This window comes from Thalassophryne amazonica, chromosome 7 (assembly GCF_902500255.1).
Source record: "Thalassophryne amazonica chromosome 7, fThaAma1.1, whole genome shotgun sequence".
Lineage (NCBI taxonomy): Eukaryota > Metazoa > Chordata > Actinopteri > Batrachoidiformes > Batrachoididae > Thalassophryne > Thalassophryne amazonica.
This window is the reverse complement of record NC_047109.1, coordinates 14042349-14114437: the sequence shown is the minus strand read 5'-3', so window position 1 is coordinate 14114437 and position 72089 is coordinate 14042349. Positions and strand designations below refer to the sequence as shown.

General features: G+C 43.1%; 2 protein-coding genes across 6 annotated transcripts in view; one reads left to right on the top strand and one right to left on the bottom strand.

Moving 5' to 3' along the window:
* Positions 1-40599: 40599 nt before the first annotated feature.
* On the bottom strand, positions 40600-60990 carry seh1l (SEH1-like (S. cerevisiae)). Of its 2 annotated transcripts, none has more exons than XM_034173875.1 (9): positions 60813-60990; positions 60285-60335; positions 59931-60077; positions 57637-57848; positions 53476-53574; positions 53243-53383; positions 52434-52588; positions 48285-48438; positions 40600-41082 (listed from the first exon to the last, which is right to left on the bottom strand). In XM_034173875.1, the coding sequence occupies exons 1-9, from the start codon at positions 60921-60923 to the stop codon at positions 41001-41003; spliced, it is 1152 nt and encodes a 383-aa protein (XP_034029766.1). In that variant the 5' UTR covers positions 60924-60990; the 3' UTR covers positions 40600-41000. The 2 variants fall into 2 exon arrangements, with proteins under 2 accessions (XP_034029766.1, XP_034029765.1); XM_034173874.1 differs by lacking the exon at positions 40600-41082 and adding an exon at positions 41163-42422.
* Positions 60991-70316: 9326 nt separating this feature from the next.
* The window catches only part of ptpn2a (protein tyrosine phosphatase non-receptor type 2a), a 38000-nt gene continuing 36227 nt past the window's right edge, over positions 70317-72089 (top strand). For all 4 annotated transcript variants that reach the window (XM_034173873.1, XM_034173872.1, XM_034173871.1 and 1 more), the window contains exon 1: positions 70317-70497. In XM_034173873.1, coding sequence (XP_034029764.1) covers positions 70441-70497 — 57 coding nt within the window. In that variant the 5' untranslated portion in view covers positions 70317-70440. The remainder of the gene's footprint in view (positions 70498-72089) is intronic.

Here is a 72089-nt window from a genome sequence, read left to right as displayed (position 1 = left end):
GGTGGAGGCGCGTGCGTCAGGCGCGGCTGCAGCCACTCCTCCTGTGGACCTGTCGCTTAACACAGAAAATTCAGTGGTCGTTCAAAGGTCTCCCCCACCATCGCCCGAAGCTTACATTAGCCCCCCAGAACCGTACGGGGGTTGTGTCGAAATGTGTGCGGACTTCTTGATGCAGTGCGCGCTTGTTTTTTCGCAACTCCCCATGATGTACACGTCAGACCACAGCCGGGTGACTTATGTCATTAATTTGCTTCGGGGCAAGGCACGCGCCTGGGCTACGGTGCTCTGGGAGCAGGACTCGCGGCTCCTCTCGACTTATACTGGGTTTATCAGGGAATTTCAACAGGTGTTTGACCATCCTAATAGAGGCGAATCCGCTTCAAATATGCTGCTGTCGATAAGACAGGGCCTCTGGAGCGCGGCTGAATACGCAGCCGACTTTCGTGTTGCGGCAGTGAGGGCCGGCTGGAATTCAGTAGTGCTCCGCGCTGTCTTTATAAACGGGCTGTCTCCGGCCCTAAAGGAGCATCTGGTGGCTAAGGATCAGCCGCGGGATTTAGATGGGCTTATTGATCTGGTTATTCACTTAGACAATCGGTTGAAGGAATTTAAGCGGGAGTGAGACGAAGGGCGTGGCCGGGTGCACGCTGTCCCTCTTCCATCCAGATCCGAGCGAGTGCCACCTTCTCCCCGCTCCAAAGCCAGGGCTCTCTGCGTCACACCAGCTCCCCCTGCTGACATTGCTATGGAAATGAGCAGGGCTAAAGTGACAAAAAAAGAAAAACAAAGGAAGCTTGCACATGGAGAGTGTGTTTACTGCGGCTCGAATGAGCATGTGCAGAATAGGGGGCCCCAGGCGATTAAACAACAAGGCTCAACCTTAGAGACTGGGTTAAGGGTGAGTCATACAAACCACACGGGTGTCCCACACAAATGCGCACGACTCCCAGTCACAATCCTCTGTGGGGATTTAACCCTTACCGCCCCAGCACTGATCGACACGGGGTCGGAAGGGAACCTACTGGACAGTAGGTGGGCTAAGGAGGTGGGGCTTCCTCTGGTGGCCGTTCCTTCACCATTGAAGGTGCGGGCACTAGATGGCACTCTTCTTCCAGAAATCACACACCAGACACAGCCTTTAATGTTGGTTGTCTCTGGTAATCACAGGGAGGAGATTGTGTTTTATGTGACACCTTCTACCTCCAGAATTATTTTGGGATTTCCATGGATGGTGAAGCACAATCCCTGAATCGATTGGCCGTCTGGGGTTGTGGCTCAGTGGAGCGAAACCTGCCACCGGGAGTGTTTAAGATCCTCGGTGCCACCCGGTGATGTTGTTAAAGAGGAGGTCCGAGTCCCCCCCAATCTCACGAAGGTGCCGGCTGAGTATCATTATCTTGCTGACGTTTTCAGCAAAGATCTGGCACTCACTTTGCCCCCCGCACCGACCGTATGATTGTGCCATTGATTTGGTTCCAGGCGCTGAGTACCCGTCCAGCAGGCTGTACAATCTCTCACGTCCTGAGCGCGAATCAATGGAGACCTACATCCGGGACTCTTTAGCTGCCGGGCTAATCCGAAATTCCTCATCCCTGTTAGGTGCAGGTTTCTTTTTTGTGGGCAAGAAGGACGGCGGACTCCATCCATGCATTGATTATAGAGGGCTGAACGAGATCATGGTTCTCAACCGATACCCGTTGCCTCTATTGGATTCCGTGTTCACGCCCCTGCATGGAGCCAAAATATTCACTAAATTGGATCTCAGAAATGCTTATCACCTGGTTTGGATACGGAAGGGAGACGAATGGAAGACAGCATTTAACACCCCCTTAGGTCACTTTGAGTACCTCTTCATGCCGTTCGGCCTCTCTAACGCCCCCGCGACGTTCCAAGCTTTGGTTAATGACGTTCTGCGGGATTTCCTGCACTGATTCGTCTTCGTATATCTAGACGATATCCTCATCTTCTCCCCGGACTCTGAGACCCATGTTAAGCATGTCCGTCAGGTCCTGCAGTGGTTGTTGGAGAACCGGCTGTTTGTGAAGGGCGAGAAGTGTGAGTTCCACCGCACTTCTTTGTCCTTCCTGGGGTTTCTCATCTCCTCCAACTCCGTCGCACCCAATCCGGCTAAGGTAGCGGCAGTGAGAGATTGGCCCCAACCGGTAAATTGTAGGAAGCTTTAACAGTTCCTAGGGTTCGCCAATTTTTACAGGAGGTTCATTAAGGGCTATAGTCAGGTTGTTGGTCCCCTTACAGCCCTGACCTCCACAAAAGTCCCCTTCACCTGGTCGGATCGGTGCAAAGCCGCATTTAGGGAGTTGAAACACCGGTTTTCGACTGCACCAGTTCTGGTGCAGCCTGATCCTAACCACCAGTTTATTGTTGAAGTGGATGCCTCTGGCTCAGGGATAGGAGCCATGCTGTCCCAGAGCAGGGAGTCCAATAGTGTTCTCCACCCATGTGCCTATTTCTCCCGCAGGTTAACCCCCGCTGAGCAGAACTATGACGTTGGCAATCGGGAACTCCTGGCGGTGAAAGAGGCCCTTGAGGAGTGGAGACATCTGTTGGAGGGAGCTGTGGTCCCATTTGTGGTTCTCACTGACCATCGGAACCTGGAATACATCCAGACCGCTAAGTGTCTGAACCCCAGACAAGCCCGATGGTCACTGTTCTTCGGACGCTTCAATGTCAAGATAACATACCGCCCCGGGACCAAAAACCTTAGGTCTGACGCCCTGTCCCGGGTGCATGAAGAAGAGATTGGAGCGAAGCTGTTGGACCCACCAGACACCATCTTGCCCGAGTCCACTGTCGTCGCCGCCCTCACGTGGAACGTGGAGGAAGTGGTCAGGGAGGCCCTGACGCAACACCCGGATCCTGGAGGTGGACCACCCAATAGGCTGTACATCCCACCAGACGCTCGGACTGCTGTATTGGACTTCAGTCACGGTTCCAAGCTCTCCTGCCATCCGGGAGTGCGAAGAACCGTGGCAGTGGTCCGGCAGCAGTTCCGGTGGGCGTCGGTCAAAGCCGATACCCCGGATTATGTCCGGGCCTGTACTATCTGCACCAGGGGCAAGGCAGTTCACCAGCCTGAGAAGGGACTCCTCCAGCAACTACCCGTGCCTCGTCGCCCCTGGTCCCACATCGGCCTGGACTTCATCACGGGCCTCCCTGCGTCCCAGGGAATGACTATCATGTTGATAGTCATTCCTTCTTTATGTTCCTTCTTCTTTATGTTCTCCAATGCCATATACCAACACAGGGCAGAGTAGCTACCTAAACTCTGGGAGTGAGATAGATTATCTCGTCAATAGTTTTATATCCTCATTGAGGACAACTTTGGATGCTGTAGCTCCTCTGAAAAAAGAGCCTTAAATCAGAAGTGCCTGACTCTGTGGTATAACTCACAAACTCGCAGCTTAAAGCAGATAACCCGTAAGTTGGAGAGGAAATGGCGTCTCACTAATTTAGAAGATCTTCACTTAGCCTGGAAAAAGAGTCTGTTGCTCTATAAAAAAGCCCTCCGTAAAGCTAGGACATCTTACTACTCATCACTAATTGAAGAAAATAAGAACAACCCCAGGTTTCTTTTTAGCACTGTAGCCAGGCTGACAAAGAGTCAGAGCTCTATTGAGCCGAGTATTCCTTTAACTTTAACTAGTAATGACTTCATGACTTTCTTTGCTAATAAAATTTTAACTATTAAGAGAAAAAATTACTCATAACCATCCCAAAGACATATCGTTCTCTTTGGCTGCTTTCAGTGATGCCGGTATTTGGTTAGACTCTTTCTCTCCGATTGTTCCGTCTGAGTTATTTTCATTAGTTACTTCCTCCAAACCATCAACATGTCTATTAGACCCCATTCCTACCAGGCTGCTCAAGGAAGCCCTACCATTAATTAATGCTTCAATCTTAAATATGATCAATCTGTCTTTTTTAGTTGGCTATGTACCACAGGCTTTTAAGGTGGCAGTAATTAAACCATTACTTAAAAAGCCATCACTTGACCCAGCTATCTTAGCTAATTATAGACCAATCTCCAACCTTCCTTTTCTCTCAAAAATTCTTGAAAGGGTAGTTGTAAAACAGCTAACTGATCATCTGCAGAGGAATGGTCTATTTGAAGAGTTTCAGTCAGGGTTTAGAATTCATCATAGTACAGAAACAGCATTAGTGAAGGTTACAAATGATCTTCTTATGGCCTCAGACAGTGGACTCATCTCTGTGCTTGTTCTGTTAGACCTCAGTGCTGCTTTTGATACTGTTGACCATAAAATTTTATTACAGAGATTAGAGCATGCCATAGGTATTAAAGGCACTGCGCTGCGGTGGTTTGAATCATATTTATCTAATAGATTACAATTTGTTCATGTAAATGGGGAATCTTCTTCACAGACTAAGGTTAATTATGGAGTTCCACAAGGTTCTGTGCTAGGACCAATTTTATTCACTTTATACATGCTTCCCTTAGGCAGTATTATTAGACAGCACTGCTTAAATTTTCATTGTTACGCAGATGATACTCAGCTTTATCTATCCATGAAGCCAGAGGACACACACCAATTAGCTAAACTGCAGGATTGTCTTACAGACATAAAGACATGGATCAATCAATCAATCAATCAATTTTTTTATATAGCGCCAAATCACAACAAACAGTTGCCCCAAGGCGCTTTATATTGTAAGGCAAGGCCATACAATAATTATGTAAAACCCCAACGGTCAAAACGACCCCCTGTGAGCAAGCACTTGGCTACAGTGGGAAGGAAAAACTCCCTTTTAACAGGAAGAAACCTCCAGCAGAACCAGGCTCAGGGAGGGGCAGTCTTCTGCTGGGACTGGTTGGGGCTGAGGGAGAGAACCAGGAAAAAGACATGCTGTGGAGGGGAGCAGAGATCGATCACTAATGATTAAATGCAGAGTGGTGCATACAGAGCAAAAAGAGAAAGAAACAGTGCATCATGGGAACCCCCCAGCAGTCTACGTCTATAGCAGCATAACTAAGGGATGGTTCAGGGTCACCTGATCCAGCCCTAACTATAAGCTTTAGCAAAAAGGAAAGTTTTAAGCCTAATCTTAAAAGTAGAGAGGGTGTCTGTCTCCCTGATCTGAATTGGGAGCTGGTTCCACAGGAGAGGAGCCTGAAAGCTGAAGGCTCTGCCTCCCATTCTACTCTTACAAACCCTAGGAACTACAAGTAAGCCTGCAGTCTGAGAGCGAAGCGCTCTATTGGGGTGATATGGTACTACGAGGTCCCTAAGATAAGATGGGACCTGATTATTCAAAACCTTATAAGTAAGAAGAAGAATTTTAAATTCTATTCTAGAATTAACAGGAAGCCAATGAAGAGAGGCCAATATGGGTGAGATATGCTCTCTCCTTCTAGTCCCCGTCAGTACTCTAGCTGCAGCATTTTGAATTAACTGAAGGCTTTTTAGGGAACTTTTAGGATAACCTGATAATAATGAATTACAATAGTCCAGCCTAGAGGAAATAAATGCATGAATTAGTTTTTCAGCATCACTCTGAGACAAGACCTTTCTGATTTTAGAGATATTGCGTAAATGCAAAAAAGCAGTCCTACATATTTGTTTAATATGCGCTTTGAATGACATATCCTGATCAAAAATGACTCCAAGATTTCTCACAGTATTACTAGAGGTCAGGGAAATGCCATCCAGAGTAAGGATCTGGTTAGACACCATGTTTCTAAGATTTGTGGGGCCAAGTACAATAACTTCAGTTTTATCTGAGTTTAAAAGCAGGAAATTAGAGGTCATCCATGTCTTTATGTCTGTAAGACAATCCTGCAGTTTAGCTAATTGGTGTGTGTCCTCTGGCTTCATGGATAGATAAAGCTGGGTATCATCTGCGTAACAATGAAAATTTAAGCAATACCGTCTAATAATACTGCCTAAGGGAAGCATGTATAAAGTGAATAAAATTGGTCCTAGCACAGAACCTTGTGGAACTCCATAATTAACTTTAGTCTGTGAAGAAGATTCCCCATTTACATGAACAAATTGTAATCTATTAGACAAATATGATTCAAACCACCGCAGCGCAGTGCCTTTAATACCTATGGCATGCTCTAATCTCTGTAATAAAATTTTATGGTCAACAGTATCAAAAGCAGCACTGAGGTCTAACAGAACAAGCACAGAGATGAGTCCACTGTCCGAGGCCATGAGAAGATCATTTGTAACCTTCACTAATGCTGTTTCTGTACTATGATGAATTCTAAAACCTGACTGAAACTCTTCAAATAGACCATTCCTCTGCAGATGATCAGTTAGCTGTTTTACAACTACCCTTTCAAGAATTTTTGAGAGAAAAGGAAGGTTGGAGATTGGCCTATAATTAGCTAAGATAGCTGGGTCAGGTGATGGCTTTTTAAGTAATGGTTTAATTACTGCCACCTTAAAAGCCTGTGGTACATAGCCAACTAACAAAGATAGATTGATCATATTTAAGATCGAAGCATTAAATAATGGTAGGGCTTCCTTGAGCAGCCTGGTAGGAATGGGGTCTAATAAACATGTTGATGGTTTGGATGAAGTAACTAATGAAAATAACTCAGACAGAACAATCGGAGAGAAAGAGTCTAACCAAATACAGGCATCACTGAAAGCAGCCAAAGATAACGATACGTCTTTGGGATGGTTATGAGTAATTTTTTCTCTAGTAGTTAAAATTTTGTTAGCAAAGAAAGTCATGAAGTCATTACTAGTTAAAGTTAATGGAATACTCAGCTCAATAGAGCTCTGACTCTTTGTCAGCCTGGCTACAGTGCTGAAAAGAAACCTGGGGTTGTTCTTATTTTCTTCAATTAGTGATGAGTAGAAAGATGTCCTAGCTTTACGGAGGGTTTTTTATAGAGCAACAGACTCTTTTTCCAGGCTAAGTGAAGATCTTCTAAATTAGTGAGACGCCATTTCCTCTCCAACGTACGGGTTATCTGCTTTAAGCTACGAGTTTGTGAGTTATACCACGGAGTCAGGCACTTCTGATTTAAAGCTCTCTTTTTTAGAGGAGCTACAGCATCCAAAGTTGTCTTCAATGAGGATGTAAAACTATTGACGAGATACTCTATCTCACTTACAGAGTTTAGGTAGCTACTCTGCACTGTGTTGGTATATGGCATTAGAGAACATAAAGAAGGAATCATATCCTTAAACCTAGTTACAGCGCTTTCTGAAAGACTTCTAGTGTAATGAAACTTATTCCCCACTGCTGGGTAGTCCATCAGAGTAAATGTAAATGTTATTAAGAAATGATCAGACAGAAGGGAGTTTTCAGGGAATACTGTTAAGTCTTCTATTTCCATACCATAAGTCAGAACAAGATCTAAGATATGATTAAAGTGGTGGGTGGACTCATTTACTTTTTGAGCAAAGCCAATAGAGTCTAATAATAGATTAAATGCAGTGTTGAGGCTGTCATTCTCAGCATCTGTGTGGATGTTAAAATCGCCCACTATAATTATCTTATCTGAGCTAAGCACTAAGGATGGATGACCTCTAATTTCCTGCTTTTAAACTCAGATAAAACTGAAGTTATTGTACTTGGCCCCACAAATCTTAGAAACATGGTGTCTAACCAGATCCTTACTCTGGATGGCATTACCCTGACCTCTAGTAATACTGTGAGAAATCTTGGAGTCATTTTTGGAGTCATCAGGATATGTCATTCAATGCGCATATTAAACAAATATGTAGGACTGCTTTTTTGCATTTACGCAATATCTCTAAAATTAGAAAGGTCTTGTCTCAGAGTGATGCTGAAAAACTAATTCATGCATTTATTTCCTCTAGGCTGGACTATTGTAATTCATTATTATCAGGTTGTCCTAAAAGTTCCCTGAAAAGCCTTCAGTTAATTCAAAATGCTGCAGCTAGAGTACTGACAGGGACTAGAAGGAGAGAGCATATCTCACCCATATTGGCCTCTCTTCTTTGGCTTCCTGTTAATTCTAGAATATAATTTAAAATTCTTCTTCTTACTTATAAGGTTTTGAATAATCAGGTCCCATCTTATCTTAGGGACCTCATAGTACCATATCACCCCAATAGAGCACTTCGCTCTCAGACTGCAGGCTTACTTGTAGTTCCTAGGTTTTGTAAGAGTAGAATGGGAGGCAGAGCCTTCAGCTTTCAGGCTCCTCTCCTCTGGAACCAGCTCCCAATTCGGATCAGGGAGACAGACACCCTCTCTACTTTTAAGATTAGGCTTAAAACTTTCCTTTTTGCTAAAGCTTATAGTTAGGGCTGGATCAGGTGACCCTGAACCATCCCTTAGTTATGCTGCTATAGACTTAGACTGCTGGGGGTTCCCATGATGCACTGAGTGTTTCTTTCTCTTTTTGCTCTGTATGCACCACTCTGCATTTAATCATTAGTGATTGATCTCTGCTCCCCTCCACAGCATGTCTTTTTCCTGGTTCTCTCCCTCAGCCCCAACCAGTCCCAGCAGAAGACTGCCCCTCCCTGAGCCTGGTTCTGCTGGAGGTTTCTTCCTGTTAAAAGAGAGTTTTTCCTTCCCACTGTCACCAAGTGCTTGCTCACAGGGGGTCGTTTTGACAGTTGGGGTTTTTCTGTAATTATTGTATGGCTTTGCCTTGCAATATGAAGCACCTTGGGGCAACTGTTTGTTGTGATTTGGCGCTATATAAATGAAATTGATTTGATTTGATTTGATTTGATGATAGTGGACCGGTTTTCCAAGGCGGCCCACTTCGTGGCCCTCCCGAAGCTCCCCACGGCCCAGGAGACTGCAGACCTCCTGGTCTACCACGTCATGCGTCTGCATGGTATCCCAGCGGACATCGTATCGGACCATGGTCCTTAGTTCTCCTCGCAAGTCTGGAGGAGTTTCTGTAGGGAGCTGGGGGCCACAGGGAGCCTGTCATCCGGGTACCACCCCCAGATCAACGGCCAAGCAGAGCGGGCCAACCAGGATTTGGAGCAGGCCTTGAGGTGTGTTAGCTCTGCGCACCCGACGGCCTGGAGTCAACATCTGGCCTGGATCGAGTACGCTCATAACAGCCAAGTCACGTTATCTACCGGCCTCTCCTCCTTTGAGGTCTGTTTGGGGTACCAGCCCCCATTGTTTCCTGCCGTGGAGGGAGAGGTCGAGGTCCCCTTGGTCCAGGCCCACCTCAGGAGATGCCGTTGGGTGTGGAAGACAGCCCGCTCTGCTCTCTTGAGAGCCCGGACGAGGGCCAAGGACCATGCAGATCGCTGACGAGCCCCGGCCCCAGCTTACCAGCCCGGGCAGGAGGTTTGGCTGTCTACGAAGAACATCCTTCTGCATACGGACTCCCCAAAACTCACTGACCGGTTCATCGGACCCCCAGACCGGCGCCGCCTCCTGCCCGCATCATCGACGGTGAGCCAGCTTGGACAGTTCGGAAGCTCCTTGATGTACGTTGGAGGGGTCGGGGGTACCAGTACCTGGTAGACTGGGAGGGATATGGCCCAGAAGAACACTCCTCGGTGAAGAGGAGCTTCATCTTGGATCCCGCCCTCCTGGCAGACTTCTACCAGTGGCACCCCGACAAGCCGGGTCAGGCGCCAGAAGGCGCCCGTTGAGGGGGGGGTCCTGTTGTGTGGGCCGCCGAAGAGGAGGTACTGCTGGCCCACCACCAGAGGGCGCCCTGCCTGCTGGCAGGTTGCAGACACCAGAGGGTGCAGTGGCCATAAGGAATCCACCAGGTGCACTATGCAGCTATCATCACCTGTCTCACATCTACTCATCACATCATCCATAAAAGCCTGGGAGAGACATCATAACTCTGCCGAGTTATCTGCTTACCATACAGGTGAACCAACTCAGGCGTTTTGTGCCGTACGCACATTCATTGTTACTGAAGTCTTTGCAGTTGTGACTTATACTTGCAGCTTGTAGCCGAGTTTGAGGAAGTTGGAGGAGTTGGCGTCTCCCCTCCTCACTTCTGACTTACTGAGTATAACCATTGACAGTGCACGTTCTCCAGTTTTCCTCTGCACTCTGGGAGTATCTGGATTTATTCCTCCAGGAGGATTTCTGTGAGTTACTGACTGTTTGCTGGGTGTACACACACCCACCTTAACCTGTTTTGTTCCTGCCAGCAGTACCGGGTCTGACAGCTGGAGCGGTGGCCACCTGGGGATTCGGGACTTGGCGGCTCTGGTGTGTTGCAGGTCTCCGTTGGCGGTGGAACTTCGTGGATCCCGGCTCTTCTCTGGATAGGCTTCTCCTACCCTTGGGCCTGCACACGCGTCACCGTTTTTAATTGACTGTCTAAAAGCATATTTGAGTGTTGTGCACATTTGCAGAATAAATTGTGATTTACGAGGTCTGTTAGAAAAGTATCGGACCTTTTTATTTTTTGCAAAAACTGTATGGATTTGAATCACATGTGATTGCATCAGCCAAGCTTGAAGCTTCATGCACATGCGTGAGTTTTTTCACGCCTGTCGGTTACGTCATTCGCCTGTTAGCAGGCTTTGTGTGAGCAGTGGTCCACCCCTCTCCTCGGATTTTTATTGTGAATAAATGTCTGAACGATTTGGAGCTTTGCTGCATCAATTTTTTCCAGAAACTGTGAGAGACCTCCAGGTGGACACCATTCGGAAAATTCAGATGGCTTTCAGGGACCATTTTATGGGGATTACACAGATTAAGGAGTGCTCCAGCCGGTTTAAAGACCGCCCACAGCATCTGAGAGCGCAGCGCACTCCGAGCACCGATCGACAGGCTGACACCCTGCTGAAACAGCCAGATCATTTCCAATGTGAAGGCTTTGTTGATCCGGGACGTCGTCTGACTTCCACAAAAAAGGCATAAGGCGTGGACATCAGCACTTTTTCGGCACATTCCACTGTTACAGGAGTTTTTTTCATGGAAAAAGAAGAGGACGGATGCGCCACCGTGCCGCTCATGGCGCGGGACAAAACCACCTCCGTGTTGGTCTCACAGGACGGCTTTGAGATGGATTTCAGACGGCTGTCGGTGGCTTTTTAGTCGTGTGACTATCTGAGAAATTGTGCATGAGTTGGACATGCCAGAACATGTCCTGTGAGGCTTCATCACGGCGTTGCTTTGCGCCATGCGGCTCAGCCGCGACGCGTGGAATTCCTCCGCTCCTCTTTCCATGACAAAAACTCCTGTAACAGTGGAATGTGCCGTTCATTTTTAAACTGGATGCTGTGTTTTATCCGGGACGTCCTCTGACTAGCACAGGAATTGCGGAAGACGTGGACATCAGCACTTTTTCGGCACATTGAGACAGACATGCAGAGGAATTCCACGCTTTATCGGAACATTCCTTTGTGACAGAAGATTTGGCCATGAAAAGGAGTGGTGGTGAAATTCTTTCCTGAAGCTTCTGATGGAGCAAAAGCAGATTCGCTGGTCATTTCAGCATATTGATGGCCGCCCAGAGCGTGGCTTGCTCTCCACCGTTGTGTGGACATCTTTAAACCGGTTTTACTGCTCCTTAATCTGTGTGATTCCCATATCATCCTCACTGAAAGCCGTCTGAATCTTCCGAATGGTTTCTACCTGGCTGTCGCTCAGTTTCTGGCAAAATTTGATGTGGCGCTGCTGCACTCGTTCCGTCATTTTCCTTGCAATAAAAATCCGCCCAGCGCGCTGCACACGTCCTCACTCAAATGCTGCCTGTCAGTAACTGATGCAATCGACAGGCATGAAAAAATTCACGCATGCGCACAAAGGTTCAAGGTTGGCTCATGCAAGCACACGTGATTCAAATCCATCAGGTTTTTGAAAAAAATAAAAAGGTCGGATACTTTTGTAACAGACCTCGTATGGCAAATGAGTGTAATAAGTGATAACTATAGGTAACAAAACTGTTGATTTTGACTATTTTTTGAAAGATACTAAAATAGAAAAGGTTAATTATATAAAAGATGTTTGTGTTATATAGTCAAACTTGAAATTTACTATGTACTGTTCAAATAATGTCAAGAATGCATAATCTGTACTATAATTAATAATCATGATTCTGCATTTTATCTGAAATCGTACACAAGTTATGTTAAACCCATATTAGAATATGCAAGTCAAGTCTGGTCACCTAACTTAAAGAAAATTATTGACAGACTAGAAAGTGTTAAGTGATATTTAACCAGGCGAATTTGTCCAAATTAGATTTTCTTCATATTAAAACTCTGGAAAGTAGAAGAATTTGTTCAGATCATATATTTTTCATAAACCAATAAACAGTCTAACTTTTGTTGATACAGTTTTATGTAAAAATTTGGGCACCCCTGATGATTTCCATGATTTTCTTTTATAAATCATTGGTTGTTTGGACCAGCAATTTCAGTTAAATATATCATATAGCAGACAAACAGTGATATTTGAGAAGTGAAATGAAGTTTATAGGATTTACAGAAAGTGTGCAATAATTATTTAAACAAAATTAGGCAGGTGCATAAATTTGGGCACCTTTATCTCAACTCAATTGAGATAAAGATCAATAACTCAATTTTAGCTTCATCAGTCCACAGCACCTTATTCCAACATGAAGCTGGCTTGTCCAAATGTGCTTTAACATACCTCAAGCGACTCAGTTTGTGGCGTGTACGCAGAAAAGACTTCCTCTGCATTACAGCCTCATACAGCATCTCTTTGTGCAAAGTGCACTGTATAGTTGAACGATTCACAGAGACACTATCTGTAGCAAGATCATGTTGTAGGTCTTTGGAGCAGGTCTGCTGTGGGTTGACAATGACTGTTCTCACCATCCTTCACTTCAGCTTATCTGAGATTTTTCTTGGCCTGCCACTTCAGGCCTTAACTAGTACTGTGTCTGCGGTCTTCCATTTCCTCACTATGTTCCTCACAGTGGAAACTTGAAATCTGTGACATAGCTTTTTGTATCCTTCCCCTAAACCATGATGTTGAACAGTCTTTGTTTTGTTTTGTTTTTTGAGAGTTGTTTGGAGGCTCCCATGTTGCCACTCATTAGAAGAGATGCAAAGAGGAGAAACATTTGCAAATGGCCATCTTAAATACCCTCTCATGATGTGATTCACCTGTGTAAGGAGGCCAAGGGTCAATGAGCTTACCAAACCATTTTTGTGTTCCAATAGTTAGTGCTAAATATAATCAAATCAATAAAATGATAAAGGTGCTCAAATTTATGTACCTGCCTGATTTTGTTTAAATAATTATTGCACACTTTCTGTAAATACTGGAAACTTCATTTCACTTCTCAAAAATCAGTGTGCTCGTCTGCTATATGTTATATTTAACTGAAATTTCTGATCCAGACAACCAATGATTTATAAAGGAAAAACATGAAAATTATCAGGGGTGCCCACACTTTTGCATATAACTGTATAAATGATCAGTGCAGATTTGTAAATAGGTTAATAGGTCATAACAGGCATATATTTACATTCTATAGCAAAACAGATAAAAGAAGGTTTCACTGGATAAACAGACTTGTATATTTCTGGATCAACTTAAGACATGACATTGTCAATTCCAGAAATGTAAAGACTTTTAAAAGACATCGCAATGCAAATAATAATATTATTGGTAGGGGGAGCATTTGTTTCATCTTAGCCCCCCCCCCCCCGGTGTGTTTTATACTTGTGTTTTAATGCAATGAACTATTATTATTAATATGTATATGTCACAGACATGAATAAGTGTAGCTCTTCAACATCTCACCATGTCATTTAGGTCCTTCAAACTTTTTTCAGTAAATGCTTCTGGGGAGCATTAGCATGGCTAAAACCTTCAGCCCCCAGACCCCCCAACCACGTGTACTGAAAAGGGAAGAATAGTGAGAATTCTAGGGGGCCCTGCCCCCAACTACGGCCCTCTTAACCCCCTGCCATTTTAAGTATTTTTCTTTATTTGCATTTCACATGCCCAGAAAGTCCTCACCATCTCAATCGAAAAGGAAAACAGCTGGTGCAACACAGAAGTAAGTGCTGAAGAGTTTATTGAGGTGCTGAAGACATAGAAAAAGACTAATGTTTTGATGTGCAAATCATATCTTCATCAGAGTTCATCTCAATTAGGTCCTTCACACTTTACTTTTAGTAAATGCTTCTGGGGAACATTAGCATGGCTAAAAATCTTCACACACACACACACAGATCCTCCAACTACCACCATCTTAAAGTTTTTGCACAGGGGAGCGATAGCTCCGAGAAGATGGAATAAAGGCGTATCATCGCCCCCTGTCGACCGGGAGTGTGAAATGACAGTGGTGTTAACTTACAGAAAGGAATTTCCACTGACACTCACATAAATTTGTGACAAACTTTATCCACTAAAACCCAGTAGTTAAGAAGAAATGGTTTTCATGCTCAAATATAAAAGTAGTAATAATACTATGATAGCATGAACGCTACTGGTATTAGATTAGATTAGACAGAACTTTGTTGATCCCCTGGGAAGACTTCCTCAGGGAAGCTGAGGTTCCAGCAGCATTGTATAGCAGCACGCAGGGTAAGAAGCACACAGAGTATCAAAAGTGAAAGTAAAAAAAAAAAAAAATTGCAAATGTAAATACCAGGCATACTGATACTACTACTGCTCCTCTCCTTCCTGTCCTCTGTCTTCCTGTTGCTCCTCCTCCCCCTGAGTGAGGTGTTGTACAGTCTGATTGCCTGAGGAACAAAGGAGTTTTTCAGTCTGTTGGTCCTGCACTTGGGAAGGAGCAGTCTTTGTCTGAAGAGGCTCCTCTGGTTGCTGATGACGGTGTGCAGAGGGTGACTGGCATCATCCATAATGTCCAGCAGTTTGTCCAGTGTTCTCTACCACAGTCAAAGAGTCCAGCTTCATGTCAGCCACAGAGCCAGCCCACCTGATCAGTTTGTCCAGCCTGGATGTGTCCTTCTTGGATGTGCTGCCCCCTCCCAGCACACCACAGTGTGAAAGAGGACGCTCGCTACTATATGGACTGGTACAACATCCACTCGAGTTTCCTAGTTTGTGCAACTGATATTATGTTGCTTTAGATTAAAAAAATGCCAACTATGATTAAATGACTGTAGTGTGCCGTTGTGTTGCATTATGCACTTTTTATTTCATTCACACCTTGTACATAATGGAGGTAGAAAACATCAAAATGTATCAAAATTAAATCAGAATTGCAAAAAAAAAAAGAAACGAATGAATACCCTCACTTCCTGCACATGATATCACTCTTAAAATCGGGCAGATTTGTGCCTGAATCTTTATTTGCTGCTATCAGCCCGTTCAGGAGCCTTCTTTCTCCATGAGCTCGACATTGTGACTGTGATGCTCACTCTTCGAGTGAACTGCTTTATTTCCGGTCCCCTCCAGAATAAGACTTCTGGTTTCAACATCAATCTCCCATCAATACATTTCCCCTGTTTAAAAATAAAGGAAAATAAACGCTGCCAGGATGCTGAACTGTTAAAATAAATTATTCCACCATAACATAAAATCACTGCTTATGCAGGTATTAGCTACACATTCTTTGTCATTAAACATTTCTTCTGTTAACAGAACCTTTATCTTGTATTGTACAGTAACTAGAGATGGGCATCAAAAACGGTTCCTGTTAAGAATCGATAAGAAATGATTCAATCCACCGACATCAATAGCCTTTTTGCTTAACGATTCCCTTATCAGGGCCTGTGATAGACTGGTGTCGTGTCCAGGGTGAACCCCACCTCACACCCTATGACTGCTGGCATAGGCTCAAAGCCCCCGTGACCCACAACTGGAGTGATTCCCTTATCGGTTCTTCAGTTCACATTACACCGGAGCAGCCATTGTTTTTCAGGGTGTGTATCAGGAATATTATTATTTTTCTATGTTGATTGAAGCAGCGGGTCGCAGCGCTGCTTCAATCAAAGCTTTGAGCAGCGGGTCCATAATTTCTTCATTAATCTCAGAGCCATTTAAAAATGTCAATCATGAGTCACCTTTGTGCTGATTAAAGTCACTAACTGGGACTCTTGACTTATTGCGAGCAAGAAACGAGAATCATCCTCCATTCCTTCCACACCAGAATTTTTATTCGTTCCTCATTAACTTTTCATGGGGTAGTGCACTGAAGTTACAGTACTTTCCCTCAGGCAAAAGAAATAAGAATTATTAATATCTGTTTTGTGGGAATAACTGTGCAGTTCCAAATGTTGGAAAAATTCCATTTGGAATTAATAACTTCAAAACAAATTGCTGTTTTAAATCAAATGACATCTCTTTCCAGTGCTGTAATACAGACAGCAAACTACAAAAGGCCAAAACCGTGTTTTTTTTCTCCCAAAACTAGATGTCCTCCATCCTTTATTAATTACATTGATGTTGATGTGCAGCGCAACTCAGAAGCTATGGATTTGCATTTGTCTCATTTATATCTGAAAGGAAATGCTTTTGACAAAAACTACAGATTTTGTTTATTTCTATTTATGTCCAGAAATCAAGGACACAGTGACCAATTTCATATTTATTTAATTTAAGACTCAATAAAATGGTGTTGACATAGAAAACCTGTAAAGCCTACTTTTAGTACACAGAAAAATTCACAGGAGGTATCGCTAAGGGACGCGATACAGAATCAAATCGATAAGCGGAATCGATAATGGTATTTTGTTGTGAAAAGTGTGATGACACGGAACCACAACAGGAGGCATAAAAGAACAGTCAATGGAAATGCAAAAAATAACAATTTAATGTTGTGAAAAGTGCACAACGGATACAGATACAATTTATACTACAGTCAATCACAAGTTGGTGTCGTGTGGGCAGGCTCGAGGATAGGAGACGCCCGTCCAGAGAGGAGTCGGAACCCACACGATTTCCACCGCCAACGGATCTGGAACACCCCGGAGCCGCCAAGTCCTGAGTCCCCAGGTGGCCACCGTCTCCAGCTGTCAGATCGGGTACTGCTGGCAGGAAACAGAAACAGTTAATAGTGGGTGTGAGTGAACACACCCAGTAAACAGTCAGCAAAGGAATCCTTTTCGGGAGGAGAAAAACACCTATAGCTATTGGCTGTCCTAAAAGTCACAAGAAGTCGCTAAATAACATCATCATCTAATTTGCATAGTATGACGTCATCACAGATGTTATAGGAAAAAAAACGTTGTGGGGGAGATCATTGAATACATTATCAATGTTTAAATATTGTTTGGTAAATTCCATGTTGGTCACGACTGGGTGTGGCGACGCACAGAAGGAGGTAGGACACACGATGCAGACTTGCAGGCTGAGGTGTAAAGGTAATAAAAGGCTTTATCAAAAAACAGGTAAACGGTACACAGTGAGGCGGTCAGCGGGGCGGCGGCACGGGTAGACGAGAGGCAGATTCGAGGTTCAAACAACAAGCAGGGGTCAGGTTCACAGTGTGGCAGAGGTCAGAGGAAACAAGCAAGGTCAAAAAACGAAGCAAACAGACTATGACAAAAGGTATGGAGGCGTATTGCATTCACTGGATAAAAAAAAATTTGACCGCTGATCTCGTGATTATGAGAAAAGATGTCATAATTATTACATCAGGATCTCATAATCACGAGATCAGACTATTCTTATTTTTATTTGTTTATTGTGTGTGTGTGTGTGTGTGTGTGTGTGTGTGTGTGTGTGTGTGTGTGTGTGTGTGTGTGTGTGTGTGTGTGTGTGTGTGTGTGTGTAATTGCTTCCGTACAATGTGCTTCCGTACTTCCAGTCCCTCAGTAAAGACAAGCGTGAGAATTTCCGAGTCATAATTGAAAATCGGCCAATTTGTAACCTTCCACACTGCGCTGTGATCACACACCACAGCGCACGCAAAGTGTGGACTTCTCCCTAAACTGTTCCTGGATGAATGAAACTCCTCCAGCAAGGCGGGGCACGGGGCCCACAGACTGGCATGCACCCGGCTGGGAGTGAGCCCCGCTTTGTCCCTCAGTGGAAGACACCCCGTGGTCCTCCCTGGACATTCATCGGGGAGCACTTCAGGGGAAAATCCACACTTTGTGTTTGATTGCAGTGTATTATCATCGGCTAAGCTCAGCCCGCTTCTTTACTGAGGGACTGGAAGTACAGGAGAATATACATAAAACAATTTAGACACATGATCTTTTCTCATAATTACGAGATCCTAATCTTATAATTACAAGATTTTTTCTTGTAATTATGAGATCTTTTCTCGTAATTACAAGATCACTGGTCAAATTTTTTTATCCAGTGAATGCAATACGCGGCGAGAATGTGACACGAAATCAACAAACTGGCAGGGGACAGAGAGACAAGACAGGAATGACAGGTGGATGTGACAGACAAGACAAAGTGCAGGTCACACGACCTACAACCAACAGAGATTAAAAAAAAAAATCCTAAACATGCAGATGAACTGAATACCACAGACTAAAGTGCTCATGTGACAGAACCCAGAAAATAAAAGGCAGAGACTTAACTAAGAACAGAACTCACCATGTGGCTAAAGTATAAAGGAAATACAACTAATGACTACAGTGAAAGACAAAGTGCAAACACAGTAAGAAAATAAAAAGCAAAGACTAAACTAGAACTCACAGGCGGCAAAAATAGGATTAAGAGATAATACAACCTATGATCAAAACAAAACAGACAAGTGCTACAACTAATGATACGTGATGAAAGGAAACACAAGCTGGACGAAAACTAGAACAGAACTCATGGTGGCTAAGGTTTAAAAGGTGATACAATTAACGATACCAAAATGGCAAAATTGACTACTGACTAACCAGAAAGTAAACAAAACCAGAGACTATGGAATGCACAAATGACTACACAACAGAGAACAAGTGACACACAGAGAAAGCAATAAAAACTACAGGAACACAACCAGATGATAAAACACAGAAGAAAAAGAACAGAAACCACAAACAGAATAATCAAAAACAGAAGCAAGGCAGGACAATAAAACCGTGACGAGGACCCTGAAAGGCCGAATCCTGACAATATTCATCAACACAGAGTATTAAAAAGGAATTTACATAGACTTCTGGCTGAATTTGAACAATATAAGCAGTATTAAGCTGATAGATTCTCCAAAATGTAAGGATTTTTTTTTTTTTTAAAGAGAATTAATGTTAAAGAATCTTTTTACGTTTGCTATTGACAATTTTTTTTTTTTCTCTTCTGTCTTTCTATTTCTAATGATAATACTGTGAATGTTATTGTGGACTTGTCCTTTGTTCATTTACTGTTAATGTATTTGTTGAAATACAGTTTTTAAAAAAACGTGGCAGAGACAAAAAAGTGAGTAAAACCACCGTTATATTTAGAACAACAAATAAACTTGATTCTTGGTTTGTTGATTTATTTTGCCATTAAAATTGGCCATCACCCCTCAAAATAAAATAACCTCTCAAGTGCAGGGCTTCTCAAAGTCTGAAGACTGATTAATCACAGCGCAGCAAATGAGGTCAGTAGGCTGACTGAGTCTGAGTCAGGTTTAACATTCAATGCAGGAACAGCACGGAGGCCTCATGTGAGTGTTTGAACGTGGAGAATTGTAAATATCCCTCAGTGCTTTGGCCTCAAAATGTTTTTTTCCTCCCAAAATGAGACGTCCTGCGCTGACCTCTGCTGGAGGTTTCTTCCTGTTAAAAGGGAGTTTTTCCTTCCCACTGTAGCCAAGTGCTTGCTCACAGGGGATCGTTTTGACCGTTGGGGTTTTACATAATTATTATATGGCCTTGCCTTACAATATAAAGCGCCTTGGGGCAACTGTTTGTTGTGATTTGGCGCTATATAAAAAAACTGATTGATTGATTGATTGATTGATTGACGTGCAGCAGCCGGCCGAGCTCAGCTCAGAGGTATGGAGAGACTTTCATGCCAAAATATCTGAAAGGAAATGCTTTTGACAAAAATTACAAATTTTATTTATTTTTATTTATGTCAGTTCAATCAATTTCAATTCAATTTCAATTTCAATTTATTTTCCTTTATATAGCGCCAAATCACAACAGAGTTGCCTCAAGGCGCTTCACACAGGTACAGAGATGTACAGAGATCAAGGATCCAGTGACCAATTTAAAATTTTGTTGACATAGAAAACCTGTAAAGCCTACTTTTAGTACACAGAAAATTCACAAGAGGTATCGATAAGGGAATCGATGAGGAATCGGATCGATAAGCGGAATCGATAATGGCATCGTTATCGATAAAATCTTATCAATACCCATCCCTATACAGGACTATGGGGTTGCAAAAATGTATCCATAAAGTTTACTGTTGATTATTCTACTCATGTGCATGTCTAAAAGTGTCTTTTCATTTGTCAAATTCTGGGACTCTCAGATCACGTGATGGTCCACTTGATCCCCGCATACAGACAGAGACTAAAACTCTCCAAACCTGTTGTGAGTACATCTAAAGTGTGGAGCAATGAAGCTGTGGAGGAGCTACGCACATGCTTGGGCACTACGGATTGGGATATGTTTGAGGCTTCAACAGACAGTCTAGATGACTACACGGACACTGTGACATCATATATTCATTTCTGTGAAGACAGCATCACCCCACAGCGCACCAGGGTGAGATATAACAATGACAAGCCCTGGTTCACACCTAAACTCCGGCAGCTCCGGCAGCAGAAAGAGGTGGCTTTCAGAGAAGGAGACAGAGACAGCTATAGAGGTGCAAAGTACAGATTTAGCAAGGAGGTGGCAAAGGCTAAATCCATGTACAGTTCACGTCTGCAGCAAAGGTTCTCTGCCAACGACTTGGCCTCTGTGTGGAGGGGGTTGAAACAGATCACCAACTACAAGCCCAAAGCACCTCGTTCTGTTGACGACCTCAAGCTGGCCAACGACCTGAATGTCTTCTATTCACGCTTTGAAGACATGGACTCACACCTCCCCACCCCCCACACAACTGGATATTCAAACACTCTGGACCTCCCCCCATTGCCCTCTCCGTCCAAGAGGAGGATGTGAGAAGACACTTCAAAAGGCTGAATCCACGTAAGGCCCCGGGCCCAGACTGTGTCTCTCCTGCCACCCTGAGACACTGTGCTGATGAGCTGGCCACAGTCTTCACGGGGATCTTCAACACCTCCCTGGAGTCATGCCATGTTCCAGTCTGCTTCAAGTCCTCCATTATAGTTCCAGTCCCCAAGAAACCACGCATCACTGGACTTAATGACTACAGGCCTGTGGCTCTCACGTCTGTAGTCATGAAGACCTTCGAACGCCTGGTTTTATCCCACCTGATGTCCATCACCGACCCCCTCCTGGACCCCCTGCAGTTTGCCTACAGAGCCAACAGGTCTGTAGACGACGCCATAAACCTGGCCCTGCACTCCATCCTGCAGCACCTGGACTCCCCAGGAACCTACGCTAGGATCCTGTTTGTGGACTTCAGCTCTACATTCAATACCATCCTTCCGGCTTTGCTCCAGGACAAGCTTTCTCTGCTCCACGTGCCCAACTCCACCTGCAGGTGGATCACAGACTTCCTGACAGACCGGAGTCAGCGTGTGAGGCTGGAAAAGAATGTCTTGAACACTCGGGCTCTCAGCACAGGATCTCCACAGGGCTGTGTCCTTTCCCCTCTGCTCTTCTCCCTGTACACTAACTGCTGCACCTCCAGCCACGACTCTGTAAAGCTCATCAAGTTTGCGGACGACACCACCCTCATCGGTATCATTTCGGATGGGGATGAGTCTGCCTGCAGGAGGGAGGTGAATCGGCTGGTGACCTGGTGTAGCAGCAACAACTTGGAGCTCAACGCCCAGAAAACAGTGGAGATGATTGTGGACTTCAGGAAAGCCACAGCCCCCCCGCCCTCGCTCGCCCTCACCAACAGCCCCACCACCACTGTGGACTGTCACCGCTTCCTTGGCACCACCATCACCCAGGACCTCAAGTGGGAGTCAACCATCAGCTCCCTCATCAAGAAGGCCCAGCAGAGGATGTACTTCCTGCGGCAGCTGAAGAAGGCCAAGCTGTCTGTCCAGCTGATGGTGCAGTTCTACACGGCCATCATCGAGTCCATCCTCTGCTCCTCCATCACGGTGTGGTACACCGGGGCCACAGCCAGGGACAGACACAGACTGCAGCGCATTGTGGCCTCTGCTGAGAAGGTGATCGGCTGTAGCCTTCCATCTCTCCACGACCTGCACGTCTCCAGGACTCTGGGCCGAGCAGGTCGGATCACAGCTGACCCTTCTCACACTGCACACAGTCTATTCAAACCACTCCCCTCGGGCAGGAGGCTATGGTCCATCCGGACCAGAACCTCCCGCCATAAGAACAGTTTCTTCCCCTCTGCTGTTAGACTCATGAACACCTCATAACTCAGTCACCTTAACCTTAACTCTGTCACTTTATCATTTTGTCACAGGTCACTTTAGACAATGTACTTTGGTTTTAATTGCACTCCTCCCACTGCACTGTTTTTTTCTGTTCCTCTTTCTTTCTGTTTTTCTGTTGCACACAGCCTTTCATATTTCATATGTCATTTTTTTTATCTTATATTTTGTCTTATTTTGGCACATACGAGGTCTGTTAGAAAAGTATCCGACCTTATTATTTTTTTCAAAAACCATATGGATTTGAATCACGTGATTACATCAGACATGCTTGAACCCTCGTGGGCATGCAAGAGTTTTTTCACGCCTGTCGGTTACGTCATTCGCCTGTGGGCAGTCTTTGAGTGAGGAGTGGCCCACTCTGTCGTCATTTTTTTCATTGTTTAGGAAAGGCTCAGCAACTGCTGCTTTGTTTGATAAAATTTTTTCAAAAACCGTAAGGCACAACTGAGTGGACACCATTCGATAAATTCAGCTTTTCGGTGAAAATTTTAACGGCTGATGAGAGATTTTGGTCTGTAAGTGTCACTTTAAGGACGGCCCACGGCGCCTGATGGCGGTCTGCGCTCCGAGGCGTCGTCGTCTCGCTGTTTCAAGCTGAAAACTTCCACATTTCAGGCTCTGTTCACCCAGGTCGTCGTCAGAGAACAGAGAAGTTTTAGAAGAGGTCGGCATGAGGAGTTTATGCGGACATTCCACTGTTAAAGGAGATTTTGTAATGAAAGAACGTGCGGGCAGATTCGCATGTCGGGCCGGACCCGACCGCGGGGGGTCGCAACAGGAAAAACACCTCCATTGGAAACCTTAACGGACAAGTTGGAACATGCCCAGCTGTTAAACAATTTCTCAGATACTCACTTGTTGAAAGCCATCAAAAGCCGCCTGAATTTTACAAATGGTTTTCAACACGGAGGTGTTTTTCCTGTCGTGGCGCAGACAGATTTGCGGCGTCGTCACAGAACCGACTCGGCGAATTTGCCCGCACGTTCTTTCATTACAAAATCTCCTTTAACAGTGGAATGTCTGCATAAACTCCTCATGCCGACTTCTTCTGAAACTTCTCTGTTCTCTGATGATGACCTGGGTGAACAGAGCCTTAAATTAGGATGTTTTCAGCTCAAAACAGCCAGAAGGACGCCACCTCCGACCGCACCGCGCCGATCCGCTTTGTGAGCTGTCCTTAAAGCGAAAGAAACTCCACAACCTCTCATCAGCCGTTAAACTTTTCACCAAAAACCAGCTGAATTTCTCGAATAGTGTCCACTCGGATATCCCTCACAGGTCCAGAAAAAATTTTGATAAAGCAACGCGCGCCGTCTCCAGCAGCGTCTCAGACAAAGGATTTCAGCTGAGAGGGCTGGACCAGTGCTCACTCAAAGCCTGCCCACAGGTGAATGACGTCACCGACACGCGCGAAAAAATTCACACATGCGCACGAGGGTTCAAGTATGTCTGGTGTAATCGCACGTGATTCAAATTTTTTATAAAACTGCCAGTTAGTTTTCTAATAGACCTCGTATTGTATATTTTATCTTAGCATTTTATATTGCTCTCTGTTTAATGTTGCACCATTATATCGAAGCAAATTCCTAGTCTGTGAATCCTGTTTATTGGCAATGGCAATAAACTTCTTCTGATTCTGATTCTGAAATTCATCTTGTCTGGTCACAGAGGCCACGATGTGTGGATCGTCTATGATCGTCATCTAAAGCATTACTAAAATTAAATCTTATTCACCTTGTCACATGTTGGTATGCAAGAGATGATGTGATTAAGTTTTAATCAATATAGATATTGGGGAAACATGCTCAAATATTGAAATGCCAACTCTATATGTCCGTATTACCAAACCACCCCGAATTTTATAGACAAAAAAGACGTAAGGTCTGTGCAGCTGGTTCGTACATTACTTCTTTCTGATTGTAAAAGAAAAAAAATTAATAAAAAAACACATACGTACACTGACCAAAACTTCTTCACTGACATTCAAGATTAGGTCCAATCAAGTCATGGTGGTAGTTTATACTTTGTGAATGTATTCTATGTTATAAACAATTCAGTTAGTAGTTTTCCTACGACTGTGTTTTAGGGTCACATTTAATAATTTTTTTTTTTTTAGACTTTGAGAATAAAGTCGTAATATTACGAGGAAAAACCTTGTAACATTACGAAGAAAAGTCATAATATTATGAGAATAAAGTCGTAATTTTACGAGAAAAAACTCGTAATCGTGAAAGAGAAAAAAGCTTGATTCCAGAAATGAAACATTGACAGCACACAAAACAGCCTCCGTGACTCCTCTCTGTCGCGCCACATCCACATCAAACTTCTATAAACGGTTTTGTTTGTTCTTAAACCCAAGTTTGAGACACTGTTTAGTTAACTACTTTTAAGGCTGTTTCCACATGACAGCGTTAGCCTACATTAGCTGTGCTGATGTGCGTCGACTGTGAAACTTGTTTTTTCTCATAAAAATACAACTTTATTCTCGTAATATTACGACTTTATTCTCGTAATAATATGAGTTTTTTTCTCGTAAAATTACAACTTTATTCTCGTAAAATTACAACGACACAGACAGTTGACGATTTTTTAAAAGTGGAACACATATACAGTAAAACACATATTATGGATTCAGGTGGACCAGCGAATTTTGTCCGTTTTAATTGAAAACCGCTATATGTATGTAACGGATTAGTTACAGTCAGGCAGCACCGAATGATCTACATAGAATCCCCAGCACCAATTAGGCTTATGCATTTCCTTGATTAAACGCCTGACCTTGAATAGCGACACACCTCATGTAATGACCGGGTCAAAACTTTGTCTGAAAAAAGTGAACACCTGCCTTAAATAAGCACCAGGCATTATTTGCATTAAAAGCATTATATCTGGTCGAATCAGTCTTTTTTCTAAGTCTGCTGCAGAATGGTACCTTAAAATCCTAAAGTTTGATTTATGCTTCGACAACTCTGTAACTCTGTGGCCATTCAATGACGTCGATGTGCACGTAACCATTTTAATGTTCTCTGTCACATTGGTGGGGGTTTTAATGCAATTTACCGCAGAAGCAACTGCTTTTCTGGATCAGTTTGTCCCTCAATGAGCTCCACTTCTTTATACAGTCATCAACCTCCAAACCAATGGTATGGTACGTACAATGTCTCTCCATGAATTATGGGTCATTTGAGCATCTTTGTAGTTTCAGACTCTGTGTTGTAAAGTTGGTCATATTTGCCGACTTTTCTGCCAAACGTATTTGATCCATCATCAAAGTGTAATTGGTGTGCGCACTGCAAAAACATTTAAAACATGACGGGAGAGGAAGGAATGAAATAGTCACTAATCACAGCCCTTGTAGTCTCCGTCGTTTAGCAGGTGTGCGTCAGGCTCCACTCTGGAGAGCATTCACAGCCACGCAGAGGGCTCTGATCTTGTCTTTGGTTCATCACACCCAGGGATATGTGTGAAACTTAACACCATATTACAGTGCAGGCAGCAAGCAGCATTTAGTTAATAATCACTGGCCTTGAATTACGCCCTGCCTCCTTTATGGGCTGGATCTGACTGAGCACGGTTGGAAAAATAAACGGCCGGGCTTTTAATCAAGGAAGTATGGTACCAACTTTCCTGGAATCTACAAGTGTCAGTGCTGAACTTCATTTTGTATCTCTGTTGTGAGTGGGCACATCCAGACTGCTCTGTCCTGTACATGTGAGGGGTTTTTAATAGAAAAACATTGCAATGGGGCGGAACGTTCTTTTCGAGCAAAAATCCGTTGTACAAAATCTGTTATACGAGGTCTATTAGAAAAGTATCCGACCTTATTATTTTTTTCAAAAACCATATGGATTTGAATCACGTGTGATTACATCAGACATGCTTGAACCCTCGTGGGCATGTGAGAGTTTTTTCACGCCTGTCGGTTACGTCATTCGCCTGTGGGCAGTCTTTGAGTGAGGAGTCGCCCACCCTCTCGTCGATTTTTTCATTGTTTAGGAATGGCTCAGAGACTGCTGCTTTGTTTGATCAAAATTTTTTCAAAACTGTAAGGCACAACTGAGTGGACACCAGTCGATAAATTCAGCTGGTTTTCGGTAAAAATTTTAACAGCTGATGAGAGATTTTGGTCTGTAAGTGTCGCTTTAAGGACGGCCCACGGCGCCTGACGGCGATCTGCACTTTGGGGCGGCAGCGTCTTGCCATTTCAAGTTGAAAACTTCCACATTTCAGGCTCTGTTGACCCAGTAAGTCGTCAGAGAACAGAGAACTTTCAGAAGAAGTCGGCATGAGGAGTTTATTCGGACATTCCATTGTTAACGGACATTTTGTAATGAAAGAACGTGCGGACAGAGTTGCATGTCGGGCCGGACCCGACCGCGGGGGGTCGCGACAGGAAAAACACCTCCGTGTTGGAAACCTTAACGGGCAAGTTGGAACATGCCCAAGCTGTTAAACAGTTTCTCAGTTACTCACTTGTTGAAAGCCATCAAAAGCCGCCTGAATTTTACAAATGGTTTTCAACACGGAGGTGTTTTTCCTGTCGCGGCGCACACAGATTTGCCGAGTCATCACGGAAACGACTCGGCGAATTTGCGCGCACGTCTTTCATTAAAAAATGTCCTTAAACAGTGGAATGTCCACATAAAGTCCTCATGCCGGCCTCTTCTGAATCTTCTCTGTTCTCTCACGACATCCTGGGTGAATTAAGCCTTAAATTAGGATGTTTTCAGGTCGAAACAGGCTGATGACGGCGCCTGGAAGTGCTGCACGACGTCCCGCTCTGTGGGAAGTCCTTACACCGACAGAAACACCCCATAATCTCTCATCAGCCGTTAAACTTTTCACCGAAAACCAGCTTAATTTCTTGAATAGTGTCCACTCGGATATTCCTCACAGGTCCAGAAAAATTTTTGATAAAGCAACGCACACCTTCTCAAGCAGCGTGTGAAACAAAGGAATTCAGCCGAGAGGGCTGGACCACATCTCACTCAAGGCCTGCCCACAGGGAAATGACGTCACCGACGCGTGAAAAAACTCATGCATGCGCACGAGGGCTCAAGCATGATTGGTGTAATCGCATGTCATTCAAATCCATATAGTTAAAAAAAAAATTAAAGGGTCGGTTTATTATCTAATACACCTCGTATATGTAGCGGGATGAAAGTCCCGGGTCCCAATTGAAAAGACGTTCCTGCTAGCTTGGCTAACGGGGAGTTCCCCTTTGGCTGACCTGGTAGAGGAACGGTCTTTTGGTGCAAGCCGCGTGGGTTCGATCCCCCACCGTCGTCCCGGCCACGAAGGTCCTGCTGCTTCAATCTGGCGTCATGAACAGGATGTGGGTCACAGAGTATGCTAACATGCACCTGTGACTTCGGGACGAAGTCAAAAATGGTGAGGAGATGTGTAGCGGGATGAAAGTCCCGGGTCCCAATTGAAAAGACGTTCCCGCTAGCTTGGCTAACGGGGAGTTCCCCTTTGGCTGACCTGGTAGAGGAACGGTCTTTTGGTGCGAGCCGCGTGGGTTCGATCCCCCACCGTCGTCCCGGCCACGAAGGTCCTGCTGCTTCATATGCTTCATATACATGGTGTTTATTACATGGAAAACCACAGAAAAACATTGTTGGGACTTCTGCTTTTGTCCGGTAAATGTGAGTATCCAGTTTATACGATGATAGTTTAGGGGAGTTTTACTGTACAAGCAACTCGCTGTGGTGTGCATCGACTCATACCTCCTCTTGTAGTGTTACAGCGGCTTTCTGAGGGCAGTTGCATTGTGACGTCTCTGTGCAACACATGCACCACACCCCCCACGAGGTTATATCAGCCCCAACCCGTCGACCTACATAAACCCGGCCTACTGCTACACATCAACGACCCAACTTAGGTCCCTCAGACACACTCATAACATTGGCCAAATACAATAATATTTCTCTTTTTTACTTATTCAACAGGATCACCCCACCTGCCCGATCTGTCGAGCTCTTGTATTACCTGAAAGATGGCAGCCCAGTTTCTCCTGATGTCAGATTTTTGTCTCTTGTAAGTTTGGTTCTTGTTCTGCATTGATCTCTCTGTAAATTTGCTGCATGATTCGCTGTCTGCACTGCTGCATGTGGGCAAGTGAAGCCGTGGAGCCGTGGAGGCAGAGCGCTCACATGGGTTGTGTGAAGTGTGGGACAGCACAGGGCTTCACGACTCCAGAAGACCTTGCACATGGCCTGCAGGTTTTTTCTCCTCCACATTGCAGGACAGATTATGTGGGCTTGCCCATCTATCAGTGGAAAAGGAGGTCACATCCCAGATGGATCAATAGTATGTGTCTGCAGAGCCGGAGGCTGCACGTTTATGGCTGCAATTCCAAGGCTGCACTTTCAGGCCGCATGCTGTTTCTTTCACTGACATCGATTCAGAGCATTTCTTTAGAGGCTGCGCCACCTACATGGGATTCAAGAGCGTGCCTTGCTATTTTCAAATTTGATTTCACTCCAAATATACTTACAATTTAACTAAATCAATTAGTACGTCTCTAGAGCCTATAAGGCTGCACTTTCAGGAGCACATAGTATTGCACAAAAAGCAGTACTTCAGGTCCTACCTATAATTGTAAAGGTTAAATGTACCCAAAAAATTTTAAAAAGTTAAGCTTTTAAACATTTATTCCACCCAAAATATTACACACACACACACACACACACACACACACACACACTGATCCAAAATGCCGGAAGAGCATCAAGTTATGTGGACATCACTGAAGTATCTCCTCAGACTCACCTCAGAGCCTCCTGAGAGACAGACACAGAGACACACATTAGCATGTCTATAAACAGAGCGATGTGGGCCCGCCCTCCTGTGGGTTCACCACCTGCAGAGGGGGCCATGGGGGTCAGGTGGGTTCACGCTCACAGCCCCTGGCTGTTGGGACGCGGAATGTTACCTCGCTGGGGGAGCCTGAGCTTGTGCGGGAGGTTGAGAGATACCGACTAGAGATAGTCGGGCTCACCTCCATGCACAGCTTGGGCTCTGGTACCCAACTCCTGGAGAGGGGCTGGACGCTCCACTTTTCTGGCATTGCCCATGGGGAGAGGCGGAGAGCTGGGATAGCATTGCTTATTGATCCCCAGCTCAGTCGCCATGTGTTGGAGTTCATCCCGGTGAACGAGATGGTTGCGTCCCTACGCCTTCGGGTCGGGGACAGGTCTCTCACTATTGTCTCGGCCTACGGGCCGAGCGGCAGTGCAGAGTACCCAACCTTCTTGGAGGCCCTGGGAGGGGTACTAGATAGTGCTCTGACTGGGGACTCCATTGTTCTCCTGGGGGATTTCAACGCCCACGTGGGTGGCGACAGTGAGACCTGGAGGGTGGTGATCAGGAAGCACGGCCTCCCCGATCTGAACCCGAGTGGTGTTCAGTTGTTGGACTTCTGTGCTATTCACAGTTTGTCCATCACGAACACCATGTTCGAGCACAAGAGTGTCCATAAGTGCACGTGGCACCAGGACACCCTGAGCCGGAGGTCACTGATTGACTTTGTAGTTGTATCATCTGACCTTCAGCCATGTGTCTCGGACACTCGGGTGAAGAGAGGGGCTGAGCTGTCGACCAATCACCACCTGGCTGGTGGTGAGTTGGAACCCTGTGTCAGTGAGGTCTTCAACTCCCACCTCTGGGAGAGCTTCTCCCAGATCCCGGGGCAGGTTGGAGACATGGAGTCCGAGTGGACCATGTTCTCCACCTCCATTGTCGATGTGGCCGCTTGTAGCTGTGGCTGCAAGGTCTCTGGTGCCTGTCACGGCGGCAATCCCCGAACCCAGTGGTGGACACCGGAAGTAAGGGATGCCGTCAAGCTGAAGAAGGAGTCCTACTTGTCTTTGTTGGTAAGTGGGACACCGGAGGCAGCTGACAGGTACCGGCAGGCCAAGCGTGCTGCAGCCCGTGCGGTCACAGAGGCAAAAACTCGGGTCTGGGAGGAGTTCGGGGAGGCCATGGAGGAGGACTATCTGTCGGCCTCGAAGAAATTCTGGCTGAAAAGCATAATATATACAAATCATATATAGGGTATCAATACCATTCACACACACACACACACACACACGCATATATATATATATATGGGTGATTCTTTAACTACGGGCACTATTGGCCTTGTAAATGTAATTTCCACCACACCATTGCCTTACAATATAAAGCGCCTTGGGGCAACTGTTTATTGTGATTTGCGCTATATACATGTGCTCTGATGTCACTGTTTATCTCCATAGAAACTACCCAAACAATCTTTCATACAAACTGTTTAAAGGGACATTACAGTGTTGTGGTGGAAATTATGGCAATAGTGTGGGACAACTACATTTTGTTTAAAAAAAATCACAACAGTTGTATGACATTGAATACCCCAATTATGTTTTGATTATTTTACTGATATTTTATTCAGAGATATTTTAAAACATTAGAAAAAACGTTTCTTTACCATTCATTTTTATCATTGAAGATCAAAAGTCTGGGTGTGGGACAAGCACAAAACGGCAATATTTGCATATAATGATGCTGAAAAAAGGTGAAAAAGTCATCATAGACTACTAGAACAAATTTCTTAAAACACTTTCATTGTAAAGATAACTATAAAAGGTACAGGTACAGAATAAAAAAATATAAAGAGTACAAAAATACAAAATCCAAACACTAACAAATACAATAAAAATTTAAGACAAAAGTACAACTCCGCCCAGGTAATGAAGGCCTGTGCAAAAAGATGGGTCTTCAGTGACTGATGACTTAAAAACAATTAAGGAGGGAGCAGCTCTAATATTAAAAGGAAGGCTGTTCCACAATTTGGGAGCAGCTACAGAGAAGGCCCTGTCTGCTCTAGTTTTTAAACGTGTTCTTGGCATGTTTAGAAGCAGCTGATTGGTGGACCGCATCATCCTCGACGGAGCATGCAAAGACAACAGCTCAGAAAGATAAGGTGGAGCCAAACCTTTCAGGCATTTAAAAAGAATGAGCAAAATTTTAAAATCAATATGATAGCTGACGGGGAGCCAGTGCAGAGTTGACAGAACAGGCATGATGTGTTCACTGCGCCTGGTGCCCTCAGCAAGCGAGCAGCAGAATTCTGCACTAGCGGCTAAGGGAGGATTGGTCTACTCCACAGTACAGCGAGTTGCAGTAATCAAGTCACGATGTGATAAATGTGTGGACAACACACTATAAAACCATTGCAGGGGAGGTAAGGTTTCATTTTGCTAAGGACTCGCAGTTGAAAAAAGCTCGCTTTAACCACAGCATTGACCTGTTTGTCCAACTTAAATGAGCTGTCTATTAGAACCCCAAGGTTTTTTTTTTAACACAGACTGGGAGAAAGGTGCCAAGGAGCCAAGAACACAATCAGTGAGGAATTAGGATGACCAAACACAACAACTTTGGTTTTGCCTTCATTGAGTTTTAAGAAAATTTGAGGGGCAGATAAATCTGCAGGTCATCTGCAAAGCAGTGGAAGGTAACAATGTATTTATTTATTTTTTTAAATAGTACCGAGAGGCAAAATATACAACAAGAACAAAACTGGGCCCAGGACCGAACCCTGGGGAACTCCACAGGTCAGCGGAGCTGAACCAGACGAGTAAGGCCCCAGATGTACAGAAAAGGTCCTGTTCCCCAAATAAGACTTGAACCAATGTCGGGCTGTGCCTTTGATACCCACAAACCGTTCAAGGTGAGAAATTAAAATTTGGTGGTCGACTGTATCAAAGGCAGCAGACAAGTCTAGAAGCACAAGCACTGCAGAGTGGCCTGAATGAACTTGTAAAGGAGATCATTAAAAACTCTTAAAAGGGCAGTTTCCGTGCTGTGCAATGCTTTAAAGTCAGATTGGAATTTTTCTAAAATACCATTATCATCAAGGTAAGCCTGCAGTTGAGCATAAACAAGTCTTTCAAGAATTTTATATATATAAAAAAAAAAGACAGCTTCGATAGGGGCCTATAATTAGACAGGATTGCAGGGTTGAGTTTATGCTTCTTGAGGAGAGGCCACACAACAGCATGCTTGAAGGCAGCCGGTGTTGTGGGCTGGGGTGTTTGGCTGGCTTGGTTTTTGTTTTCTGTTTCTCCCACCAGGTGGTATGCATTCAGGACTGAGTGGCTGAGCATTAGGACCTCACCCTGAACACCTGAGGCTTGTTTTCACGTGCAGGTCATCAGGACTCACAGCTGTGGTGTATCTGTCTTGATCAGAGCTTGCTGCATTTAAACCTTGAATGCACAGTGTGTGATTGCCAGAGACTCGACCTTGTGAGCAGACATGTGAGATCGACGTCAGGAGAACAATCTCACCATCACGGACGCAGCGAACACTCCAGGTTTGACGCCACAGTCTGTGAAGGAGGATTGGGTGAGGTCTCACGCTCTTCAGCACACTTCCTGAGGTAATTTGGTTTTTGGTGACTTTTATGAAGTAATGACAGTGGATTTGGTGTCCCTCACACCTTGTGTTATTGAGCTGTCACGTTATGCTAATTGTCTAATCAGCTTCTGCTGCAGTGGAGATTTGAACTGAGTTGTTCCGTGCCTGCAGGGTGAGAAGCTGATGTATAGATTTAAGCCAGGAAGTGTTTGCTGATTGCGTGCACCTTTGAGTTGTGTCTCTCTGTGTGGAGTTGGACTCACCTCCATGTTTTCTTTCTTCACAGACTTGGTTTGTCGCGGCCACCTGAAGGGTGTCGGCGGGGTCCCTGGGTCCGAACTGCTGTGGCTCCGGACAGTTTGCGCTGTTGAGAGCGCGCCGTGTTTCCACCTCACCAGACCGCGGACTTTTTAGTTGTTTAGCACTGCACACTGTTATGTTTATTAAATTCTGTTATCTTTTGAACCGTGCTCTGCTTATTTTATGCTGGGTCCTTTCAAACGCTGGGTCCGAAACATAACAGCCGGGACACAACCAAAGGACAAAGAAGCATTTAAGACCTTCAGCAGGTGAGACCCAACAGTGTCAAACACATCTGATGAAGCTTGGAAGGGATGGCATCTAATGAACAATCAGACGGTTTCAAATGTTGCACAACAGTGCTCAGTTCAGCAAGTGATACAGGGTTAAATTCATTGAAAGTTGCAGGACACAAGTTGTTGAATGATAAAACAACATTAGCAGGAGTGTCAGTTGATGCTCTAATAACATATTTTATGCACAAACTGACACACAGTGTTGTATGGCTGGGGGGGCCTGGCTGCCTTTTTGTTTCTGTCTTTTGTTTTTCCTTCCAGGTGGCTTGCATTTGGGACTGAGTGGCTGTGTAGCTGAGTTTATCAGGACCTCACCCTGATCACCTGAGGCTGATCACCTGCGGCTCGTCAGGACTCACAGCTGTGGTGCATCTACATGGATTGGAACATGGTGGCATTTAAGACTGGAGTACACAGTGTGTATTTGCCAGAGACTCGACCTTGTGACCAGACGGGTGAGATCGTCGTCTCGGGAGCCATCTCATCATCAGTGGATGCAGAGAACGTCCAGGTTTGATGCATGGTCTGTGAAAGAGGAGAGGGTGAGGTCTCACGCTCGTCAGCACACTTCCTGAGGTACGTTAGATTTTGTGACTAACATTTATACAGTCAGTAAATGTGGTGTCCCTCACACCTTATTATATTGAGCTGTATGTTGGTCGTTTAAATCAGCTTCCACTGCAGTGGAGTTTTGTGAACTGGATGTTCCATGCCTGCAGGGTGGGAAGCTGATTAGTAATTAAGCCAGGAAGTGTTTGCTGTTTGTGCACCTTTGAGCGTTCTCTCTGTGTGTTGAGTGTGGACTCACATAATTATTCCTTCTTTCACAGACTCGGTTTGTCGCCGCCACCTGGGGGGTGTCGGCGGGGTCCTTGGGTCCGAACCAGTTCTGGCTCCGGACCGTTAGCGCTGCTGGGAGCGCACCGCAATCCACCACGCCAGACCGCGCACTTTTATATTTTTCACAGCACTGTTATGTTCATTAAACTCTGTTATCCTTTGTACCGTGCTCTGCTTATTTTATACTGGGTCCTTCAAACGCTGGTCGGTTCTCCGGGCTGCGTCCGACACATAACACACAGAATATCAACAATTTTGAATAATAACAGAACTGATTCTCTCATTTCCTTTTTTTTTTTTTTGGTTCTGTTATGTGTCGGACGCAGCTCGGAGAACAGACCAGCGTTTGAAGGACCCAGTATAAAATAAGCAGAGCACGGTATAAAGGCTAACTGAATTTAATACATAACAGTGATGTGATACAAAACAACAAAAGAGTGTGCGGTCTGGCGTGGTGGTGATACGGTGCGCTCCCAGCAGCGCTAACGGTCCGGAGCCAGAAGCCGTTCGGACCCAAGGACCCCGCCGACACCCCCCAGGTGGCCGCAACAAACCGAGTCTGTGAAAGAAGGAACCATTATGTGAGTCCACACTCTACACACAGAGAGACCACTCAAAGGTGTACATAAACAGCAAACACTTCCTGGCTTAATTACTAATCAGCTTCCCAACCTGCAGGCATGGAACATCCAGTTCACAAAACTCCACTGCAGTGGAAGCCGATACATGACTAACGTACAGCTCAATATAATAAGGTGTGAGGGACACCACATTTACTGACTGTATAAACGTTAGTCACAAAATCTAACGTACCTCAGGAAGTGTGCTGACGAGCGTGAGACCTCACCCCCTCCTCTTTCACAGACCGTGCATCAAACCCTGGACGTTCTCTGCATCCACTGATGATGAGATGGCTCCCGAGACGACGATCTCACCCGTCTGGTCACAAGGTCGAGTCTCTGGCAAATACACACTGTATACTCCAGTCTTAAATGCCACCATGTTCCAATCCATATAGATGCACCACAGCTGTGAGTCCTGACGAGCCGCAGGTGATCAGGGTGAGGTCCTGATAACCTCAGCAACACAGCCACTCAGTCCCAAATGCAAGCCACCTGGAAGGAAAACCAAAAGACAGAAACAAAAAGGCAGCCAGGCCCCCCAGCCATACAACAGGTTCTCCAGATAATGAAACCTTCATCCCTCCTAATCTGTGTCTGCCATGATTAGCTACAGTGAGGAAAATAAGTATTTGAACACCCTGCAATTTTGCAGGTTCTCCCACTTAGAAATCATGGAGGGGTCTGAAATTTTCATCTTAGGTGCATGTCCACTGTGAGAGACATAATCTAAAAAAAAAAAAACACCCAGAAATCACAATGTATGATTTTTTTAATAATTTATTTGTATGTTACTGCTGCAAATAAGTATTTGAACACCTACCAACCAGCAAGAATTCTGGCTAACACAGACCTGTTCATTTTTCTTCAAGAAGCCCTCTTATTCTGCACTCTTTACCTGTATTAACTGCACCTGTTTGAACTTGTTGCCTGTATAAAAGACACCTGTTCACACACTCAATCACACTCCAACCTGTCCACCATAGCCAAGACCAAAGAGCTGTCTAAGGACACCAGGGACAAAACTGTAGACCTGCACAAGGCTGGGATGGACTACAGGACAACAGGCAAGCAGCTTGGTAGAAGACAACAACTGTTATTATTATTTATTAGAAAGTGGAAGAAAAACAAGATGACTGTCAATCTCCCTCGGTCTGGGATTCCATGCAAGAGCTCACTTTGTGGGTTAAGGATGATTCTGAGAAAGCTCAGAACTACACAGGAGGACCTGGTCAATGACCTGAAGAGAGCTGGGACCACAGTCACAAAGATTACATTAGTAACACATGATGCTGTCATGGTTTAAAATCCTGCAGGGCAGCAAGGTCCCCCTGCTCAAGCTAGCACATGTCCAGGCCCGTTTGAAGTTCACCAGTGACCATCTGGATGATCCAGAGGAGGCACGGGAGAAGGTCATGTGGTCAGATGAAACCAGAATAGAGCTTTTTGGAATCAACTCCACTTACCATGTTTAGAGGATGAGAACCCCAAGAAAACCATCCCAACCATGAAGCATGGGGGTGGAAACATCGTACTCTGGGGGTGCTCTTCTGCAAAGGGGACAGGACGACTGCACCGTATTGAAGGGAGGATGGATGGGGTCATGTATTGCGAGATTTTGGCAAACAACCTCCTTCCCTCAGTAAGAGCATTGAAGATGGGTCATGGCTGGGTCTTCCAGCACGACAATGACCCCAAACACACAGCCAGGGCAACTAAGGAGGGGCTCCATAAGATGCATTTCAAGGTCCTGGAGTGGCCTGGCCAGTCTCCAGACCTGAACTCAGTAGAAAATATTTGGAGGGAGCTGAAACTCCAAACCTGAAAGATCTAGAGAAGATCTATATGGAGGAGTGGACCAAAATCCCTGCTGCAGTGTGTGCAAACCTGGTGAAAAACTACAGGAAACGTTTGACCTCTGTAATTGCAAACAAAGGCTACTGTACCAAATATTAACACTGATTTTCACAGGTGTTCACTTATTTGCAGCAGTAACATACAAATAAATTATTAAAAAAATCATACATTGTGATTTCTGGACTTCTTTTTTTAGATTATGTCTCTCACAGTGGACATGCACCTAAGATGAACATTTCAGACCCCTCCATGATTTCTAAGTGGGAGAACTTGCAAAATCACTGGGTGTTCAAATACTTATTTTCCTCACTGTATATCTTTCTTCTCCATGTAATGTGGAGTTGCGTCAGGAAGGGCATCCGGCGTAAAACCTGTGCCAAATCAACATGCAGATCCACCTTGGATTTGCTGTGGCGACCCCGAGTGCAAACAAGGGAGCAGCCGAAGGGACTTACATATCTTTCTCTTATGGTCCCCCTGTTCTGTGGAATGATCTCCCTGCGTCAACAAAACAGTCAGATTCTGTAGAGACTTTGTAGAGACAAGTCCAGACTTAAGACATACTTATTTTCCCTTTCGTATGGCTAGCATACTGGCATAGTATGTTACTATGCTTTTTACCCTTTTACATTCTTTTTTTTTAGGAAACAAAGCGGCCTGCGGCCTCAACTTTATCTACATTCTGCGTATTTTAGTGAAGCTTAGGGCTAGTGGCTCCATCCAGGGATGGGAGTGGGTGTCTTCTTCTGCAGGCCTCCCGTCCTGTGCACCGGCAAAATTCCCTGCATATTCGTTTTGTAAATTGTGTTGGTAGCATGGCCCAAGCAGAGGGTCACCCCTTTGAGTCTGGTCTGCTTGAGATTTCTTCCTCAAATCATCAGAAGGAGTTTTTTCCTTAACACTGTCACCTGTGTGCTTGCTCTCTGGGTTGGTAAGGTTAGCCCTTACTTGTGTGAAGCTCCTTGAGGCATCTTAAGACAATATATATTATATACATACGAGGTCTGTCCTAAAAGTATCAGACCTTTTTATTTTTTTCAAGAACTATATGGATTTGAATCATGTGTGCTTGCATGAGTCAACCTTGAACCTTCATGCGAATGCATGATTTTTTTCACGCCTGTCGGTTGCATCATTCGCCTGTGAGCAGGCTTTGTGTGAGCACTGGTCCTCACCTCTCGTTGGATTTTCATTGCGAGGTGGAACGATTTGGAGCTTTGCTGCATCAAATTTTTCCAGAAACTGTGAGAGACAGCCAGGTGGAAACCATTCGGAAGATTCAGACGGCTTTCGGTGACGATCCTATGGGCATCACACAGATTAAGGAGTGTTACAACCGGTTTAAAGACGGCGCAAAATGGCAGAGGGTGTGCCGTGCTCAGCGGCCATCGACAGGCTGAAACGACCAAATCATTTCCAAAGTGAATGCTGTGTTGATCTGGGATGTTGTCTGACTACCAGAGAAATTGCAGAAGAGGTGGACATCAGCACTTTTTCGGCACATTCCACTGTTACAGGAGATTTTGTAATGAAAGACGTGCGGAAGTTGGAAGTCTCACAGGACATGTGGTGACATGTCCAGCTCTTACACAATTCCTTGGATACTCACTCGACTGAAAAGCCACCGAAAGCCGTTTGAATCTTCCGAATGGTTTCTACCTGGCTGTCTCTCAGTTTCTGGAAAAATTTGATTCAGCACTGCTCCAATCAATCGTTCAGACATTTTCCTCGCAATGAAAATCCAACGAGGGGGGAGGACCAGTGCTCACTCAAAGCCTACTCACAGGCGAATGACGCAACCGACACGCATAAACACGAAGGTTCAAGGTTGGCTCATGCAAGCACACGTCCATAAGGTTTTTGAAAAAAATAAAAAGGTCTGATACTTTTTGGACAGACCTCGTATATATACTCAACAAAAATATAAACGCAACACTTTTGGTTTTGCTCCCATTTTGTATGAGATGAACTCAAAGATCTAAAACTTTTTCCACATACACAATATCACCATTTCCCTCAAATATTGTTCACAAACCAGTCAAAATCTGCGATAGTGAGCACTTCTCCTTTGCTGAGATAATCCATCCCACCTCACAGGTGTGCCATATCAAGATGCTGATTAGACACCATGATTAGTGCACAGGTGTGCCTTAGACTGCCCACAATAAAAGGCCACTCTGAAAGGTGCAGTTTTGTTTTATTGGGGGGAATACCAGTCAGTATCTGGTGTGACCACCATTTGCCTCATGCAGTGCAACACATCTCCTTCGCATCATCCGTGAAGAGAACACCTCTCCAACGTGCCAAACGCCAGCGAATGTGAGCATTTGCCCACTCAAGTCTGTTACGATGATGAACTGGAGTCAGGTCGAGACCCCGATGAGGACGACGAGCATGCAGATGAGCTTCCCTGAGACGGTTTCTGACAGTTTGTGCAGAAATTCTTTGGTTATGCAAAGCGATTGTTTCAGCAGCTGTCCGAGTGGCTGGTCTCAGACGATCTTGGAGGTGAACATGCTGGATGTGGAGGTCCTGGGCTGGTGTGGTTACACGTGGTCTGCGGTTGTGAGGCTGGTTGGATGTACTGCCAAATTCTCTGAAACGCCTTTGGAGACGGCTTATGGTAGAGAAATGAACATTCAATACACGAGCAACAGCTCTGGTTGACATTCCTGCTGTCAGCATGCCAACTGCACGCTCCCTCAAATCTTGCGACATCTGTGGCATTGTGCTGTGTGATAAAACTGCACCTTTCAGAGTGGCCTTTTATTGTGGGCAGTCTAAGGCACACCTGTGCACTAATCATGGTGTCTAATCAGCATCTTGGTATGGCACACCTGTGAGGTGGGATGGATTATCTCAGCAAAGGAGAAGTGCTCACTATCACAGATTTAGACTGGTTTGTGAACATTATTTGAGGGAAATGGTGATATTGTGTATGTGGAAAAAGTTTTAGATCTTTGAGTTCATCTCATTCAAAATGGGAGCAAAACCAAAAGTGTTGCGTTTATATTTTTGTTGAGTATATATAGACCTAATCATGAACAAAAGTGTATGGATAACAAAAGTCATGATGGATAATATAGCAATGGTGGATTTTTTTTTTTTTAATAGTTGCACTGAAAGAATTAAACACCACTTAACCAACTACAGGAGAGCTGGTTTTCCCTGCAATGACAAGCTTCAACCTAATGTTAGTTACAAAGCTCGCAGCAACAACGCCTAAAGCTCCAAAACTATGCACAAGTAGATCTAATAAATGTCTTAAAATAGTTTGTCCAACACAAAACTCAACATGTGGCTACACACAAGCCATTTATTATCCATGCCTATATGCTGGAATAAGAGATAGAACCTGTTGTTCATTACTTTCCATTTCAATCATACTCAGAGGTTAAATGTTCGTCCACAGCCTTTGAACTGGTGATTTGCACAGTTTATAACTGCACATGAATACCTTTTTTATTTTTTTGCAAAATCACAAAGAATAAAGTGTCAGGCGCCTGGTTAAAGATCAATAAAAAAAAGAGTTCAGGAGTGGAACTTGCGAGTGGTAATATGGCGGCCGATTTGCTTCAAAAATATTGGCCAATGAGCGATCCAGTGTTATGTACAGATCAGTGGTCAGTTCGCTTGGTGTCTCGCTCTCTCGCCTGCTCTCAAGCAGACGTCCCTTTATACACCGAGCGCCCTCTGTAGGTGTGGATGGTTCATCACACCTACAGACTATCGAGTGTTTCAATACACAATTAAAAACAGAAGGTACCAATTAAAGTATGAGTGTCAGTAAAAAGTGGAGTTTAAGTGTTGGGTTGAATTCAGGATCTTGAGTCTCTTTAAAAACGAAACATTAAATGTGATAATCACAACAGAAGCAACAACAAAATCACCTCAGTATATGCACAAAAAAGTTTCCATCTTTCACAAAGAAATAATCAAGAAAAAGCAAAAGCAGAAAGTCTTTATTTGAAATAAGTGGCATTTCATTTCATTTCATTTATGACATTCAACACTTATTGGACCTCTGGGGTTTCGGATAGGGGCAGCAGCACTCTAGACAAGCGCCTGTGGGGAGGAGCCTGAGGCTGGGGAGGAGCCTGAGGCTGAATCGGCTCCACGTCATAGTGCTCAGGGAGGGACGAGGGAGGCAGCAGGTGACCACACCTGGTCCCCGCTCTGGGAGGATCCAGACACCAGGGGGATGACAACACAGAGTGGAAACAAAAAGGATGGAAAAGAAGGAAAGGATGCATGTCAGGATGGAAACGCTCACACATCAGAATGGCAGAGAGGAAATGGAAAAGCATGCAGTTTGCATGCAAACAAAGTGCCAGAAAGTGCATCACACAAAATCAACACAAGCAGGTCAGACAGGAGGCGATGCAGGAGATGTCAAGAACACAGAGGATGCTGGGAAATCTTTGGAGAGATCAGCTGCCGTGGGGGAGGAGCAAAGGGAGCTCTGGTCTCAATCCTGCGTGCAGTCAGCAGCACAAAAACCATCATGTTACACACACAAAAAAAACATTAACACAAAAACCCCACTGCAACAAGTCCTTGGAAAGCAAGAAAACCTTTATGCAAATTCATTTTTTTAACAATACAAGTTAATAGATGAGAACAGTATCAGAGAACACAGTCTGTACATCACTCAGGTTAAAGTCAGATTACATGTTACAGACTCGATCAGAGGTCATCACAGGTCGCGCCTACGTTTCGGTTCTACTGGCACAGACGTCAGGTCTGCAGACCAACACGATTAAAAAAGGTCCTAAACCAGAGGTCTCAAACCTCATCATCACTTTGAGCAGGTGGAATCAGTTAATCAGTGAAATAACCTGGTGGAGTGGGTGGTTTCACAGAAAGCCTGCACTCTCTTGGCCCTTTCTGGAACTGGTTTTAGACCTCTGTCCTAAACAGTGTAATGTTTCAAGTGTAAAATAAAAATACTAAATCATTTTTAATATTCCAATATCTCACCTGCTTTGTTTCACTTTTAAGATAAATTTGACGGACACCAAATTGTTAGTGTGCCAAACTGCCTAAAACAGATTTTAAAATACTTTAAGTATTAAACTGGTGTCAACCAACTCATTTTAACTAAATTAGTCATAATCCGGTTGCCAACCATTCTACAAAACTTCACACCAGTATAGTGGATTTAAATGATTTTAATGGGTTTAATCCAGTTTAAATCCTGTAAACTGGTTTTAACCATTTCAATGACAATGGTAAATTGGACTTAAGATGTCTAAATTAGTAATAATCTGTATGAAAACACTTTCACCCCAGTACAAACTAATAAAGTGACTTCAAACAACAAATTCGTTTAAATCCAGTTTAACCCAAATGTTTGAGAACTGCTTTTAAACAAGTCTAAACCAAAGGTGAACTTGATTTAACACGCTCTAAATTTGACAATGTGGTTTTTATAAATTACCCAAACAATCAAGTCTTTCAAACATACAAAATGAAGCAATATTTGCCTTTTGCCTCCAAAAATGCACAGGTTTCTTTTTTGTTTAATCCCCCAACCACACCAACATTTTATAGGAAATAATTGATTAATCATAATAAAGATGACTCAATCATTAATGAAAATAAGTTCTGAAGCTCTGTCAGTTATTTGTGGGACTAGTTCACTTGTTGATTAAAAACAGAAGGCGCCAATGAAAATAAGTGTGAGTGTCAGCAAAAAGTGGAGTTTAAGTGTTGGGTTGAATTCAGGATCCTGAGACTTTCTTTAAAAATGAAGTATGCTGGGTTGTGGTCTGGTCAAGATCCAGAACTTCACGCCTGTGAAAACCTCCAAGTCTGTGTCACAGAGAGGAAAATAACTTAGGATACCAAATAAATGATGAAATCCTTAATTAATAATTTGTGCACACAAATCCAAAAATGCTTTCAGCGTGTTCAGTCAGCTGGAGCAGAAAAGTCGTCATCATGCTCCATCGAGCCGAGGTCAATTAATTAATTTGTCACAAGTTAAAAATCTCAGAACAACATTTAAATTCTTTAAATCCAAACCTTCCACCACCAGGGCCCAGTTGTTCAAAAGGTGTATTCTGGATCAAAATTATCCAGATTTTGAAATCTTTTTTTTTTTTTATCCTATCCAGATCACGTAATCCTTTTTCTCTTTTATCCCAGTTGTTCAAAGCAAAGTTGGATCTGGATCAGTCTGATCCAGATCCAAATGTTTCAAGATTACCAAATCCAGATAATGAATGCTCTAAATTAGACTGCATATCACACTGAAGGCTACTAGGTGTGTGTATAAAAAACAGGTAGCCTAGCCAGCTTGAGGTACCTCAAATTGTATTTATTTGAAGAAACAAAAAGCAAGCACAGAAAATACAAATACCCCATTTTCAATAACGTTTGTCCTGCCAGACCATATCTGCCCCACAAGAAAATAAAATAAGCAAATTTATTGCATGGCTGCGACGCTACTCGCGCTCTGATTGGCTGATTTCCGTTCTGATATTTTCCCATATCAAACGGCTTACCATGACAATCGATCCGGAACACGCATCACATTCGTTACAAACACGATTAGATAAACCAAGTCAGATATGAACATACTCCATAAATATCTAAACAGCATTGAAAACACACACACACTAAAAACTTAGCAGCTAACGACCGGACCATCCATTAGCAAGTTCTTCATGGAGGTGAAGTCAACAGGTCTGACTACGAGCAGTCAACAGCTTCATATTCAGGCAATAGCTTAAGTGTTTATTTATAGTAGTCAATTATTTACCTTGCTTGCTTGGTCTGTACGGGAATATCAGACCTTGGTGTTTTTCTGCATGGACCTCGCCAACGCTCGGTCCGTTCTTACACCTCAGTCTGATATTTTCCAGTACAGACCTCGTGCTCAGTTAATAATCCTTTAATACATTCCATGTACTTCAAATTAAAATTTAATAACTCAACCTTAAAAACACTGGAAAACAAACAAAAACACACAAACACGCAGCCTTCTTCTTCTGTGGAATGACCAAGCTGTGCTTAGAGAAGGAGGATCTCAAGTTCAGCTTTGGTTTGCTGCAGTTTGGTTAAAGTAATTTGTTCCTCTGCCAGGCCAAACTGTAGCTCTGCTCTTAGTTTCTCCTTTAAGACGTGCCCTATAGGCATCATCATCATCTTTCTTTGCCAAAGGACGTTTTAAGCCTCAATGATTTCCTGTTGCAGTGATAAGACCCCCATCACACATAGCAAGAAAGCACAGGAACCAGGCCGACACGGCAAAAATGGCCATAATTCCCAGACGTAGTGAGGGTAGGACGTGTGTAGACTGTGGGCAGATCCTGTCCAGACTGCCTTGTCCACACCTGCATGATCGCATCCAAAGCATATTTAGACAGCAGGTAGATGACAGACTGCTGCACGATGTCCAAACGTCTAGATGGCAAACACAGGACCGGAGTGGGAGCCAGCGCTCTGTCCTCCCTTTGCACAGGCCCTTCCAGCACTGAACATCAGAGTACAACCAACATATGGACTGGACTCGCGCCATGTGTCAAAAGCCACCATTGGTGCCGTAACTCACTCACTCACATGCAATCACATCTTCACTCGTCCTCTCTTTCCCAGTGCTCACTGACGTCACAGCAGAAGATCGCACGTACATGTATAGAACAGGTGATGAAATGGTCACTCAGTTCTGTGTGTTCGTAACGGCTGAACGAGCTGCTATGCGTGCGCACCGGGTGCACGTGCACGCCGCTGTCAACCACTGGACACCTTTTGCTGCTAAAGTTTGCAAGCAGTGAGCCAAGCTTTCCCATGTGTGCAACATTCGTCAGACGCAGCCTTTCCAGCGAACTTAAATTTTTTGCTCACTTGAGCAAAAGCAGCACAACTCAACGCTGGACAGTGCAACGTCCGGTCGGATTATTGGTCGTGGCATGTCGTGGTTGTTTGCAGCACACAACAGCTGGGTGAGAGGATTTAACCACAGGCGGTGGTTCCCTGCATGGCTCCTGTCCACCATGGGCTGTGAAATGCTCCTGGGGCTGTGTCGGAAGTTAGATTCATGTTTAATAATGTTGTCAGGGGCTGGCGAAACAGGTCTCTGTCATACCTCCAACAGACGTAAATGGTGATCAAGTAATAATATGTATATTACAGCGGTGAGATCCGTTCAGCTGTGAGCCTCTGACGCATGCAATGATGCATTAATGCGCTTGGGACAGTGGTGAGATGCACCTGTCCATGGTGTCACAATTATGATGGACAATATTTAACATTATTTATGTCACCCATGGAGAGGAATGGAAATGCATCTTTACTGTAAGGACTATTATGGATAACAGCCCGTTCGGATCTGCATCGGCGTGTGCTGTGCAACGCATTGACCTGCAGTGGCACATGGTGCTTTCGGTTTGATTGTTCACATCCACTGCACATGATGAATGTGTGGCACATAAATGTTGTTACATATCAACGTTTCCTTTTCCCTTCCTGCCCGGGGTTGAGTGGAGGTGGACACATGTGGCACAAGTAGGACATGCTGGCAGGCTTTGCCATCTCAGAGTTCCATCAACCGCGATCGTTTCAGTTCCTGTTATGACGCCATCAGAATATGTAGATTGCAATCATATGGCACACAAACTGCACATGGACCGCCGTCAGATGAGCGTCCCATCTCGACAGCGCCAAGAGTGTTTTGAATTGTGCAACACACGCGGACAGCCGAGCGAATGGCATACAAATAATGAATGTTTATGAGTTTAATGGTAGATAAAAAAAAAAAATTCAGAGAAATTAGTCCAGCTTTTCCTTCTAACTTCCTGCTAACAGCGTCCAGATGGCTTACAGTGCAGTGGATTTATTTTGTGCGTGCATGCGCGCGCTCGTGTTGTGTGTGTGTGCATAGAGTGTAATGGTACCAAACGTATGGAACCAAATTTGCACTCTAAATGCAATGCAACACAAATGGCATGAATAATCCATGCCATGTGACATACAAACCACTAATCAAATGACAAGGATCCACTCAGCCGTTCTATAATACCAACTATGTAGACTGCTGTCTGTCTGTCCATCTGAAGACGGATAGACAGACAGCAGTCAATACTTCCCGACTGTGGCCGGATGTGTCATTCTGACACCATTCGGCCTATGTGTGACGGGGGTCTTACTCTCTATACTTGTGCAGATCCACCTTCTTCCACAGTAACAGAACTGAGATCAAGAACCAGTTTCCTCTGCATCAGTAGGAACTGACTCACGTTCCTCTTCAGCCGTGAAGAGTAACGGCCCCCTGCAGCAGCCTGTGTCCCATGTAGAAATTGCGAATGCTCCCCTCCAATAATGTCAAGAACCAAGTCAGTGTATTCACCTCTCTTGAAGGGCTTGTTGCCTGTATGAGTGGTTTTTGTCTCTGTGTGGTTGCTTGTTGCTTTGGCCTTTAGAGTCTTCCATCTAAATTTCACCTGATTAATGGTTCTCTTCTGGCCAGATCCTGTGGCATTTACATTCTGTGTGATTTCAGCCCAAACATCATTTTTCTTCTTGCTGATCAGCTCTCCTCCCTTTGGACAACTAAAAACATCCTACTATTGAGGCATAATGACGCTTTACGCCTTGCAGCACTGCATGGGTTTCTGCCACTGTGAAATTAGATCCTTTTGAGGTCATGGTTCCACCTGTGTGGTGCACAGAGGTTATATAGGCCAGTAGTGTGAATTAATCCATAATTTCAACTATATGGTTTGAGAATCAGTTGAAAAAATATCAATAAATAAATGTGTACCTACTAGATGATAAATGTTATTTATATGACCAGAATTTAATTCAAGTCACATTTTGTTCCTGCTGGGATTAAAATAATCCTGATTTTTTTTTTGGATCAAAGTTATCCCTACTAAAACATTTTGAACAACACAAACTGATGAAAACCAAAAAAATTGGAGTACGTGATCTAATCTAATCTCAGAATCCGTTTTTGGTTTTCAACAACCTGTTTTCAAGAACTGATCCAATCCATTATGCAAAAAATCTGATATTACTTTAAAGCAACTGGGCCCAGATGGAGACAAAAGACAAAGTGAAAGAAATCAACAAAATAACTCAACTATTTCAAGAGTTTTAGTAAATTAGTTTCATTTAATCAAGCAAAAAGGCAAAAACAATCTCAGGTTCCAGCTTCTCCAACTTGAGGATTTACTGCTTCATCTCATTTTTAGATTCAATATATTTTTGAAAGTGTTGGCTAAAACACTACGTGAACTTTGGAATATGGGAAAGTCTGACAAACGTCCCACATTTTAAAGACTAAACAGCTGATTTAAAATAAAATCAAGATTACTAGTTGAGTCCTTCAACACACAGTCATTGTGTACACAAATAGTGAGATTTTCTGAACTCAGCATAAATACGACCACACATCAGCTCTGGAACGGCGCAGCTTCAAAGGCCATTTAAATGTTACGTGTCGTAGCAACCAGTGGTGGGCACAGCTAACCAAAAAGTTAGCTTTGATAACCGCTAATCCGCTAACTGAAAAGTTAACTTTTATAACACTCCCATCCAGTAGATGTCAGTGTTCTATGCATTTTGATTGGGTAGAAGGTGATTGAGATGAGACTCATTTTCCCATAATGCCTTTTGGTGCTCACATCTTTAGAATTAGTGCATTACTTTAAAAGATATGTGCGATATGTTGATAAACTGTCCTGAATTAGTCTGGTTTATAAATGAAACCATGAGTGAAAAGTGCTTTGTGTTTGATGTCTCCTGCTCTCAGTGTCTGTGCTGTTCTATGTGGAAAGTAAATGACTTTTTTTGTTGCAGTAGCAGCCGCATCGTCTCCTTCTGGTGGGGGGAGGGCTGAGCTCAGCTCCTCACAGTGGTCTGACTGTTGCAAAACATGCAATAGACAGGAACCAAAATTTATGATTTTAGGATTTACAAAATGTTTCTGACTGTTAAGGTTTACTCACTATGCCAACAAAAAAAAGTTAGTGGAAGCTAATTGTTTTCAAAGTTAGCTGAGAAGCTAACATGCTAACAAAAAGAGTTAGCTTTGCTAATTAGCGGTTAGTAGAATTATGCCCACCACTGGTAACAACACTTCATGAAATTGTACTTCAGTGGCTGTATTTATACTCTCAACATTACACATGGTTACTGCAGGAGGTTAGTGAGGCTCATTCACACCATCCTGCCCAGCAAAGAGTTTGGCAAAAGTTGACTCAATAACACATTAAACAAAATGAAGGAGAAATAAAACATCTCCATGTAAACAGAATGTTGGCGTAGAGTTTCAGACTGCAGCTCATCAAACTACAACTTTGCTAAACTTACAAAAACGTAGAAAAATTTGCAGGAATAACAAAATATGACATTTATACAGATTTATTTCACTTGGTCACTTGTTAGTCTGAAGAACCGGGTCAAAATGTAAATCCGACACCAGTACTGGAATTTGCAAAGAAAAGAAAAGAAGAAGAAGAAGAAAAAAAAAAAAAAAAAAAAAAAAAAAAAAAAAAAAAGAATAGAGACATTTTGCTGCAGAAACTTCATGCTGGAAGCCAGAAGTCAAGCTCTTTGCCTGAGTGCAGTTTTGGGTCCGTTTGGGTCAGTGAGCAGCTGTGGTCCCAGTCAGTGTGAGGCAGGGTCAGTGGGTCAGTTCTGCCAGGCTTGGCTCGTGGCCCTACCTACCTTCCTGCAGGTACACCGTTTAGGGCATTCTGGGAGGTATGACCAGATGAACCCACCACAGTGGTGATGGTGGCGGGCTGACCAGACGAGCCGGTCAGCGGGCTGCCGTCCCCCTTCAGGATACCGGTGCACTTCCAGTTGTCCATGTAATTTGCTGCAGAAGAAACAAGGCGACCATTTCAATTCCATGTGGAGTTTGACAAACAGGATGTCAGGTCACAGCTCGGAATGTAAACGTGAGGTACACCGTCCTCCAAAAGTATTGAAACCCTTGGTATTTCAATGTCAAATTATCTTCATGAAATAAAATCTCTACAACTTGATAGAAATGATTAATTAAAAATATAAAAGGCAAGATGATGGGTTGCATAAGGAATAGAACACTTTGGTATAATACCTGTAAATAAATCAGTTTTATTGCCAGTTTTCTTCAGACAAGTCAAGGGATGGATACATGAACATGTCTTGGACTTTATTTACATACATTATGAAGAAATACTAACAGTATGGCACATTGGCACTCTGGGGTAAATCTGAGTGGAGTTGACAGTTCTCAAAAACTGATTGACTGTGCAAGAAGAAGAAGAGTGAGGAAAGCCACCAAGACACCCAGACAACCCAGAAGAAGTTACAGGCTTCTGTGGCTGTGATTGGAGAAATTATGCACAGTGTATGTTTTGCATGTTGTAGCCCCAGTTATACAGCTTCATGATGAAGTGGTATAGAGGTGGATTTTCTTTCACCAAAACATCAAATCTAGGCTTGCATCTCAGATGTACTTTCTCGCAAACTGTAGCTGAACTTTCAGGTCATCTTTTTAAGAAAAGCATCAGCAGGGGTAAAAGTCATTTTGAGGGAAAGATGAATGCAGCAATGTACAGAGACATCTTGGATGAAAACCTGCTCCAGAGTGCTCTTGACCTCAGACTGTGGTGACAGTTCATGTTTCAGCAGGACAATGACCATAAACACACAGCCAAGATATCAAAGGAGTGGCTTCAGGACAACTCTGTGAATGTCCTTGAGTGGCCCAGCCAGAGCCCAGATCTGAATCTGATTGAACATCTTTGGAGAGATCTGAAAATGTCTGTGCACCGACGTTCCCCATCCAACCTAATGGAGCTTGAGAGGTGCTTCAAAGTGGAATGGAATGAACTGCCCAACGATAGGTGCACCAAGATTGTGGCTTCATATTCACAAAGACTTGAGGCTGTAATTGCTGCCAAAGGTGCATCAACAAAGTATTGAGCAAAGAGTGTGAATACACATGTGATTTCTTAGTTTTTTTTTTTTGTTTTGTTTTTTAATAAATTTGCAAAAATAAATAAATAAAAACTTTTTTCATGTTGTCATTCTGGGGTGTTCTGGGTAGACTTTTGAGGGGGGAAAAATGAATTTAGTTCATTTTGGAAAAAGGCTGTAACATAACGAAAAGCGGAAAAAGTGAAGCACTGAATACTTTCCAGATGCGCTGTAGATATTACATAGAATGTTCATTTTGCACAACTCACCCTGAAACTTTCCCCATATAATCCGGTTCTGCCAACATTCCGAAACAATGGGCAGATTTCTCCAAATTTATTGCTGATACAAGGATTTTGAGTTATTTTATGACAATGTATATAATATTTTTTTATTTTGACAAAAACTGAGGATAGAGCATGTTATAAATCTGTTGATTATTTTAGGCAAAAAAAAAAAAAAAAAAAAGTTATTCATGTTATCACTATGGGGCATTGAGAGTTAAGGGAAAAAATTAATTTACTCCTTTTTGGAATAAAGCTGCATCCAGGTACACAACCCAGGGTTCTCCCCAGAAATTTTTAGTATAGCGGTGCTGTTGGCAATTATCGCCCGAGGCGGCGCGTGTTGCGAGTCATTTTGACTGGTTTTAGATGCACTGAAAGCAAGAATAATAGACAAAAAAATTACACTTATGTTGTAATATCAAAGTTCTTTTTTGCATTTTTTCTGTCTAAGTTAAGAAAATAAATAACATTGAAAAGTTTAAAAACACAATGTTTGATGGACATAGCATTTGCTCTCTTCTTTAAAAATGACACACTGTACAGTACGACAGGCAGAGTTTTTCTGTCATGTTGACAGTTTAGTTTTTTCTTTTTAACATTTTTGAGTGAGATTGCATATTTTTTTAAAAACAATATAACCCCTAATAGTCTTGTTTGAAGAAGAGAAATGTGAACTGGTTTGATTGTCAAACCAGAATAAAATTTATTGCAAAGTAAGTTCTCACATATAAGTAATCTGATCTGGGGTCACTGGTGCATAAAACAATAATAAAAAGAAAACAACAACAAAAAAAAAGGTTCCGCAAGAAGTAAATCTGCTCTTTTAATGATGAAATCCTGGATGAAAAACTTTCTGAATCAGTTTTTCACACTTTACTGTTTCACTGAGGCTGTGTGGTGAAGATGATCATTGATTAAAATTGCATCACTGCTTTTTTACAGCGTGTAGCGTCTGCTGTTCACACTAGCTTTGAGCCGGATACTCATTTCAGATGAGTATCCAGTACGGATAAAGCATTTTTGACGAGCACGATCTGAATAAAACTCATCAACATCTGTGCTCGATTGTCTTCACACTCTGTGATTGACCAGTCACACACAGTGCCTGCCCTCCCTACACAGACACGTCTCTCTGCAGCTTCACACTCTCACTCACACACACACACACACACACACACACACACACACACACACACACACACACACACACACACACACACACACACACACACACACACACACACACACACACACACACACACACACACACACACAGGATCTCTCTCTGTGTGCTTGGCTTGGTTGCCTCATGTTTCTCTCTCAGTATTCCTTAAGTTTTCTTCAGCTCGCCTCTTACTTGGTGAAATTGTTTTGTATCATACGCAGTGCTTTTGACATGACAGACCTGAAAACAGCTCCATGTTGCGCCTCCACCCCGGTTGTTTATTTATTTTTTAACCATTTGCTCTTCGTTTTGTTGGTGATATAAAGTCAGTTGTAAAACTTTGCTCGTACTGAACGCGGTGCTTTTGAGAAGAATACAGTGAACAAGGCTGACATATTATTTCCCTGTTTGCCATCACTGGATGTTTGCATGAATCACCAAGTTCACACAGATCATTAAAAAAAAATAAACACAGTCTTACAGACCACTTACAAACATATAGCTAAACACGCAAAGTAGCCTATATTAATATTTTTACTGAATATGGCTGCATGCAGTATGTGATACTTTCTCACTGCAGTTCATAAAAATAAATTGGGCAGTCGAACAACCACTCCCTCCCTCTCACACACACACACCTTAATCAATATTCTTTAACTTTGTGTGGAAAAAGAAATGCCAAGAATGTTAGGTAGAAAAAATAAATAATTTTTTTGGGGGGGGAAATCACAGTTTTAAAGGTACTGTTATTAGTTTAGAAGATTGTTCATGGACTTGCACCTCCCTATCTGGCTGACCTGGTAAGCCCCTATGTACCAGCTCGGGCCCTGCCTTCACAGGGTGCAGAACTTTTGTGTTCCCAGGGTGAATAAAAAGTCTGACGGTCACAGAGCTTCCTCCTACCGTGCCCCAAATCTGTGGAACAATCTCCCAGCACACATAAGGCAGTCGGATACTGTGGAGACTTTTTTGTCCTGCTTGGCCCCCGTGCTGCTGTCTGCAGCTACATTTGGGGGCCAAACATCGCTGCCATTTTCAGCGAACGACTCAAACTGTGGAGCAGGTCACTGAGCGGGATAAGGAGTTATGAATACTAATATAATGACCTGGCTTTGATCCAGGACACTTAATCTGCATCATCTCAGTCCACCCAGCTGTAAATGTGTACCGGCTTCAGCTGGGGGACATAACCTGTGACTGACTGGAGTCCCGTCCAAGTGGAGCCAGACTTTCATTAGTTTTACGCTGGGCCTCGGCGCACGTACATGTCCAACTCATGTTTTAAGGCTGCAAGTATGTTGCATGACAGGTTGTCCTCAAATGAGGTTAGGTCTGGAGAGAAACCACACATGTGGTTTCTCTGTTGGATCCAAGTGTCCAAGCGTTTTGTAACGTCAGAGTCAGTCCATCCTGTCATCGTGCTTGAATTAAGACAGACCAATGAGAATTCCTCACCTTTCCACAGGCGCACACAGCCGTCATCCCCGGAGGAGGCCAGCAGGGTGCTGGTGATGTTCCAACTCACGTGCCACACCTGAGAGTTATGGTTGTCAAACTGAGCCACAATCTGCACCTCAAACTTGGTGGGCCCTGAAGAGACACTCTCCTTTCTGAAACAGACACCCACAATACATAAAAAACCAAAACAAAACTGTATTTTAGACACTTTCTCAACGACAGTACAATCACAACCTTTGGGGGGGGGGGGGGGGAGATAAAATGAGATCGCTCTCAACACATCTACATCGATCCAAAGCACAGTTTTTATTTTAAATTTGAGTCTAGGCAAAGTCACTAAATAAAGTTCCCGTTTTGCTTATACACTGACATTAACAAGGAGTGAATGATTATAGCCTCAAAATTATATGACGATATTTATGTTACAGAAAAAATAAAATGAACTACTGAACAACAACTGGAGGCAATCCGTCACTTTCAGATAGGACTGGACCTGCACAGTTGTGTGTGAGGAAGCGTAAATGCGAAATTGCGCAATGTGAAGTCGCAAATTGAAAATATGCTTAACACAAAGATCTATTAAAAAAATAAGACAAAAATATGGGCATATTTAGTAGAACTTTCTCCTCCACTGCAATAATGACAACTGAAATGACATTTTAGGACAGTTACAGGTAATTTGATGGATAATAATAATCTGATGTTAATATGACCACGTATAACTTCATCTCATCAGTTACACTAACCAATCAAAGATATTTTGCTGATCAATATATAAAAAGTAAAACATCATGAGCCAATCTCACCTCAAAGGAATGAGTTTAAAGATTCGGACGTCTTTGGTTGCAATAGCAAGCACATGGAAAGATCTTCCCAGGTTTGGAGCAAATGCAATGTCATGGACCGCGTCAGTGACCGTCGTCAGAGTCTCCACCTTGGCATATTTCCTTTTCATCACCCAGAAAACAATAAAAACTTCTGATAACACACACGAAACCAGTGAATGTACAAAAGTAAACAACACTGAAAGAAAACTGACCTTGTGTTTTCATTGTACTCGTAGATCTGCACTTTCCCACCGTACGCTACGTTGCTGTCGTCACTGCCCACAGCGAACATCGGGGTGTGTGTGCGAGAGCTGCGTGGAAACAACACGTGATGACAGGCTGCTGAAAACCTCACATTTATAAAACAGGCGAGCATAGTGTGGGGCGGCAATAGCTCAGTTGGTAGAGCAAGCCATCTTGTGACTGAAGGGTCGGCGGTTTGAATTTGGCTCCCAACCAGTCAAAAATCTGCATGTTGTTGTGTCCTTGGGCAACACACTTAACCCACTTTGCCTGCGTATGAATGAGGTGGTGGTCGGAGGGGCCGTAGGCACAGAATGGCAGCCACGCTTCCGTCAGTTTGCCCAGGGCAGCTGTGGCTACACGAGTAGCTTACCACCACCGATGTGTGTGTATGTGCGAGTGAACAAATAATGCAACTTGTAAAGTGCTTTGGGCCTCTTGAAAAGCACTCTATAAATCAAAGGCATTATTAACCAACAAACTGCTGCCAAGAGCACTCAACAAAAACAACAATACAACAACATTTGACCGTTTCCAGCTTTAAAAACAATAAAATTTGCACGTGTGTTACCCTGGTACCTACAATTTAAAGAAAAAATTATGCAAAATCTCAAGTAAATACCTTTCATATTTTCACATGTGCCTGGCGGCCACCAGCAAAAGGTTTCGGAATTAAAAGAAAAACATTTCTGGCTACAGCTTCAATCACACACACACCTTATTTCCAACATATATGTGATAAGATTAATCCCTGCAACAACCCCAAGCAGGTGGCACAGGAGCTATGAGCAAATTCAACTCCAGCCAGCAGGTGGCAGTGAAGTCTATGGCATATCACACACGTAAGTGATATAAAGTTACCGATCTGGTGCATCAAAGCTCACCAGGTTTTAATCAGTAAAATCTCATGATGGTCTCTTAATTTGGAGACGTACAGGGTGACAGCATTTATTGTTTCTATCGGCTTGTCTGGGTCTCTCTGGGAAACTCCTTTATGACATCACTGAGCTTTTCCAAAGAGACCCAGGAAAGCCGAAATGAAGCCCTTATCTGGACATCTCCATGTTGGCAGCACTTACTCTGCTTACATCACAATGAAGCCAGAAACTGTTTAAAAAAAAAAAAAAAAAAAAAAAAAAAAAAGGTGGAGCTTGGGTGGTTCGGGGTGTGACAACAGAAACATGAACATGCCCCTATCTTGGAGTCCATACCAGCTAAGCTAGAAGTCTAACCTCGGCTCAGGTGTTTATTGAATCACATTTTGGGGCACTGCACGGTGGATCTCATAATGGTTTGTCCTGGTGTGGACATTCACATCTAACAATATTTCAGCACACAAGCAGCTATGCTATTGCAGGTGTTTGTAATAAAATGCTCATCACTGCCAGTGGACTCTGCAGACGCTGAGAGACGGAGATGGGCTCAACAACTGTCACTCAAAGCAACCATGCCCCTAATTAAGCATAACTTTTTGGCTTAAAACATCTAAAACTAAGACATTAGAAACAAAATTCACCTCCCCCCACCCATAGAACCGCCATGAGGAGGAAACCATCTAAAGGGACCAAAAAGGATCTTCTTGACCAGGCTGCAAACATTTGTTTCTGCTCTAAAGTTGGATATTTTAATATGGATTTCAATGGGAACCTGTTTGTTTTTAGAGCCAGCCTCAAGCAGCTAGTGAAGGAACTGCAACTTCTCTCTTCTTCTGGGCAGGCTTCAACCAAGTCTAGGCAGCACAGTGGCTAGCACTGTTGCCTTACAGCAAGAAGGTCATGGGTTCAATTCCCACTTGTGGCCTTTCTGTGTGGAGTTTGCATGTTCTCCCCGTGTTTGTGTGGGTTTGCTACGGTTTCCTCCCACATTTAAAAGACATGCAGGTTAGGTGAATTGGAAATTTTAGAATTGCCCAGGTCTCCCTTGCAAAAGAGGTCTTGATCTCAATGGGACTAACCTGGCTAAATAAAACTAAACTAAGCACAACAGATGTTGCAAAGTATTCCTTTTTAAATGCTACAACCCCTGGCAATAATTATGGAATCACCGGCCTCAGAGGATGTTCATTCAGTTGTTTAATTTTGTAGAAAAAAAGCAGATCACAGACATGACACAAAACTAGTCATTTCAAATGGCAACTTTCTGGCTTTAAGAAACACTAAGAAATCAGGAAAAAAAAAATTGTGGCAGTCAGTAACGGTTACTTTTTTAGACCAAGCAGAGGGAAAAAAATATGGACTCACTCAATTCTGAGGAATAAATTATGGAATCACCCTGTAAATTTTCATCCCCAAAACTAACACCTGCATCAAATCAGATCTGCATCTAAAAAGGAATGATCACACCTTGGAGAGCTGTTGCACCAAGTGGACTGACATGAATCATGGCTCCAACACGAGAGATGTCAATTGATGTCAATGTTGCAAAAGATGTTGGTTGTTCACTGGACCAAATACAAACAACATGGGAAGGTTGTTAAAGGCAAACATACTGGTAGACCAAGGAAGACATCAAAGCGTCAAGACAGAAAATTTAAAGCAATATGTCTCAAAAATAGAAACTACACAACAAAACAAATGAAGAACAAATGGGAGGAAACTGGAGTCAACGTCTGTGACCGAACTGTAAGAAACCGCCTAAAGGAAATGGGATTTACATACAGACAAGCTAAACGAAAGCCATCATTAACACCTAAACAGAAAAAATAAGGTTACAATGGGCTAAGGAAAAGCAATTGTGGACTGTGGATGACTGGATGAAAGTCATGTTCAGTGATGAATCTCGAATCTGCATTGGGCAAGGTGATGATGCTGGAACTTTTGTTTGGTGCCGTTCCAATGAGATTTATAAAGATGACTGCCTGAAGAGAACATGTAAATTTCCACAGTCACTGATGATATGGGGCTGCATGTCAGGTAAAGGCACCGGGGAGATGGCTGTCATTACATCATCAATAAATGCACAAGTTTACGTTGATATTTTGGACACTTTTCTTATCCCATCAATTGAAAGGATGTTTGGGGATGATGAAATCATTTTTCAAGATGATAATGCATCTTGCCATAGAGCGAAAACTGTGAAAACATTCCTTGCAAAAAGACACATAGGGTCAATGTCATGGCCTGCAAATAGTCCGGATCTTAATCCAATTGAAAATCTTTGGTGGAAGTTGAAGAAAATGGTCCATGACAAGGCTCCAACCTGCAAAGCTGATCTGGCAACAGCAATCAGAGAAAGTTGGAGCCAGATTGATGAAGAGTACTGTTTGTCACTCATTAAGTCCATGCCTCAGAGACTGCAAGCTGTTATAAAAGCCAGAGGTGGTGCAACAATATACTAGTGATGTGTTGGAGTGTTCTTTTGTTTTTCATGATTCCATAATTTTTTCCTCAGAATTGAGTGATTCCATATTTTTTTCCCCTCTGCTTGGTCTAAAAAAGTAACCGTTACTGACTGCCACAATTTTATTTCTTGATTTCTTATAGTGTTTCTTAAAGCCAGAAAGTTGCCATTTGAAATGACTTTAGTTTTGTGTCATGTCTGTGATCTGCTTTTTTTCTACAAAATTAAACAACTGAATGAACATCCTCCGAGGCCGGTGATTCCATAATTTTTGCCAGGGCTTGTATGAGTTTAGCCAATAATTTGCATCACTTTTGACCAAAATTGGAGAAACGCTGTACAAACTGAAACTGACCTTCTGCACCAGTTTTGCTCTTGTGACTCCGTAACATTCAGTCAAAGATTTTGGAATCTTTACTATCAGACAAATAGTTTGGTATACTTTTTCATATGATTACAGCAATGTTAAACATTTATCCTTATGTAATGCTTCATTGACCCCTATCTGGCTATCACGGGCACCATACATTATTATGAAGACAATAGGGTGGACTGTAAATGTTATTTAGTCCATTGAATTGATACAGAAAAACCTGCTTGGCCCATGGACTAAACTGGTTTAAAGTTTCACAAACGCAACCCCTACCAGAGTGCTGCTGTCACTGCATTTTGTAATAATTTCCCATATTCTTGGACTGCACGTATTGTATGCTTTTGGGTGCTGTTGTGGGAAAACTTTCCTGACAGACCATAACATCAGGCTGCTGCCAGCAGTAAACCCACGGTCTCACCTGGAGGGGTTCCACGAAATGCAGCTGCAGCTGAGTTTGCAGGAGATTTCATGCTGCAGGGACCACTGGCTCAGGTTCATCACGTCAGGAGCCTCGTAGATCCTCACCACGCCATCAGCGGAGCAGGTGGTTAACATCAGGCCCATGTGTTTAGGAGCAAACTTTACATCAGTCACTGAAGTCCTGCTGTCCACAAGTGTGGTCCTTTTGATCTGAAGTAAAACAATGTGAAGTTATCAACTCTAAAATCAAGTGAAAAATGTGCAGAGAGCAGCCAACACATTTGGACGCCTTTAAACATGCAATCTTTACTTTGTACCGAATGTGTTTAGACAAACAGAACATAAATAAGCATGCCAGTGCAGTTCACAATGGGATACCAAACTGACTTTCAACTAGGAATGGGCAATATGGCCTCAAATCCATATCGCAGCATACATTGCAGCCTCTTGAGATAACAATATATAAGGGTGATTCTTAGACTACGGGCACTTATTATGTCCTTTGATCATATTGTATGAAAAACAGAAAAAAGGGGAAATTTCACACTTTTATAGTTATCTTTACAATGAAAGTGTGTTAAGAAATTTGTTCTAGTAGTCTATGATGACTTTTTCACCTTTTTTCAGCATCATTATATGCAAATATTGCTGTTTTGTGCTTGTCCCACACCCAGACTTTTGATCTTCAATGATAAAAATGAATGGTAAAGAAACGTTTTTTCTAATGTTTTAAAATATCTCTGAATAAAATATAAGTAAAATAATCAAAACATAATTGGGGTATTCAATGTCATACAACTGTTGTGATTTTTTTTTTTTTAAACAAAATGTAGTTGTCCCACACTATTGCCGTAATTACCACCACAACACTGTAATGTCCCTAAACAGTTTGTATGTAAGATTGTTTGGGTAGTTTCTATGGAGATAAACAGTGACATCAGAGCACATGTATATAGCGCCAAATCACAACAAACAGTTGCCCCAAGGCACTTTATATTGTAAGGCAATGGTGTGGTGGAAATTACATTTACAAGGCCAATAGTGCCGTAGTTAAAGAATCACCCATAAACTATAATAGACCTACCCTTATTGTTACATTGCTGCCACCTTCAGTCCATTAACATGCATTACCGCAATAGTGCAACAGAATTAACATCACCATCGTAGGCCAATCATTTGCATATTGTTTCTTTCGCCCATTACTACTGTCAACTCAAGTTTTTGACCAAAAAAGATTAGAGTACTCTGAGGGCACAATATCTCCCGCTGGCAAATGATGCATTGGTACAAGTTCTTGTTATATTCTGGTAACATTTCAAGATCTGTGGTAGTTGATTTTCAGAATGCAGATGCCAACCTATCTTGGAGTCCATACCAGCTAAGCTAAAAGTCTAACCTTGGCTCAGGTGTTTACTGAATCACATTTTTGGGCACTGCACGGTGGTTCTCATAATGGTTTGTCCTGGTATGGACATTCACATTTTACAATATTTCGGCACACAAGCAGCTATGCTATTGCAGGTGTTTGTAATAAAATGCTCAAAGGAAAACACAACAGCTAACAATCACTGCCAGTGGACTCTGCAAACGCTGAGAGACGGAGATGGGCTCAACAACTGTCACTCAAAGCAACCATGCCCCTAATTAAGCATAACTTTTTGGCTTAAAACATCTAAAACTAAGACATTAGAAACAAAATTCACCTCCCCCCACCCATAGAACCGCCATGAGGAGGAAACCATCTAAAGAGACCAAAAAGGATTTTCTCAACCAGGCTGCAAACATTTGTTTCTGCTCTAAAGTTGGATATTTTAATATGGATTTCAATGGGAACCTGTTTGCTTTTAGAGCCAGCCACAAGCAGCTAGTGAAGGAACTGCAACTTCTCTCTTCTGGGCAGGCTTCAACCGAGTCTAGGCAGCACAGTGGCTAGCCAACTCATGAAACTGGCAGTGTCTACGTTTGTAAATCAAGAGCCATAGCTCTTGTAAAATGTGTCAATCTTGTACAATATTACAATATAGAATATGTGTACTACCAACCTATAACAAGGAATTTTAACAAGTTTCCAAAAAATGAGAGAGAGAGAGAGAGAGGGGGGGGGGGGACAGAAATCACCACAACATAATCCTCCTTCAGCCTGTTGGCCAGCGGCGAATAAACCGCACAGACACTGAAATATGCCAATACAGTTGTGGCCAAAATTACCAGCACACCGATATTTTAAAAGAGCTAACAGACCGTGTTAATGTTGCAAACAGGCATCACTGACATGCTGGTGGTGGGACTCACCCAGTGATTCAGTCCTCTCTGTTTGTCATTTGATTCTCCGACAATCTCTTCCCACACAGCAGCCGTCCTATCAAAAGAGCAGGAGGCCAGAACCTGTCCAAATTCTGGATGAGCCCAGGTCACCCTCCACACGGATCCACTGTGCGTCTTCACACAAAAACAGAAGAGAGCAGAAACTCTGTTAACCCCAGCAGACTTTACATTTGAGGCTGACTAACAAACGGGCACATAAAAATAAATGAATGATGTAAAGGTGTTACACAAAGCACTGTTAACATGGGGATTTTGTTTTTAACGGTAGAGATGCAACCTTCATTATTTCAAAGAAAGTGAACAGCAGCTCGATGGTTTTACCTTCCAGCTGGCTGTGCAGTGCCATTCTCCGTTCTCACTTTTGTCCCAAACCTGAAAGAAACCACATCAAACTGATCAGAAACATTTTTTTATGATTTCACATATAAACAACTTCATCGACAGCTTCAATGCAATGAATCATAATTTTAAAAAACGTCACAACGCAGAAAATTAGAACGGTTTTAGGTCGTCAATATGGGCCGATTTTAAATGAATGAAACAAAATAATGCTTAAGTTTTTAATACTGACTGGGAAAAAAGTGAGAAAGCTTCCTACAAATTTAGCAAAGGTATCGGGACCTTCTTTAATTCAACGGAACAGACCGAGAAAAACAAAGACTGACAGACTAGTTTACCCTAAATGCCAAAGGTACAGCAGAAAATAAAACAGCTACGTTCAAACAGCCAAAACTGCTTCAAAGAAACACGCGCTAAATGGGAAAAGTTGAATCTGTGAGTGAAAGTTAACTGTGCAGCTAACGCTAATGTTAGCCTAGCCTAGCCTAGCCTAGCCTAGCATAAACGAACCTTAACACTCTGATCGCTGGAACACGTCGCCATTCTCCGGCCGTGAAAATCATACGACACATCGTGGATTAGATCCTTGTGATCTGCGGCAATACTACGAGCTACAAACATAATTTAAGACAAAATAATAATGTAACAACAACGCTACAGCTAACGCGGCAATGCTGCGTTCACGGCAGCTCAGAAATTAGCGTTCGCTTCTTCTTCTATCGAACACAAAAAAAAAAACGACAAATGCACTTGTTGGGCCACACGGTAGGTGCATTACCGCCACCAACTGTTAGGTTGTGGAACATTAATGGACTCTGACGTGCTATATTAATAAGGGGGAGATAAACAAGGTGGGGAGAATTGCACTTTGTACTATAGTCTATTGAATAACCCCCTTCCCTTTAATATGCAGTTAAATGACTCCAAGCTGGTGGTGTAATTTTGGAAAAAGAAAGTCATCCCTGAAGTGTGTTACACTGTTCTGTCCTGCTGTTCTGACATCGTCTAATAGAATTCTTCGCTGGCTGTTGTCTGCTTGTCACCCCAGTAACACGTGCTCCACCGTCTCTCTTCTGCTGCATCTCAAACATTGTCCGGTTTCATGTTTTCCAATGATGTTGAGTGTATGATTTAAACCTGTGTGACCTATACGTAGTCGTGTGGTTACTCCTTCCCTGCAACTTCATCTCCCCTGTCTCCTTGATACAAATAGTCCCTGAATTTTCCCTGAAGAAAACACAAGCAGACCAGACTCAGAGGGGTGACCATCTGCTTTGGCCATACTACCAATTACAAAGATCATTCAATAAGGGTGCAAATATATTTATGTGGGTTTTACAATTTCACATCAGGTTAAATCATGTATTTCAATGACAAACACAAACACATTAACATAGAAAAGAAATACAAATACAATGCATCTGGAAAGTATTCACACCACTTCACTTTTTCCACATTTTGTTATGCTACAGGCTTATTCCTATCATGATTGGGGTCTGTGGGGAGCGTGTTTTTGCTTTATTTTGTCTCTGCCGGTTTTCTGTCACTGTTATGTTTGCTTGGGGTTTTGGTGGAGGGACTTTTCTTGTCTGCTGTCTAATGCTTGGTGATGGGCGTTCCCTTCTTGTCCTCTCTCCTGCTTGCCTTCCACACACACCTGTCTTGCATTTCCTTCTAATCACTCTCTCTATTTAAGTCACACCTTCTACCTTACCTGTCTGTGACATTGTTGAGCCTTGAGCTACTTTTGAGCACTTTTACTCTGAGCATTTTTTCCCTTGTTGAGCCTATCTGTTTTTGACCCTGTCTGCCTGTTTTTGACCCTGTCTTTGCCTCATGCTTTGGATCCTGTTGTTTATCTTGGCCTGGTTACCCATGTAACAAACCCTGCCTGAACATTTATTAAACCGTTTTATCGTCATCTAAATCCTGTATTTGTGTCCAATCATGCTGTATCAGTAAGCCTGACAATTCCAAAATGGAGTAAATTCTTTTTTTTCCTTCAAAATTCTACTCACAACACCCCATAATGACATGGAAAAAGTTTTTTTTTTTTTTTGCACATTTATTAAAAATAAAAAAAAACTAAGAAATCACATGTACATAAGTATTCATACCCTTTTCTCAACACTTTGTTGATGCACCTTTTGCATCAATTACAGCCTCAAGTCTTCTTGAATATGATGCTTCAAGCTTGGTGCACCTATGTTTGTGCAGTTTTGTCCATTCCTCTTTGCAGCACCTCTCAAGCTCCATCAGGTTGGATGGGGAGTGTCGGTGCACAGACATTTTCAGATCTCTCCAGAGATGTTCAGTCAGATTCAGGTCTGGGCTCTGGCTGGACCACTCAAGGACATTCACAGAGTTGTCCTGAAGCCACTCCTTTGATAGCTTGCCTGTGTGCTTAGGGTCATTGTCCTGCTGAAAGATGAACTGTCACCACAGTCTGGGGTCAAGAGCACTTTGGAGCAGGTTTTCATCCAGGATGTCTCTGTACTTTGCTGCATTCATCTTTCCCTCAATCCTGACTCGTCTCCCAGTTCCTGCTGCTGAAAAACATTCCCACAGCATGATGCTGCTACCACCATGCTTCACTGTAGGGATGGTGCCTGGTTTCCTCCAAACATGACGCCTGTCATTCACGCCAAAGAGTTCAATCTTTGTTTCATCAGACCAGAGAATTTTGTTTCTCATGGTCTGAGAGTCCTTCAGGTGCCTTTTGGCAAACTCCAGGCGGGCTGCCATGGGCCTTTTACTAAGAAGTGGCTTCTGTCTGGCCACTCTACCATACAGGCCTGATTGGTGGATTGCTGCAGAGATGGTTGTCCGTCTGGAAGGTTCTCCTCTCTCCACACAGGAATGCTGGAGCTCTGACATAGTGACCATCTGATTCTTGATCACCTCCCTGATTAAGGCCCTTCTCCCCCAATTCCTCAGTTTACATGGGCGGCAAGGTCCAGGAAGAGTGCTGGTGGATCCGAACGTCTTTCATCTATGCATGATTGGAGGCCACTGTGCTCATTGGGACCTTCAAAGCAGCAGAAATGTTTCTGTATCCTTCTCCAGATTTGTGCCTCGAGACAATCTTGTCTCTTCAGACAAGTCCTTTGACTTCATACTTGGTTTGTGCTCTGACGTGCACTGTCAACTGTGGGACTTTATATGTAGACAAGTGTGTGTCTTTCCAAATCATGTACAATCAACTGAATTTACCCCAGGTAAATTGTCATTATAGGGTGTTGTGTTTAGAATTTTGAGGGGAAAAAACAATTTCAACCATGTTGGAATAAGGCTGTAATGTAACAAAATGCGGAAACAATGGAGCGCTGTGAATACTTTCTGGGTACACTGTAAATAATGAGATAAGTGTGGTCTTGTCTCCAGCAGTCTGAACTTGGGCTGGGGTGTGACATATGCTGTGGAGCCCTCTGGAAATGAGCTTTTAGCTTTTATTAGTAACCCACGTTAAATATTTCACATATGTACTGCTCAAATTGCACGTGACATTCAGTGACCGAAACAGAATTTCAATCAAACTATGTGAAATCATCATTAGTTTCTGATTGGTCAGTCTGTATCACACGGTTACGAAGCTACATACTATTACTTTTGTTTTCTATCCATATGTAGGGCTGAAATTATATTTTGAAGTGACTATCATAAAGCCTTTCTCTGGCTCCAAATATTTATCATTAACTTTAGTTCGTATTGTATTGCTCCAGCAGAGGGACCATTTTCTCAGATGACACCCCCCACTCCCCACCAATCCAACAAATCAAAAACATTTTTTTTCTAAACCCTTGATGTCTTTGGAGCTATTTTTAACCTGCATTTTGTATGACACAGGCTATTCATTTTAATAAAGCTTAAAAACTCTCAAAGAATAACATTCTGAAGTCATCGTCATCATCATCATATTCTTCGTCTTGTGGTGTAATGGACATTGTGGACATAATTGACCATACTGAGTGTGTTTCCTGTTTGGTATGTGGCAACATGCCCAAATGTGTGAAGCACATACCAAAGTGTCACCACTGGTGGTTAGAGCGTGACCCCTGTTTTACAGGTGTTAACACGCTGAGGTGTACATGTTGATGTTTCATGTCTTGGCCCCTGCGTTGTTAATTGGCAATGTGTACAGGGAGAAATAAGGTGACACGCCGATGCGTTGTCAAAATGGTACATTGTTGCTCCTTCTTTCAGCTATCACAGTTTCCACAATCTAAAGAATGTGAACAAATCCTGTTGTTTATCGTTGCAGCTTGTACAAGAACACATATCTGCACAATTCAGTCCTGAATTCAGACAGTGACATTTCTTTGGGTCAAAGCAGTACAAATGTGTGAGATCCCTCACTTCCACTGGAGCCACCCTTTCTTCAGAAAACACTGGAACAATATTCAGGAAACAATCTGGTGTTTTGAACACATCTCAGAAACATTTTGGGGAAACATTTTGAAAACATTAAAGTGTAGACTCTCTGAAACATTTTGAAAACATTAAAGTGTAGACTCTCTGAAACATTTTGAAAACATTAAAGTGTAGACTCTCTGAAACATTTTGAAAATGTTTTGTGGCAATACTCCCCAAACATTTTGTAAACCTTTCTTGATTAAAAAAGTAAGTCCTTTTGGTTGCGCTCCTGTTTACACTTGGGGTCATCACAGAAAATCTGAGGTTGAATTGATACAAGTTTTACACCAGATGCCCTTCCTGACACAACTCCACGTTACATGGAGAAATGTGGCAGGGGTACGGTTTGAACCGGGAATCTTCTGCACTGAAGGCAAGTGCACTAACCACTTGATCACCACCCCTGCCCCAAAACTCTTCTCGAGCAATATTTCAATAATAAAATCTCACTGGATTATTGATATATATCTTTATGATAGGCATTTATATACAGCTTTACAATAAAATGCCCGATCTGCACGTGTATGTATCGTGAGTTTTATCTCTACTGGGATATCAATTTGCCTATATTGTTTGTTCATTCCTCATCAGTTCTCTCATCACAGTGAGACTCTGCAGGAGTGAGCGAGGGGGTCACTGCTGCCTTTACCTGCAAACATTAAAAATATAAATCATCACAGTTACAATAACAGATTCCGGTATCATAAATATACAGTGAGGAAAATAAGTATTTGAACACCCTGCGGTTTTGCAAGTTCTCCCACTTAGAAATCATGGAGGGGTCTGAAATTTTCATCTTAGGTGCACGTCCACTGTGAGAGACATAATCTGAAAAAAAAAAAATCCGGAAATCACAATGTATGATTTTTTAAATAATTTATTTGTATGTTACTGCTGCAAATAAGTATTTGAACACCTACCAACCAGCAAGAATTCTGGCTCACACAGACCTGTTAATTTTTCTTTAAGAAGCCCTCTTATTCTGCACTCTTTACCTGTATTAACTGCACCTGTTTGAACTTGTTACCTGTATAAAAGACACCTGTTCACACACTCAATCAATCACACTCCAACCTGTCCACCATAGCCAAGACCAAAGAGCTGTCTAAGGACACCAGGGACAAAACTGTAGACCTGCACAAGGCTGGGATGGACTACAGGACAACAGGCAAGCAGCTTGGTAGAAGACAACAACTGTTATGATTATTTATTAGAAAGTGGAAGAAACACAAGATGACAGTCAATCTCCCTCAGTCTGGGATTCCATGCAAGATCTCACTTTGTGGGGTAAGGATGATTCTCAGAAAGCTCAGAACTACACAGGAGGACCTGGTCAATGACCTGAAGAGAGCTGGGACCACAGTCACAAAGATTTCATTAGTAACACATGATGCTGTCATGGTTTAAAATCCTGCAGGGCAGCAAGGTCCCCCTGCTCAAGTCAGCACATGTCCAGGCCCGTTTGAAGTTCACCACTGACCACCTGGATGATCCAGAGGAGGCATGGGAGAAGGTCATGTGGTCAGATGAGACCAGAATAGAGCTTTTTGGAATCAACTCCACTTACCATGTTTAGAGGATGAGAACAACCCCAAGAAAACGATCCCAACCGTGAAGCATGGGGGTGGAAACATCATACTCTGGGGGTGCTCTTCTGCGAAGGGGACAGGACAACTGCACCGTATTGAAGAGAAGATGGATGGGGTCATGTGTTGCGAGATTTTGGCAAACAACCTCCTTCCCTCAGTAAGAGCATTGAAGATGGGTCATGGCTGGGTCTTCCAGCACGACAATGACCCCAAACACACAGCCAGGGCAACTAAGGAGGGGCTCCGTAAGAACCATTTCAAGGTCCTGGAGTGGCCTGGCCAGTCTCCAGACCTGAACTCAATAGAAAATCTTTGGAGGGAGCTGAAACTCCAAACCTGAAAGATTTGGAGAAGATCTGTATGGAGGAGTGGACCAAAATCCCTGCTGCAGTGTGTGAAAACTTGGTCAAGAACTACAGGAAACGTTTGACCTCTGTAATTGCAAACAAAGGTTACTGGACCAAATATTAACATTGATTTTCACAGGTGTTCAAATACTTATTTGCAGCAGTAATATACAAGTAAATTATTTAAAAAATCATACATTGTGATTTCCGAATTTTATTTTATTTTTTAGATTATGTCTCTCACAGTGGACGTGCACCTAAGATGAAAATTTCAGACCCATGATTTCTAAGTGGGATAACTTGCAAAACTGCAAATACTTATTTTCTCCACTGTACATGATCAAAGGGAAAATTAATGGTTAAGAGAAATGAATTGCATACTTATACATGTGATTATCTAGAAGAATTCAAAAAGAAACTCAATCAAAAAAGTTGCCAAGGTTGTGATTGTACTTTATAAATGCTTCCCCAGTTTTAAATAGGGATATCTAGAGACCTTATTCTATCTTAATACACAAATACGTTTCAAACTTGTTTGAAACTTTCAGAACTTTCAAACTTTCAGAATTTGCAATTTCTTTGATTATAAGAGAGAGAACTTTGCAGTGATGTTTTAAGGTTGAAATTGTGTCACTGATGTGGCCAGCCAATCAGGATGCAGCCAGTCAGGATGCAGTTAGCCAATCAGCAGACGATGTATTTTGGTACAAAGATGATTCTGTTCCAGAGGGTTCCAGATGTCAGTGACAATATGGTCAAATATATAGAAATTAATAAATTGTAAATTTTTATTTTATGGGTTTGATTTTTTTTTTTTAACAAATAATGTGCTGCCCTGATATGAAACAATATGACCGTTTGTTTCAAACCATCTGTGAAACATCTGCCAAAGATTCTTCTAAAACATTCTATTCTGACCTCAGGAAAACATACAGAGAACATCTTACTGTAACATTCTGAAACACATTTTATGATATTTCGGAGAGTCGACACTTTAATGTTTTCAAAACCCATTTTGTAGAAAAACCTTTCTAATACCAAAGCAAAACATTTTGGATACATTTTGTGTTTGCTCTGTTGTCCCGCTTGATCCACCCATTACCAATTACCAATGGGATTTCATTGGTAATTGGTACCAATGGGATTCCAATGTTGAGGTTGAGCCTGATGGCTGTTTGTCCATGTTGCAGTTTTGTACTTTGAAGCATTTTCTGTTGGCGGAAAAGCATTACAAGGTTTGCCAGTTTTGATTGCATACAAATAACCAAAGTCATCTAGTGAAGTACTTGCAGGAATGACATGACATGAGAAGCTCAGCTTTCCTGACTTCAGGTCTTCTTAGTATCTGTTGTAGGATTCTTCACCACTTGAGCTTTTCCTTTCCTAGTCCCAAGGGGTTTGAAACAAATCACACATTTGACACATTTGTTTTGTCTAGAAAACAAGATTTTTTTTTTCTCTGGTGGTTCATCACTCATAGTGTCTCTACGTATGTTAGGTTTGAATATTGATAATGGGCTAAACATAATACAGGTTCTTACTATATCTGAAAGAGAGAAATGGGGAACATGCATTTTACTTCTCACTTCATTACTCTTATTAGCCCCAAATATACACTCAACAAAAATATAAACACAACACTTTTGGTTTTGCTCCCATGTTGTATGAGATGAACTCAAAGATCTAAAACTTTTTCCACATACACAATATCACCATTTCCCTCAAATATTGTTCACAAACCAGTCTAAATCTGTGATAGTGAGCACTTCTCCTTTGCTGAGATAATCCATCCCACCTCACAGGTGTGCCATATCAAGATGCTGATTAGACACCATGATTAGTGCACAGGTGTGCCTTAGACTGTTCACAATAAAAGGCCACTCTGAAAGGTGCAGTTTTGTTTTATTGGGGGGGGATACCAGTCAGTATCTGGTGTGACCACCATTTGCCTCATGCAGTGCAACACATCTCCTTCGCATAGAGTTGATCAGGTTGTCAATTGTGGCCTGTGGAATGTTGGTCCACTCCTCTTCAATGGCTGTGCGAAGTTGCTGGATATTGGCAGGAACTGGTACATGCTGTCGTATACACCGGTCCAGAGCTTCCCAAACATGCTCAATGGGTGACATGTCCAGTGAGTATGCCGGCCATGCAAGAACTGGGACATTTTCAGCTTCCAAGAATTGTGTACAGATCCTTGCAACATGGGGCCGTGCATTATCCTGCTGCAACATGACGTGATGTTCTCGGATATGGCACAACAATGGGCCTCAGGATCTCGTCACGGTATCTCTGTGTATTAAAAATGCCATCAATAAAATGCACCTGTGTTCTTCGTCCATAACAGATGCCTGCCCATACCATAACCCCACCCACTCGATCCACAACATTGACATCAGAAAACCGCTCACCCACACTACTCCACACACGCTGTCTGCCATCTGCCCTGGACAGTGTGAACCGGGATTCATCCGTGAAGAGAACACCTCTCCAACGTGCCAAACACCAGCGAATGTGAGCATTTGCCCACTCAAGTCGGTTACGACTACGAACTGGAGTGCAGAGCATGCAGATGAGCTTCCCTGAGATGGTTTCTGACAGTTTGTGCAGAAATTCTTTGGTTATGCAAACCGATTGTTCCAGCAGCTGTCCAAGTGGCTGGTCTCAGACGATCTTGGAGGTGAACATGCTGGATGTGGAGGTCCTGGGCTGGTGTGGTTACACGTGGTCTGCGGTTGTGAGGCTGGTTGGATGTACTGCCAAATTCTCTGAAACGCCTTTGGAGACGGCTTATGGTAGAGAAATGAACATTCAATACACGAGCAACAGCTCTGGTTGACATTCCTGCTGTCAGCATGCCAATTGCACGCTCCCTCAAATCTTGCGACATCTGTGGCATTGTGCTGTGATAAAACTGCACCTTTCAGAGTGGCCTTTTATTGTGGACAGTCTAAGGCACACCTGTGCACTAATCATGGTGTCTAATCAGCATCTTGATATGGCACACCTGTGAGGTGGGATGGATTATCTCAGCAAAGGAGAAGTGCTCACTATCACAGATTTAGACTGGTTTGTGAACAATATTTGAGGGAAATGGTGATATTGTGTATGTGGAAAAAGTTTAAGATCTTTGAGTTCATCTCATACAAAACGGGAGCAAAACCAAAAGTGTTGCGTTTATATTTTTGTTAAGTGTACATCTGCATTCAGGTAAAGAATGTGAGGCTGGCTCTTAACAGTTTAAGAAAACCGTAGACCATAGAAATGGAAAAGGTGTTTTCATGGTAATTTTTAATATGCTTACTTTGTTAAACCTAAATTCATCACATATTTAATGCATTTAGGGTCATTTTGACTCCGTTATTATGCATACTGCTCAAAAATTATAATGCTATTTTTTTCTGCTTTTTTGAGGATTGTTAAGTGAAAACCCATGCACACAAATGCAAGCAAAAAGCTTGAAACATTTCAAATATTTTCACAACCCTACATTTCGTGATCTAGAGCCCAGGGGTTAAGAAAATATGGTTGTGATTTGTTGGGCAAAGGTTACTCAAATATATAGACCTAAGGTTCACTGTAACACGACTTTCAGTGCCATGAGACTCCAGACCAGTAGGTGGCGCCATAACCTGACGTAATTACTAACTATACTAACTAAGAAGAAGACCTCAGAGGTAGTGCTGTTTGGTGGCGCTCCGATGGGAATAAGTCCGGAATAAATCAGTAACGAGCTCCACAAACAGCATCTAATCCTCCGTTAAGAGTAACCGCATTGATCAGGAGAAAATGGAACAGGAATTTGAAGACATCGACTCTTCTGGGAGATGGCATAACCTTTATAATGTAAGTTTTTGGGCCTCCGGGGTTGTTAACTTACTGAGCTACGTTATCGCTGTCGTTCCTTTTCGGCTACTTTTAGAGATGTGGTGGAGACGGAGTGACTGTTTTTACATGTTTAAATACTTTCTGGGGGAGAGAGAGGGCTAAGCTAAGGTGTTCGCTGTCAACCGCTAGTTGCCCCCAACTTCCGTAGCTTGCAGGTAGAATACGTGCTGCGTCGAGCTGTTAGCTTATGCTAAGATAATGAGGATAGGTGACGTCAGCTGCAGTTTCTCAGAACTCGTTGAGACCTCAGAGGAAAAACTCTGATCCGGATCCAGCTGTCACACAAGACCCGCAGTGGACACTACAACGCCTCGCTGCTCCTGTTTGATTTTTCTACATTTGTATGCCAGTAGAAGACGAAACTTTAACATTTCAAATATATTTTTACTCCTAAAAAGCGAAGAGTATTTTGTGTATTATAATAAAGCATTTAACATAACTCTTTTTCTTATAACTCTGATTAATTAGTGTGTAGGTTTGCAGGCCAGTATAATAATAATAATTGAAATGGTACTTCAAGAACAAAGTGCTTCACAAACCAAACCACACTATGCAGTTATAAAGTAAAATAATTTAAAAATATGATGCAATGCAAAAAATACCCATGGCTGTATGAGCGTTGTCTTCTCTATAATTTGCAGTTGTTGATTTTTTTTATTTAGATTGATTATTAAGATCCTGTTGTCTTATGTACAATTTGTACATGTTCAGTCAAGCCCCTCTATTTTGTCACGTGATAATTTCACAAGGACCACAATAGAAATAAGCATTTATGTTTTTTTGTTATCTGTGTATCATTGATATATTCACATCTGTATGTTTATATTGAAGTATGCGTAGCAGCATAAACTCAATCAATCATAAAGAATATTTTATTTGCCTTTTAATGGCATGGGGAAATGTGGCAGGGGTGGGGTTTGAACTGAGAACCTTCTGCACTGAAATCAAGCACAGTACAGTTGTTCTTATAAAATGCATACATGCTCTTCTTTCAGCTGCTGCCGTTAGGGGTTACCGCAGCAGATTAATCATTTCCATCTCACCCTGTCCTCTGCGTCTTCCTCTGTCACACCAACCACCTGCATTTCCTCCCTCAGCACATCCATAAGTCTCCTCTATGACGTCCCTCTTCTCCTGCCTGGTGGCTCCATCCTCAGCATTCTTCTCCCTATATACCCTGGGTCCCTCCTCTGCACATGTCCAAAACATCTCAATCTCACCTCTCTGACTTTGTCTCCAAACCGTCATACCTGAGTTGTCCCTCTATGTTCATTCCTAATCCTGTCCATTCTTGTCACTCTCAAAGAGAATTGCAACATCTTCAGCTCTACCTCCTGTCTTTTTGTTAGTGCCACTGTCTCTAAGCCGTACAACATAGCTGGTCTCACTACTGTCTTGTAAACTTTCCCATTCACTCTTGCAGATATTCTTCTATCACAAATTACTCCTGCAACCCACTCCACCCTGCATGCACTCTTCTTCACCTCTCTACCACACTGTCCCTTACTTGACCACAAGTGTTTAAACTCCTATGTTCATCACTTCTGCTC

What these genes read in the sequence shown, in the direction of transcription:
- seh1l (XM_034173874.1), bottom strand. Translation starts at nt 60,923, where the DNA reads ATGTTTGTAGCTCGTAGTATTGCCGCAGATCACAAGGATCTAATCCAC. An exon ending in ATTTCGTGGAACCCCTCCAG is followed by an intron (nt 53,575 to 57,636) that starts GTGAGACCGTGG and finishes GTTTCCACGCAG; the next exon opens with CTCTCGCACACACACCCCGA. An exon ending in CTGTGTGCGCCTGTGGAAAG is followed by an intron (nt 48,439 to 52,433) that starts GTGAGGAATTCT and finishes TTTCTTCTGCAG; the next exon opens with CAAATTACATGGACAACTGG.